The sequence below is a fragment of the Physcomitrium patens genome, chromosome 4 (genome assembly GCF_059467195.1).
Source record: "Physcomitrium patens ecotype Gransden chromosome 4, ASM5946719v1, whole genome shotgun sequence".
NCBI lineage: Eukaryota > Viridiplantae > Streptophyta > Bryopsida > Funariales > Funariaceae > Physcomitrium > Physcomitrium patens.
The window spans coordinates 11519787-11590603 of record NC_143413.1 but is presented as its reverse complement, the minus strand read 5'-3'; the positions used below and the strand labels follow the sequence as shown (position 1 = coordinate 11590603).

Here is a 70817-nt window from a genome sequence, read left to right as displayed (position 1 = left end):
ACAAAGGTAAAAAAGAATCTTTTTGTTGGATATTCAAATATGGCAAAAAGATATGAGATTTTCCTACCAAAAGAAAAAAAGGTGATTTTTAGTCAAAATATAATTTTTTTGATAATAATGATAAGTTGCTTCATAAGCCACTAACTATTTAAGAGAAGAATGAAAAAGATAGGAATCATAGAAACATGCTTGATTTTCTTGATTTGCTTGATCTTCAATATTTAAGTATATTAGAAATATACAAATATTAAGCCTTGAAATCACATATATATGATGTATTTGGTAGAAAAATAATTGATAAGAATACAAATTCCATATTAATAAAAGTAGTAAAATTCTATTAATCAAAAGTAGAGGTAATAATTCAAGTTCTACAATCAAAATATTATTATATAAGTGACATTGATCCAAAAAATATTAAAAGTGATAATAGAGTGCATTACATACCTTAAAAAAATGATTTTTTTTTTTGAAAAGATTATGATTTGCCAATTAAAACAAAGAATATTATTCATATTAATGAATTATTAAGGATATGAATATCAAAGAACCAAAATATCAATATATTCTTATTTCATTCAAAAAGAGAAGATAATAAATTAAAGATGATATAATATTGAATTACAATGGCTATTGACAAAGACAAGAAAACTAGAGTCTCTTAAAATAATACTAAAAATAAATAAAAAAATTAATAAGAGTGAAAAAGACTTTACTTTTGCCTCTATATACTACCCAACTAAAAGTTATGTAGTGATGTTCTATAGGATCTTTGACATATGTCCAACTTGGAAGACAGATGTGTAACTTATAAAATAAGTTTCATATATGTGCGCTACATGATTAGCTTATATCACAAGCTACCAATAGAAGTAACATAAGATTAATTTGTTGGCCAAGTTTTTAATCTACTAATCATCTACAAACATGTCTAAAGTCAAATCCATATCTATGAAGTATCTAAAGAGCTTTGCCATAAGATATTGTCAAATCTACTTACATTGATAGTATTCTATGCTATAATAAAAAGACCCCCTTGATATTTGATCATTATTGAAGTCTTTGTAATTTCCTTCAAATAAAATATTTAAAATATTATCAAAGGTGGTTCCTAATTCCTCTAATATTATCAAATATTGAGATATTTTTTCTAAATTTGTGATACTATATACATTATATTTCACCATGTATTTGAAAAAGAACATATTATTCTTAGGAATCTTCGTCTCTATTATAATATCTTAAAGATTTTAATAATTGCAGAGTCTTATCCAATAACTCTTTAAATCATAGTTTTTGAGTTGAATTTTTTAGTTATTGATTCTCTATCTCTATAATGCTACAAATACATAAAAATACAAACAAAAATAAAAAAATATAATTTAATCTTTTATAAATCTTTTTTCTTTAATAGTAATAATTTGCTATTTTTTATTATGGTTTTGATAGATGTTAATGAAAAATATCAACCCTCTTTCTTATATTTATAAGATTCTTGATTAGCTTCCATATATATTTACTAATATCATATCCATGCTGATGAACAAGATATTCTAACCTATTTTGGAGCTACCTTGAATTTAAGACTTTTAGAACCTCATATTCTTACTTATTGTTCACTTCTATAGCAAGAAATAGCATTTTTTGTCTTTTTGATATATCTATTATCTTATATGGTTCAAAAAGAAATATATAGAATATAAGATGGATTTTTATAGACTTTGGTAGGTACAATCAATAAGTAATTGAATTGATCTATTTATAAATAAAAAATAGTATAAATTTATAATAATTCAAATTATCTTAAAAACAAATAGTCTTGACATTATGACAAAGTAATCATACCTTATCACCAATGTAGAATTGACGTTATTCCTTGCAATAGGCTTCTTTATTGATCTTTTGTTGTCTTTGATTTTTTTTTTAATTGTGTCTTTATTGTTACATGTAGCTCTAAAAATTATTTTTCAAATCTTTTGTTGTAGGATTATCAATTTTTAATAAGTAAAAAATATCAAATTATAGATGATAATTATAATTAGCATAAAAAAATATTTATTAAATAGACAGATATATCATATTTTTATAAGCAAACTCTACAAATGGCAAAAGAATTGTCTAATCAACTTACTAATAATTGATACTATATCTCAAATTTTACACCAAAACTTAATTTATTTACTTTATTTGTCTATCAATTTGAGAATAAAAAACCAAAGATAGTTTTATGACCACTTTTAAAATCTTAAAAATAATTCTTTCAAATTTTTATTTTTATTGAGTTCTTCTATATAATATAATATTACTTGGTAATCCATGATAGTAATAAATATTTTCAAAAGAAAGCTTAGCTATTTCTTTACTTATAGTAGAAGTTTTACATGGTACAAAATGTGCCATCTTAATAAAATAATCTACTATTACAAATATAGAGTCATAAGAATGTGAAATTGAAAGATCTATAATAAAATCCAAAGAAAAAAAATTTTATAATTGTTTTGAAATAGGTTATAGTTGAAGAAGTCCATAAGATCAATGACAAGGAATTTTTGATCTTGAACAAATGTCACATGATTTTACAAAGTCTTTATTTATTTTTTATATTTGAAGCTACCAAAAATCTCTAGATATTATTTCAAAAATATTATTATATCAAAAATATCATGTTATTGGAAAGTCATGGCAAGCTTAAAGAACACATAATTGTGCATTGACTTTTAAAATAAATAAGTAATCCTTGAAATAAAGTAGATTATTCTTGAGCTCAAACTTAAAACTATTGTGAAATTTAAAAGAATTATTTTTAATACCATAAATAAGAAAATTAGATGACATACTCAATTGAATTTACTTTAAAAAAGTTAAATCAATAATTAATATTGATTTTATTGCTCAAAAATAAAAATATTTTAGCAACTAAAAGATTATTTTTGCCAATTAAAAATTATACTTCTTTCTTTTGATACAAGATAAAAATTTCTAATAAATATGTCTAATAAATTTTTTTTTTTTATTTTATTGATGAGTGATTTTAAAATCAAATCTTAATGAAGGCATTCTTCAATAAACTTGGCAATAATTCAAAACATGTATTGATATGAAATACTTGAGGTTATTTTTATTTATATATACAATAATTAAACTAAAAGTTTATTTTTAATAATGATGCTATTTTTAAAATGAATCCACAATTGCAAAAAGCTCTTTGTTGTGGATCTTATAGTTAATCTCAGTTGTTAAAAATTTTCTAAAATGGAAGCTAATAGGTAGAATTTTTCATCTCTTTTCATTTATATTAATTTTACATTCAAGGAAAAATTTGATATGTCTATTTTTATAAAAAAATGCCTTAAAAAATTTGATAAGATATAAGATTGGTGCAAAAATAAATGCTATCTTTAAAGCTTCAAATAACATTTTGGCTTCTTTATTCTACTTAAGTTTTTCTTTACAAGTCAAAAAGATAAGTGGAGTTGCAACTTTGAAAAAAAATCTTAATAAAGACATGGTAATAATTTATAAATTACAAAAATATTACATATTTTTTAATATTTTTAAAATCTTTTAATCTATGATAATTTGGACCTTCTTAGAATCCATCATAAGGCGATTATTTAAAATAATTTATATTAAGAAGTCAACTTAAGTAGTATAAAATATACACTTTTCCATCTTAACATATAATCTTAAACTTAGTTCAAAACATAGTCTTCTATTCATTTCTTTCTTTGATGCATATTAAATTATATTATATATATATATAGATATATATATATATATATATATATATATATATTTATATAGATCTTAACTTGATTGAATTGATAAAAAAGTTATAAATTTAAAAATAAAATAAAATAAAATAAAATAAATTATGGTAATCTTGTTAAGTCTTTAATAGTCTATATACATCGACATTGATCTATCTTTTTTCTTCATATATAAGATAGAAACTCTTGTTGAAGATTTTAAATAATGTATAAAGTTTTTAGCTAAGTCTTCTTAATATATTCCTTAAGGGCTACTAATTTATTTTATGATAAGATGTAAATTGGTCTAATTAGCAATTGAATTCTTTCTTGAAGATCAATTGAATAATTATACAAACAATTCTTTAAAAATATATCTTCATTCTTCTTTTTAAAAACATCTTGATAATCTTAGTATTAACTTAGAATAATCCTCATAGTCTTTCTACCATTAAAAATAGATGTGATATACATAGTAGAAGATGATTTTTTTTTTTTTTTTTTTTTTTTGCAACTTGCATGAAAGTTCTTATAACAACCAATAAAGATTTAGTTATATTGGATTTATGTATTTTTACTAGCCAAAAAAAAATTTAAGTTAAACTACAAAAGAAATCAAGGTTACAAGAAATCTAGTCTATTTGATAATTATACTTCTTTAATTATGATAATCCTTAAATAATTCAATTAGTAATAGATCTAATGACATTAAATATTACTAAGCTATTGTAATTATTAATTGCTACATCTAAAAGAACAACTTTATAGATAACATCTCCAAAAGACAACAACCATCTATTATTTTTACATGTAAAAATTTTATTTTCTTGATGTGAATCTAAGTTTTACTACTCAATGAAACTGATGCCACACAAGAAGTTTAAGAGGTAGAATAAAAGAACTTCTAATCGTATAATTTTTAAGTTGATTTAAATCTCAATGTCAATAATTCAATTAACTTTAAGTCTTTCAAGTAATGATTAGAAATATTAATGAAAAATGATTTAATGAAATTACTATGGTTTTTAAGGCTATTTGCATGATCTCTACTTAAATCTCAATTTTTTATTCAAGATCATTTATATAATCTTTAATTACTAATTTTTATGTGATTACAAAAGTATAATTAATTATAGTAAATAAATAATTAATTATTCAAAACTTGTAAATAATTATTCTTTAAATAACTGATAGTAAAAGAAATTGATCAAATTACTTCCATTAATCCATATTAAAAGTAAAAAAAATCTTAAAGCTTGAATTAAAAATAAAAGTCAAAAGTCAAAAATAAAGTTAAAATTAAAAGAAAGAAGATCAAAGGTTAAAATTTAAAAATTAAAATCTAAAAGTTGAAATATAAAAGTTACAAATTATTATAAAAATAAAAGTGAAAGTGAGACTAAAGAGAGATAAAAGCAAAGGTGCCTTGATAATGCCCAAGAATTAAGGGCACCAACCCTTTTCTATTCCAAAATTTGCCAAAAGTTGTGATTAATTCCAAATTGAATGATTTTTATTTTTCTTCAAATCTAACTTAAAGGTACTCTCTTTTTAGTAAATTTAAATTCAATCTTAAATATAAACAATGGAAAATGCTCTTTCAAAGTTGAGTGACCAGGAATGCCATGATAGGCAACTTCCCTCCACTTGAAAATTATCCAAAAATTCAATTCGTCCTCTAATTTAGTAAAATTTATGCCATTAGAATTCCAACTTAAAGATTTACTTACTCTCAATATTTCACAATAATCCAATTAGGAAACACTAAGAAATGCCTTTTCAAAAGTAAGTAATCTAAACTGCCAAGGCAGCCAACCCCTACATACTCAAAATTTCACCAAAATTTTGCCCTTACTCCAAATCAAGCGATCCTTATCTTGTTGGAAAGCTAATATCAAAAGCTGCAATCACAAAAAGATTTCATATTAAAACTCAAAAAACAAGATAACTGATTGAGGGAAATCCGAGGCTCTTGAACCCTTGGGATATTTTAGAGGCTAAGAGAGCTATCTACCACAATGACCTATGTCTTAAAATCCAATGACCATCATTCACTACTCAAGATCCATGCATACAGAATTACAAGTTCACAATGAGATTAAAAATCAAAAACAAAATTAAGATTAGAGTTTAAGGCCAAAATTTGACATGGCTTTGTCCTTCACCAAAAGAAGAGAGAAAGAGAGAGAGCTTGGGGAACCAAGCCACTCTTATACAATTGAGTAGTGGCTTTTGGGAGGGTGGCCACATCTCCATCTTTTGTTTCTAAGATCCCTAATGTAGATTTATGGCCTTTATTCATCGAAAAGTCAATTTTGTTATCAAGGCTGATGGCTCTTGTAAGTTGTCAAGAAAGTACTTTCTCGTAAATCTAACTTCACTATTGTGTTAAAACACCTTTTAAGCTAAGATCGACTACTCACATGCCTCAATCCATACTTAATTGCAATTTTTATGAAAGTTTTTACCTAAAAGGATCTTGGCAATTCTTGTAAAATTTTTCAAAATAAGAATTTCACTACTCCACTTGTATTTTAAAGAAGAGGGTACTGATCTTGTTTTCTTCACTCCATGGAGTGAATCCAATGCCACCATTGCATTAAAAAGGCTTCCATTAATTAGAAGAACCACTACGCTGCTTGAATTTGTTGAATTTGGAAGAAATTTCAAAACTATCATTGCTAAACTTTACTAGATCTTTTAGATAATTATAATTCGACCATGTTCAATTATTATAAAATAGAAAAAAAAAAAAAAAAAAAAAAAAAAAAAAACTAAATTTTGGAGCTTAATTGAGAGTTCTCACTTGACTAAAAATATTTCTTGTTTTTTGATAAAATCTTTATTTATAAAACAAATTGAGGTTTATGAATCTAATAAAATAAATTCTTTTTGATTTTTTTGTTCTAAACAAATTTTTATTGTAAAGCAAGGTGAGGGATCTAAAGAGAGAATATGACCTTTAATAAGTATTATATTAAAATCTTATCACGTGATTTTTATTATAATTGGATTTTATTTTATTTTTTAACAAATCGTCTTCTTTGGCAACCATGTTCTTTAATTTGTAATTGAATCGCTTCTTTGAACATTGTTAATCAATGTATTTAGATTCTCCATAATATAATCACAAATCTTCTTAATACTATCAAATCTTTTTTTATTCAATAAGATATTTAAAACATATTGTATCAACTTACATAGGTTTTGGCTTTAATAAATAAGCTTTTGAAAACTTAGAAGTTATTGCTACGACTAGCCTTATACATTTCAAATTAAATCTTTGATTTTGAATTCTTTCAAAGAAAGAATTTTTACACATATTGACTTAATCAATTAATTATTCTAATTAATCTACTCATGGCATTGTCAACAATAAATCTTTGATATTATCTTTTAATCTATTTCAAAATTAAATATCAAGGCCTTTTTCATTTCAATCCATATTACAAATAATGCTTTGGAATTCAATAGCATATATGGTGGTTGAACAAGATCTTTATTGTAAAGATACAAATTTAACCTTTGCTAATCCATCTTGATCACTTTCTTCAAATCTATCGATAAACACTTTTTTAAATAAATTTAAATTATAGAAGAATTATTTTTTTTTCCATCAAAGATATAAATAAAAAGAGAGCACTCATAGATAAAAGTGTACCTATAAATCCAACTTGAATAAATTCATCAAGGTATTGAGAAGGATGTAATTTTGGATTGAGCTTCACTTTTTATAAAAATCCTTAAAACTTTGATTTTTTTTCCATCAAAATTCTTTAGTATACTTATCATTATCTTTTTTATACTTATAGTAGCAAGATTTTTTAGGTTTAATTAAAACTTGATCAACTTACTTTTTTCAATTGTACAATTTTTTAGCATAGAATTTGAACTTTATTGTTGATTTCTTCCATAGACATAGGAATACTACCTCTATGATTGACGTTATAAATATGTAAAATTTCCACCCTAAGAGAATTGACACATTTGTGGAGATGTACAATAGTTACAAATTTATTCATATTTCTACCAAAAATACCATCTAAAATTTCTTTTTTTATAAATAATTCAAACAAATCCACAAATAAAATTAGATGAAGGTAATTTACAACCTCTAATATTAAATAGAAATTTCCAAAAAAATATTTTTTTTAAAAAAAAATCAAAATTAAAATGTTAATTTTAAGATAGATAGTTTGTAATTTTTAAAATACAACAAAAAAAGTAGAGTAATCTATTCAATTCTAAAACAAAACAAGAATAATAAGTTATTACTCTTATCAAAGAATTAAATACATAAATTTCAAAGAATCAAAAGATCAATACACTCTTGTGACATTTAAAAAGAGAAGATAATCACTCAAAGATGATGTAATATTGAATTATAATGGCTATTGCCAAAGACAAGAAAATTAGAGTCTCTTGAAATAAGACTAAAAATAAGAAAGGTATTGACAAGAGTAAAAAATACTTCACTCTTGCCCTCATATATACTACCTAACTAAAAGCTATGTCGCAATATTTTATAGGACCTTCAACACATTTCCAACTTATGAGACATGTATCCAACCTGTAAGATAAGTTTTATATATGTGCACTACATGGTTAACTTGTATCACAAGCTATTAATACAAGCAATATAAGGCTAACTTATTGGCTAAGTTTTTAACCTATTAATCAAGTACAAACATGTCTAAAATCAAATCCATGTCTATAAAGCTTCTAAAAAGCTTTGTCACAAGATATTAACAAATCCATCCACATTTGTCTTCTACTTAATAATTTTTAATTAAATAATTATCTATATCTATGATATAAACATGTAGAATTAAAAACTATTGAATAAACTATGAATTCATTCTTTTACAAAGAATGAAGTGATGCTTTAAAGAAAGAACTTAATTTTTTAAAAGATCATAGTACATGAAAGTTTTTTATTTTTTCATCAAATAGTAAGAAGGATGTGGATTCAAAATAGATTTCTATAAAAAAGCTTGTTAATAATGATTCTATTGAGTATTTTATAGTATGGTTGGTTGCAAAGGATTTTATTTAGATAAGAGATTTTGAGTACCTAGAGACTTTTGTACTAATTATTTGACTTGTAATAATTTTTATATTTATTAAAATTATTACTATCCTAAATTGGAATGTGTTGTAACTTGATGTTGCTTTAGTTTATTTAAATGATGAACTTAAAGAAAAAGACATTTATATAAAGATTCCAAAAAAATTAAAATTTCTACTTGAATAAAAAAAAATAAGGTGTTGCAATTGCTATAGACTTTGTATGGCTTGAAGCAATTTAGATGTAGATGGAATAAGAGTTTAGATGGATCTTTATTCAATCTTGGTTGGAAGTACTTAGAATCAAATCTTTTTTTATACACAATGTACATTAAAGAATCAATCCTTGCACCAATTATCTATGTCAATGATGTATTAATCAATGGCAAAAACTATAAGATCTTTGTAAAATTTAAGGATGATTTTTAAGAATGCTACAAGATAAAAGATCTTAGTGAATTCAATTATTTTCTTTATATTAATTTCTTTCAAGTTTAAAAAAATGATGCTATTATTTTAAGCCAAATTAAATAAATTTTTTGAAAGTTGGAGAAATTTTGAATAAAAGATGCAAAAGTAGTTGCTACATTGATGGTACAAGGTTGTCTCACTAAGTATAAAAATAACAATCCTTTGGATGCAAAAAATATAAAGCTTTATCAAGAAACTTTAGGTTTGTTATTATATCTTGTAAATGGTATAAAATACAACATTATATTTACTTATTAACACTTTATTTAATACATGGCACATCCATGTGTTTTACATTTGTAATGAATCAAGCAAATATTTTGTTACTTGCGAGGAACAAAAAATATAATATTATATTATGAAGACAAAGAAAAAAGTTTGGAGCTTATAGGCTATAATGATGTAATTAAAGCAAGTTTTATAAAAATACACCATTCAATAGATGATTATGCATTTATATCGAATGACATAATTATCACTTCGTCAAGAAAGAACTAATTATTAGTTTCTCTTCTATCAAAATATATAAATTATATAGCTTTGGCTATTGCAACAAGAGAGACTTTATAGCTTTTTAAAGTATTTAATGATTATGAAATTCCTAAGCTAAAAAAGTATCACAAATATACATATTTATTCCAATAGTTATCTATATGATTAGATAGAAGTAAATAAAAGTAGATTAATTTCATAATATCTTCTAAATAAGCTTCTTTAAAGCTTCATAGATGCAATTTTGACTTTATATGTATTTATAGTTGATTGAAAGGTTAAAAAGTTGGTCAATAAGTTAACCACATGTCACACATATTAGTAGCTTATAAAATAAGCTAACTATATGGTATATATGTAAAAAAATTTATAAGTTAAAATACATATCTTGCAAAGTTAATACATATTGAAGGTCCTATAGAATATTACCATACAATTCTTAGTTAGATAGAATATATGGAGGCAAGAAAGAAGTCTTCTTTATTCTTATCAATGCCTTTTTAGTGCTTAGTCTTGTTTCAAGACTTTCTAGCCTTCTTGTCTTTGATAATAGCTATTTTAATTTAATATATTATTATTTTTGAGTAAATTTCTAATCTATTTGATTGACATAAGAGGATATTAAAAAAAGTAATTTTCTTCAAGATTTATGTCTTTTATAGTTTGATAAGAATACTAACTTATTGTTCTTATCTTGTTTTAGAAGTAAGTAGATTATGTCATTTCTATTGTTGTATCTTGAAAGTTTCAAACTATCTATCTTTAAATAAATAATTTAATTTTTTAATATGAATTTTTTTCTTAAAAAAAGTAGATTTTTTTTATGGAAATTTTTATTTGATTTTAGAAGTTGTAGATTATTCTCTTGTAATTAATTTTTTTGATTTTTTTGAATTATTTATAGAAGAAAAGATTATGGATGCTATTCTCAATAGAAGTGAAAATAGATTTACAACTATTATAGATTTTTACAAGCTTATCAACACTCTAAGAGTAAAAATCTCACAAATTTCTAATTTGAATCATGGAGGTACTATTCCTAAGTCTATGAAAGAAATCAACAATGAAGTTCAAAGTTTGCGCTAAGAAGTTACACAATTAAAAGAGACAAGTAGATCCAGGTCACAACTAAATCTAAGAAGTCTTACTACTACTAATATAAGAAGAGCAACGATAAGTATGCTTGAGAAGTTTAATGGAATAAGATCAAAATTTTGAAGGTTTTTATAACAAGTAAAGCTCTATCTAAGGTTGCATCCTTCTCAATACCTTGATGGATGTATTCAAGTTGGATTCATTGGAACACTTCTCTCTAGAAGCATTCTTTCTTGATTTGCACCTTTGATGGAAAAGAATTCATAACTACTCTATGATTTGAATTTATTCTTAGAAGTATTTATGGCTATATTTAGAAAAAATGATTAAAAAAAAGATAACAAAGACCAAGCTTATATTTCTACAACAAGGATCTCAATGACCTATTACATATAGTACTAAATTCTAAAATCTTGTTTATAATATAGATTAGAATGACAAAGCCTTTATCAATCAATTTTGATATGTGTTGAAAGATAATGTCAAAGATTTGTTGTTGATAATACAAATAATAGATTTATTAGAGAAATTTATTACTTAAGCTATTGCATGTGACAATTGACTTTTTAAAATAAAATAAGAAAAAAGATTTAATTTTAGGATCCAAAAATTATAAAATCTTTATTTTATTTGATTCAAGAGCCTTAGCTTATTTTTTAAACAAAGACATTCTCAAAAAATAAGAGATATTACAAGTTAAAAAAACTAAATCTATACATGTAGAAATCATAGATGGTCATTTGTTATTTTCTAGAAATGTTATCTATGAGACAGTTCATTTAGATGTAGCAAATAAAAGATCATAATAGCGTAGTAATATTTAATGTGATAAGATCTCCTTTCAATTTGGTTATTTTAGGATTATCATGATTGAAAAAGTATAATCCTTATAACTTTTTTTATAATTTGATTTAAAATTTTATTAGTTAAATAAAAATGCATAAGTCTAATACATCTAAACCTTTACTAGTAGGTATAAGAGCTTTTATGCATGTAATAAAAGAAGGGTCATCTTTTGCTATATATGCTATATCCATTTTTTATGGTGAAAAGATGTGAATTAATATTCCTAGCAAATATCAAAATGTCTAAGATGTTTTTATTTTTTAAAAAAAAATGCAGATATTCTTCTAAAGCATTGATCCTATGATTGTTCAATTGATTTGCAAGAAAAAACTCAACCACTATTTGGATCAATCTACAGCTTATCACAAAATGAGTTGGCTATATTTAAGAAATACATTGACAAAAACTTAGCTAAGAACTTTATATGTCATTCAAAATCTCCAATAAGAGCTCATATCTCATTTGTGAAGAAAAAATGATGGATCTGTATGGATATGCATAGGTTATTGAAGACTTAGCAAAATCACTATCAATAATAAGTATCTCCTATCTTTGACTTTAGAACTTCTTGACCAATTCAATCAAACAAAGATCTATACAAAAATAGATCTACAACAAGTATACAACTTAGTCCACATCAAATAAAGAGATGAATGGAAGACTACTTTTCAAACTAGGTATAGACATTACAAATATAATGTTATACCTTTTGGATTCACAAACATACTAGTTACTTTTTAACATCTCATGAATGATAATTTTTATGAGTTTCTTGATGATTTTATTATTTATCATATAAACAACATTCTAATCTACTTTAAGAACATAAAAAAACATAAACTTCATGTTTGTTGTGTGTTGTAAAAACTTAAAAATACATGATTATATGCTAAGATAGAAAAGTATATATTTCACACTACTCAAGTTGACTTCTTGGGATATATCATTTCCAACAAAGGGCTTATGATGGATTGAATGAAGGTCTAGACCATCATAGATTAGAAGATTTTAAGAACAATAAAAATTATACAATGTTTTTTGAGCTTTGTCAATTACAACTAGATCTTTATCAAGAACTTTTCTTAAGTTGTAATCCTATTTATACTTTTGACTTATAAAGAAAAATTTAACTAGAATAAAAAATCCAAAGGATCTTTTGATATTTTGAAGAAGGAATTTACTACTCCACCAATCTTGTATTGCATCGACTTCTTTAAGATATTTTTTTATAGAAACAAATTCATCAAACTTTGCTTTAGGTGCAATATTATCACAAATAGGAGCAAATGAAAAATTCCATCCAATAGCTTCCTATTCTAGGAAATTTTTAGTAGCAAAGATCAACTATGAATTCCATAATAAATATTTTTTTGTAATTATAGATTCTTTTCAAGAACATTGTCAAAGTAGAGAGAATTTGCCTTAAAAAAGTACTAGGCTTCTAATTATCACTAATTGCTCAACCAAGTCAGAGGATTAAAAAAAAAAAAAAAAAAAAAAAAAAACACCAAGTTTATATATAAAATTATTCTTATATGAACAATTACATCAATATACAAGCCCTAAGTACCAAAGATCAGTCAAAATGTAATAAAAATATTCTAAAACCTTATATATCCTTAAGGTGAAATCTTTTCAAAATTCAAAAAGTCATATCTCACAATCAAACTATTCAAACGAACTAAAATTTTACATGAAGTATTGATATACTATCAACAACTATCACAAAAAATTTTAATTGTAAATTTATTACAGATCTTGAGATATCACCAAATTCCTACCAATAGCTTCAAACCCTTGCTTACATATACTTGTGTACAATTTTCTTTATATCTCATAAATTAAGTATTCAAATACCATAAAATTTTGATATATAACTTTTTAACCTAATAACATACACTTTTGAAAATTTTGAGTCAAAAATTCATCCAAAAACTTAGGATATGGCTCCAAACATTACTATCAATAAAATGACTTATTTATTGCCTTTGAATTACATATTTTGTCTTTAATGCTCTATAACTCCTTTATATAAACTCCAAATATAAAAATTCCTTTGAAAAAGATGTAAATCTTGAAATTATCCTTGCGACTACATCTTTTGATCTCCAAAAGCTATTATAGAATTCCTTGTATCTTTGAAAGAGCAACAAGATGTCTTAAAAAAATACCTTAACTTCAAACGGCTATAATTTCATCATTTTCATTCCAAATCCTTTAAAATTTGTACACAAATTGTAGCATAAACCTTAAATTTTATGATCCTTATCTTTTATTTTTAAATATTTCTTTTGAAGTCATTAAAATCCTTGAGACTTGTATAGAGCCTCTTGAGAGCCTATGGTCATGGACAACCTCCTAAGAGCCTATTGGACATGGCTTTTGACCAATATGGATGAAGATCTTCAATCTTTGTCTTCATCTATTTATACCTTATTTTCATTCTTCCAAATAAGTTTCTTAGAGGTTTGAATCTTCATCTTTAAGTTCCAATCTTCTTCTTAAATTTTATACTAAATATCTAAATCTTATATAATTCAAATATTATAATCAAAATAAATAAACCTCAAAATAAATTTTCTTCCATCAATTCTCTTTAAATTAATCTACTAACTATTCTAATACACATCAATACTTATAAATATATTATATATTTTAATTAATTTTTATATACTATAAATAATTATATTATAATAATATTTTTATTATTTAGAAGGTACTTCTAATTCAATTATCACATATATAGATCACAAGAACCTCAAGTACTTCATGTCAGCATGGATATTAAATTGTCACCAAGCTCGTTAGAGCATGTCATTATCAAGTTTTGATTTTAAAATCACATATTGTCTTAGAAAATAATAAAGCTTATAAGATGCATTCATAAGATTTTTTTATCTTATATCAAAAGAAGGATATGCAGCTTTTAATTAACAAAGAATGGACATCTTGAAGCCTAAGCAATTTTATCTTTGAGCAATAAAATCAACATTGATTATTGATTCAACTTTTGTTATGCAAATTCAATCGAGTATATATTTTAATCCTCTTGTTTATGATATCAAGAATACTTCTTTTAAGTCTTATGATACTTCTAAGTTTGAATTCAAAAACAACATATTCTATTATAAAGGTCACCTATATATTTCAGAGGGTGAAGCACAATTTAGTATTTATCAAGGTTATCATGACTTTTTAGCAGTTGTATATTTTAGATACAATAAGACTTTAGAGCTAATATCTAAAGATTTTTTATTGCTTCAATTGTGGAAGGCAATCAAAGACTTTGTACAATCATGTGATATTTGTTTAAGTTCCAAAATCCCTCATTGTCGATTTTATAGACTTTTTGACCCATTATCTATTTTGAAACAACTATGTTCTTTTGTTTCTATGGATTTTATTAAATATCTTTCAATCTTAGATTCATATGATTTTATATTTGTAATAGTAGATCGTTTTACAAAATGGCACATTTTGTACTATATACAAAATCTATCACATGTAAAGAAATAGCTAAGTTTTTTTTTGATAATACCTATCATTGTCATGAATTACTTAAGGATATTATATTGATTAAGAAGACTCAATTTATATCAAGATTTAAAAAAACCATTTTTAAGATTTTAAAGGTGAATATGAAGTTTTCTTTGGTTTTTTATCTTCAAATTCTTAAATAAATAGAACGAGTAAATGAAGTTGTTGAGTAATATTTAAAGTATACCATCAATTATTATTAAGATGATTGAGCAACTCTTTTATTATTAGCAAAGTTTGCATATAATAATTTGGTACATTTTTCTACTCAAAAGACACCTTTCTTTATCAATTATGATTATCATCTATAACTTGATATTTTTTACTTTTTAAAGGTTGATAATCTTGTGACAAGAGATTTGACAAATTATTTATTAGAGCTATATGCAACAATGAAGGCATAGTTAAAAAAAGCTACAAATGACAAAAAATCAATGTGGATGCCTATTGCAAGGAACAACTACAATTCAATTTAAGTGACAAGGTATGTTTACTTCATTATAATATGAAGATTACTTCTCCTTGTCATAAGTTGGACTATTGTAGGCTTGAATATTTTTCTATTTGTGGATAACTTAATCATGTTGCTTATCAATTACATCTATCAAAGTTTATGAAGATTTATCATATATTTCACATGTCTCATTTTGAACCATATAAAATAGTGAATATCTTGGAAAGAAGTTAAATGCTACCTCTTTCTATAGAAGTGGATAATATTTAAGAATTTGAGGTAGAAGAAGTCTTAAATTCAATGAAACGTCAAAATAAATTAGAATGCCTTGTTTATTGGTGCAGATATGATATTAGTAAATGCACATAGGAGCCAACAAAGAATTTTTTAAATGTAGCAAAGAGAGTTGAGGTTTTTCATTGGTGACATCTATCAAAACCAAAATAAAGAATAACAAGATCCATAACAGATAATGATTATTTTTTATGGAACTCATTCCTAAAAAGAATAGTAATGTCACAAACATACATATTTGTTATAATAGTTACTTGTATGATTAGGTAGAAGTAAATAAATGTAGATTTATTTTATAATATCTTCTAAATAAGCTTCTTAGAAGCTTTACAAATGCAGTTATGAATTTATACATATTTGTAGTTGATTAAAATATTAGAAATTTAATCAACAAGTTATTCATATGCCATATGTATTAGTAGCTTGTGGAAAAAATTAACCTATGTAGTATAAATATAGAAAACTTACCTTATAAGTTAAAATACATGTCTTGCCAAGTCAACATGTCTTGGAGGTCCTATAGAACATTGCCACATAGCTCCTAATTAGATAATATATATGGATGCAAGATTAAAGCCTTCTTCACTCTTGTCAATACTTTTTAAGTCTTTACTATTTTTTCAAAACTTTCTAATCTTCTTATCTTTGGCAATAGCCATTCTAGTTCAATATGATACCATCTTTGAGTAACTTTCAAATCTATTCAAGTAATTCAAGAAGGTATTGAGTTTTCTATCTTTGAGATTCATATCCTTGACAAAAAGATTTTGATTTATGAGGATAACTAGAATACTATTATTATTGCTAAGAATTCAACACACTATGATTTTATAAAGCATTGGTTTCAAAACATTATTTCATCAAGCAATGTGTGGAAAAAAGACAAATTGGATTGGTATATTGTTCTACAGAGCAAATCGCAACATATATCTTCACAAAGCCTCTTCTAAGAAATAAGTTTCAAACTTTCAATGATAGGTTAGACCTTCTTTTAGTAGAGAACTAAGTCCCACTTCAAGAGGAGAACTGTTGAATGATACCATATGATTTGTACTACAAGCTCAGATTTTTCCAGTATATAACAAGTTTCACAAAGTGCTGGCTCTCCCTTCTTCTTGCAAATCTGCAACATGAATGAATTTCCATTTCATAACAATTACAACTGCAAGTTTCTGTCCAACTAGTTTTTATTTCCACTCAACTATGGGAATAAGTGCATGATTCAAGTTCCGTTTTACAAAGAGGTGCATGATTCTATTGTTGGACCATTTCAACATATTTGTCTTGTAATGTTGCCTTGGAATGCCTAAAACATTGACTGTTCAATGTCCATTTCATGCTCGACGTGCTGCTGCAATGGATTTGGTTGCATGTCTTCCACAACACTGCAATGTTAGTCTGCTAGGTTTCATTCTCCTTGCTGGAGCAGCCTTGTCCGGAACTAGACATTTCAAACCTTGGGAGGTCATCATCCACAGTCTTCGATCTGCTCCCCTGAGCACATGGCTTGTTTCAACTTCGCCTTACATGTTTTCGAAGCTCTTGGATAGTCGAAGTTTTGGTGCACTACTCGTGCGTAATATCGTTGAGAGAGGTGATTTTTGTAGCCGTCTTGCTGTCGAGCATGGTTGAGTTCAGAACAGACGAGGTAGACGATCGGAGCCTCTGCTAGTCGAAACATGTTTCCTCGGCAGAAGTCAGATGTGCGCATTGAGTATGATGAGAAGATTCAAAGATAAATAAATAAATAAAAACAAGTGGTGGTTTAGGTACACGAAAGAAGAGGAATTGCACAATGGTGTAGCTTTGAGACGCTTCTCATGGTATTTCTAAAATGGCACGCTGGTCTGTTTTATTGTGGCAGTTCGCTTGCCGTCCACTCCAAGCATCCTGACTACTGGTGGAGCTTGATGTCGAAAAACCAAGCAACGACAATCGACCAAAAAACAATTAAAAAAAACCAGAATAGCAAAAAATATAAGACTGACATGAGCAGGCAACTCTATCCATCTCAACGTGCTCAATGAGGCTTTTTCTGAAGCCATATCCACACAAGTGACTTGAAGAATCCATTCGGCGCAGATGTTAATTCTGCTGCTGTAACTGTAGCAGACAAATTGGAGAATGGTTTACTGGCGGTATCTCATCTTCCTTCTGCACTTTGAGATCGGAGTGTGCACCTGTAAATGAATGATTGAGGAAAACGTCACCTTGTATATACGCAGCGGGAAAATTTACAATTTAAAGAGGTGACCAATTTCTAAACGTCGCAAACTCTCATTGTGAAACTCCCTAACTGTCAAATTACTCGTAGAAAATCCAAGTCTTCATGTCAATGAACACAAACTTGTTTAAGTCAAATCTTTACACACTAAATAGAACAGAAGAGGCTGATGAAGATAGACACATAGTGCTCAGGTGGAGTAGGGCATATCCTCAGTGTCCCGCTCGGGCATAATCCAATCGCCATCATCATTCTGAACTAAACCCTTGTTCGCGAGCTGCCGCCAGAAGGACGGCACAAGCTGCTGCGGCACCAAGAAATCTGAGCTCTTGTTCACAAGTGCAATATCGCGACGGTGCATTAGCTTGAAATCCTTCCCGATCCCGCGACCAGGTCCCTGATAACCCGCCAGCAAATGTAAGTACCCCTCCAGATTGTGTACGTTTGCGACGCCCGCTTTTCGCCGCAGGTATGGTGAGTGGTCGCTGTTGATCTCCAGCTCAACACCGCAGTGGGAGTATGTCCACCGCAGCTTATCGATCAGGTTTTGCACCATTCGCATCTCTTCGTTGGCGAAGAAACCAGGAACTCGAGGAACGTAATCGTGGTAATTGACGACACGCAGGGCTTTGATGCCAAGGGCCTGGACGCGGTCGACAAACGGGGAGTTGCCCACCCGAGGTCCAGCGAAGGAGAAGACGGTGATGGGTACAGTGTTCATATGCGTGGTTTGGGACGGGTCCGATGTGGGTGTAGGAGTTGTGTGTTCGTTCCATTGCGAGGGAATTTTCATATCATCCATGCTATGTCGATTGATACCTGACTCCGCGATGTCGTAAGCTGAGACGGTTGCCATGGCAGCACCTAGGCTGTGGCCTGTGATGGTGATCGACAGCGTTTCATCGTCGTACTTCTTTATCAGGCGGAGGAGCTCGGAGAGTAGCTGCTCCCGGGCGCTGCTCTTGTTGGAGCGCGTCCTGGGATTCTTAGTTGTGTAGAGACTGAGAAAACCTTTCTCTATTCGCACCCTAGGGTCGAGCCAGTTGTCGCGCTGGTCTCGGTCGTCTAAAGAGGATGGGACGAGAGTTCGTTTCAGATTTGCTGCCCATTCGAGTTTCGCACTGGTGCCACGCCACGCCACGACAATGTCACGGCGACCGAGCTGCTTGATACGCTCCTCATCGGTGCAGATGGCGACGAACCCCGCCCAGTTCGACATGCGCTCCATGGGCGCGTCAGACTCGCCGAGGAGGAGAAGGCTTGTCACATCGGTAGTGGTGTACAAGTACTTCGTGACCTCGTATCCAGAGTTAGCGAGACCTGCGTTGTTGAGAAAATCCTCCCTCTTGTAACGGCAGCTCCCTCGATATTTCGAGTACACTTCGCCATCAAACCCGTCGTAGCATGCTTGGGCGAATTCTCCGTAGCGGATAAGCTCCGCTCGCAGGTCGGAATCTATTGGGTCCAGCATACCTTTCCAGTCCGTGGCACCTTGAATGTCTCTCCATCTCTGTGCTAGAGTATTAGGTGGCACCGTGGCATCCTTCGACTCCTGCATTAGCTCATCCGCCGCCATAACCTGAGATGCCATGATAATTCCCCGCTTATCGTGGGTATGTGGAGACCTCCTGATCAGGTGCCTGTTGCATAGACTGGTACTTGATTGTAACCCCCTGTTTTGCAGCCCCCTGGGCAATAATGGTGGCAGGATTACTAGCGTTGCAGTACTGGACGCTGCCTGAATTACTCCTTTGCATCCAGTTCGCAAGTGAATACCCGCAACTTGGGACAGAGATGGCTGTGTCAAAAGAGTTGAAAACGACGACATTCTATCTCCTGCATACGCAAAGAGGACACATGATTGAACGTATTACACATCCTGATGCACTGAAACTTGGAGCAGTCACAAGCACAAAATCAAATTAATACCTCTTAAAAGACCCAAAAAACAAAGAAAAATAAAGTAGCAACAACAACCATTGTCCTTCCCTTATACACATTACGATTCTGACAACTCCTGTCACCCAACAAGTGAGTTCCAAACTAAAAAAAAAAAATTGATTGAACCAGCTACAGGGGACAGGGAATGACGTCTCACCTAAACTTGATAATCAGTTCTGTGCTACTGGTCGATTGTAATATACTCGTCCGAGAGGGAATCAAATAGATTCCAAACACCTCAAAACCTGCAACTCGAGGCAAGTTTTGGGCAAACAGAAGGCACAGTAACTTCGACTTCAGAAAAACTGCACAGCAAGTGACATCCTTGAGCCGGGATCCGAGGATGCAGTGACCGGCTCGAGCACTGTATTAATACTGCTCAAAAGAACACTGGAGGGGTAGAGCGTGCGAATATACGAACGCCGATGGGTACCCGACAGATCAATTGACTTGTGTTTCATTCCAACTCTCTCTGGCTATGAAAGAAATCTATAACTCTATTATTAGAAATGTGTGGCTCATGAAAGCAGCTTCGGTGAATGGGACCGAATACACGGAGTCAACTGCACGCAGTACCAGACTCTGGCCGTAAAGATCCTTTTCTCAAAGACTTCATCGGTGTGTTAAACGTGAAGTCAACTGTTCCCGGCAGGTCTACATGTGGCAACAGATTACAACAAAACTGAATAGGAAAAATTAGAACTCGAATATTCAATGGAAAATGGTCTTCTCCATACAGTTAGCTCGGAAATGTTACTCGGTATGGGTTTTGTCATGAAAAAATCTTGATACATTAAATTATTGTGATATAGTTCATGACGTTTGACACATGACGTCTTTCTTATGATTACACATGAAATCTTTGTATATGCTTGTGCACATGATTCATGTGAAATATGAAGAATTAAAATAATTAATAAATACAATATCATAAATTATTTTTAATATAAATATATATATATATATATATATATATATTATAAAGTTAGTTAATTATCATTATTGAAGTTCACTTACAACTCATGTATTTTACATTAAGTATCAAATAAGTTTATATGTATGTATGTATGTATGTATGGATATATGTACATATGTAACTTAAACATTTATATCTTATAAGTCACCCTAAAAGAGTTTTTTCTAATATTTTATTAACATACTGTTTATACATATAAATTATTGTATTATAGCCTAGTACCGATGCAAAATTATAACAACTATTGTGCATCTTTGCATTAAATGTGTATATTTTGAAACTAGTTGAAAAAGCCACTAAAAATATCACACAATATTAATAAAGCTATCCAATGACATTGTTAAATATTCAATTAAAACTACATGTTCATCTTTCCTATCTTCTTTGCATGAGGCATTGTAGAAATACAAACCATTTGATCATATCTTCTTGATAAATCAACTCATAACTTTATCTATTACAAATACAATAAATTGAATATGTCAACACCTAACTTCATTGTCACTTTATATTAATCAAGAACAACATTTTAAATCAAATGACAAGATGCTTACACCAAGGTGGAATAATACATGTGTACTTAGATCTACTGAGACAAATATCATGTTTTTAATTAAAAATAATAATATGTAAAAATAACAAAATAGTGGCCAAAACACTTTAAAAAATTACATAAATATACATGACTTAAACATAAAATGTTTGATACTATTATACTCATATCTAATCACCCTAAAAAGGTTGACTATTATATATTATACATAAATCATAACTATCTAATTTTTGTTATTCTCAAATGAAACACAAACAAAAACTCAAAACCTCATTTTCATACCAAACTAGAAGTTACCAAAACTATATCCCCTACATCTAGTATCCAATTGTTATAAACCTCACCTATTTTACAAAAAAAATAACACTTACACACAATTAAGATGCTGTGCAACACAAACTCCAATACTCTTGAAACAAACCTACTACCAAACTCATCGGAGCCACAGTAGAAACCCACATGTCTCATTTTAAAAATGTACATCTATTTCGGTACACAGATTCTTTTCATAGAACTTGAATTGTAGAAGCAATCCCAGAAGTATCTTAGAAGCGAGGTTAGGAGCGACGTTACCGCAGGAAGCGCAAGAACAACCGCAGACGAGCGCAAGTGGGTGAGGAAGCCATGAATATGTTAGGGATCCGTCAATGCGTGTGTACGCCCTAAAAATCGGACCTATGTGTGGAAAAGGGTCGTATTTGCGAAATGCGGATGGATTCACAGATCAGTCTTCGGGGCATGACTCACAGGATCATCACAATACCGAAAGGTGAGAAATGTGGTCCTCGGTGCCGTGGTGTGTGAGAGAATCTGGTTTCCAATCGCTTTCAAAGGAATCAACTTCACTGGTCTTTGTAGGCGTCGTGGATTTTGCTAATTTTGCAAAACCAAGATTCGGAGTTGGAATCACGGCGCACGGGGTCACGCTGTGTACAGTTTTCGGAAATAGTCAGCCCCCTTGACTGATCGCCATTAAACCCAGCTTCGGTCTCATGCCATGTTGGGTCCCGCAATTCCTTTCCCACTTCTCGTGAGTTGCCAAATCGGTTATTTTCGCTGCGAAGCTCGTGCCACGCAGTTGGGTCATCTCTAACCCTTTTCCTGACATCAGCACAGTCGTGTTGTACCTGGGTTGAGGGATTCATGTACCCGAGCCTACTTTTTTTATAATCCTGCGTCAACCTCCAGCTTCAGCCCTGTGCATCTCACTCCAGTCTTGTGTGTAGCGTCAAACACTGCATGGACGTTCTCATGTCCTTCTCGACATTTTTACTTGTCTGCTGCACTCCATTGCTTTAGTTGATTATTTGATCATTGGCTGTTTTTTGGAAAGGTAACCCAGTCAATAAAAAGAAGAAAAGTTGGTGGGTTGGAGAAAGATGTGCAGATTTGGAGTTTATTCAACGATGGTGAGGGTTTCTGATTGCCGATGGGGAATTTTCTTTTGTTCCGACAGTCATTGCTTGTGTATCTGCATGTTAATCGGAAAAGATTCTGCAGGGGTCTTATGTGGTGTGTTGAGGAGGACGACCTTCAGCTACCAATGCAGCGTCACTTCCTTGCAAGTGGGACCAGGATATGCTATATGACGACATGATAATCCAGTTAAAACGGTCAGCGAATGATGGATGAGCCATTATAATGTTTTAAACGTGAAACTATCTACCCAAAGTGCACTGCGATTTTGACGCAATATTCTACGAGCGTCAATTTGAAGTGCTATAGTTAGTTTATGGATGGCAGTTAAAAATTACGCTCGCATATAGTAGTTGTTAGAAATGCGTCTAGGTCAGTTCATTTACAAATCGGAAAGCTGTGCAATCAACTTGATCTATTGATTTACTCCAACATAAACTTCCTCATGAAGGCGGTATTTGGAATCCAAAAAGTATGCATAAAGAACACCTATCACAGGGCATCTTGATTCAGTTCGTTGCAAGTCCACTTGCGGCATGATAGCCTAGGAAACCGTTCCAGCCTTCACATGGAAATCGAAGGGTCAAAGAAGTTCTTTAGATCAGCATAGTAATAGTGAACTCGACATGTCAGAACTTTTTTATGGTACATCTTGACTACGGATGGGTCGAAGTTAGCCACTGAGCATGCTGAAGGGGAACAATTTTGTGTGTGCCATGGAGTGAAATCAGTTTTCGATCCAACGAAATTCTGATCTTTCGTTACAGAGCCTTCATCACAGATATGATGGAACAAGAATGACCATTCTATGTTAAAACACATCTTCAATAAGAATCTCAGTGACTGCATAAGTGGATCCAGTAGAATTGAGATGTCATGTTAAATGTAGAGAAAGTTGCAGAATGAATTGGAAAACCCAGCTTGGACCATCAAGCTTACACGATTTCACAAATCAAAGCGTAAGCAACAATAATATGTAATTACAAGGCTCTTTCGATGAACTCATATCACTAATTCCAACTCAGTCTTCACTATAATCTAGAAGAGTGCAAAATTGAGATGACTAACTCCTTCCATCCCTTATCAAGTGGCATTGTATTTACATGTACGGTTCAAAACTCTTAATGCACGACTCTTAGCAGAGATAAGTGCTTGTTACCTTGACCACGAGATATATAGCAGAGGTCAATCGAGAGAATGCTACATAATACTGCATCTCTGTACACCTTTCGTTCTAGAAAAACTACAACTTTCCTGCAAAAACATTCCGGAATAACCCACGGTTCATAATGCAGCTAGAGAATCATTCCAGCTGCTGTTCTCTAAGGGTTATTGACAAACACGGACTTTATCAAAGAAAAAGATAGCACAGAGCAACTACCTTGTTTAAAAGAGGGGAAACGTGCTCCTAGGTATTACTTTAGGTGAGGACCTCCCATGGACGGGGTGGCCTTGAGGTGCCCTTCAGGTCTCGAATTTTTGAATCCCTGCAAAAAAAAAACAAAAAACAAAAAACAAACAATCAAACAATCAAACAATCAAACGAAAAAAATAAAAAAATAAATAAAAATTAAAAAAAATCGTTAGCATCAGAAACTACTTGTTTATTATCCACGACGTCATGGTACATGCTTATCAAGTAACTAAAGAACGCGATGGATTTACATATTTCGAGTGCCTGCTATTTTCCACATTGTGCACAAGCATGAACTTAAGCATGAACCGAACCCTTACAACAGCCAAGAAAATCCTTCAGAAAACAAGATATCGTCATTGAGTAGAAACATTTTCACTACAGTATCAAGCAAAATGAATGAGTTTGAAGGAAATCCATCCATCCACACGATGTCATGCTATGCTCTACACTACAATCTCGGTATCACTCAAAAACCCACCTATTGATGCTTGGTTCTCGCAACTCGCAGAGGCACCACCACTGTCCTCAGGGTTTGCTGCGCCATTGGTAACATGGCTTTTTTGTGAAGAACTATCTGATACACGAGACTCTTGACGTGGAAGGTTTCCAATTCTTGCGTCTGCACTTTGAGTTGGAAGTTCCGGTAACGTCAATGGAGGAAAACACATATTCATGGGTTCACTGTTCACTTTTGAAGCCAGCTCTGTAAGCTCTGCATGTACTGTTTCCAGGCCTGGAGATGCTCCGATATGACTACCTAGTGCTTCTTTAGCCTTTTCAAGGATGGATTGCAAGTATTTGCCCTGAGCTTCAATTCTCAATTGTAGCTGCCTTTGTATCTGCGTCAGATAACAGGGGGTCCACGGTTGAGCACAGAAATCTTAAGGAGAGATATAACAGTAGTCGACAGAGAATCAATAGAAAGAAGCTGCACAGAATCGCCCCTATGGGAACCCTGACCATGAGAAAACCTCAGAATAAGTTTGTCGACTTGAACCAGGAGAACTAGAAACACTAAGAATCTACCTAAACTAATTGCATACAATGTAAAAAAACTTGAAACGTCCCTACATCAAGAGGTTAAGAAGAAAAAAACCTCAAGTTGCTCTTGCAATCGGCGCTGAACTTCCATTTGCATCCGAATGGCCTCAGATATTTGAAAGCTTCTGTAACACAGGAGGCTCCGTCAAGTCAGCATTCAGAGCATTCCCGACTTCTTTAAAACTTAACTCATAATGATAACTTTGTTGCTAAGCACATGAAGCCAGGTAAGACCACTAATGCCTTCGGATAAGACCTAACCAAAAAGAGATTCAACAATGTCTCGAGATGAACATACTCTTGATTCTGGGGTTTCGGAGTGCTTGGCCCATCGCTACAAGCGCTGATTGTAACTTGAATATCAGCAGATCCTGCTCAAAGCAACTCCCACCCATTGCTGGTATAAGAACGAGCTGGCTTTGCTCAAAACTGATAAAGCGGCTCACCTTCAACAGTTCATGTGGTCTGAAGTAAGACACTAAATACATTTGAAGAAATACAAAAAGACACTAGGAGATAAACGTCCAATATTACAATACAAATGGAGACAATACATACAGCCTTGAACCTCTGAGAACTCATGAACCCGGAGATTTTCCATACTCTATGGATTACGAGATGCGTATTAGTAATTTCGAAATCTACTAAAGACTGTTGAAACATGTAGTATATGATCACAAAGGAAAAGTAATGATAGGACAGCCTGGAACGAGACTAAAGTGGTTACCACCCTTGGCGCCTTCATGCCCACTACTGTCTCGATGGAGCTGCTTTCCAAGCCTGAACTTCTGCAAGCCAAATGCAAAACTGATGCTTGAGCTAAGCTAACATTCAATGTTCAAACGATGCCACGGATATGTTCAGACAATATATGATACGCTCATCCATGTCTACATACTTGGATATTTACAACAGGATCTGAACATCGGCGTCATAGAAGAAAGATGACCCAGGCGAGCAAAGCACAGCATGGGTACCTCTCATGAACAAAGAACAAAGGCGAAACTTTATCTTGTAAACCCTTAATTTCGTTCGTTTTCTATGTACATAAACTACTTGCTCACGTTACTGTGAAAAAATTATCAAGCATTCATTTATCAAACCAATCGCTATATGCAACACACATTTAGATATAACTCATGTCTCATCATTACAATCAAAAGGACCTTCTTTGGTATTTAAGATGTTTCTTTCTGGTTAGTTAAACAAAGGTAAGACAGTCTAATTCGTTAATAAAACAAATCGTCCTGAATATTTAAAAGGATGACTTTCACAAGTGCTTCACAAGAGTAGAAAGTGGAAAACTACATTTGATAAAGTCATGCTGTAATTGAATTTTTAAAAAAGAAATTCATTCAAAGATGTCGTGTTAGCTGATTTTCCACCCGAAATGACCTCCTTAGGTATCCACATCGTGTCTTTTGCTGAGCAGTGCAGCAATAACCTGCATATTGTCTTTGACGCCTTCATGTTATATATTACATGTCATAAACAGTTGTCCACTACTGGAGACAGCAGTTGATTCTCGATTCTTGTGTTGTAAATTTTGAAGTCTTCTGAGGAAAATTCTATGCATAAATAAGGGACAATAAAATGAATCTTGATGGAAGCGCTCCGGATGCAAAAATTCGAATTAGTGACATTCATCAGTCTCATAGTAGCCCCAATTTTGCTCTAATTCATGATATACTTCGTCTTGACATTGTCATTCTCCCAGTACGTGAGCGCAGCATGAGCTCGGGAAGCACGTATGGGGCGGACGAAAGAATGCCTCAAAACAAGACATATCAATGAGCTGAGAGAAAAATTAGGATACACATATAAAGTATATTATAACAAGTTGGTCTCACTGCACCCACTGCTTGTTGTTGGTGTAAAGATGATGAAAATTTAAGATAAAAGCCAAGTCTAAGACGAAATCATTAGAACTTTACAACGAAGAGACGGACACCTATTGCCGACACAGTGATCAGTTCTTTTCTTCTTCTTTTTTTGTTCTTTTTTTTTTTTTTTTTTGTTCTTTTTTTCTTTTTTCTTTTGGCAGAGCACACATAAAGTATGTACTTCAACACGCGATTGACGAAAAAATTGTAAGTAGATAAATATTTTTAAAAAGTAAAAAAAATAAAAAAAGAAGAAGAAGTTAACAAATCACTAAAGAACAGAGATGTCCAGAAAATGAACAATTTCACCATGGATCATTATCATTGAAACGGAAGGAGATGATAAGTTCCATACATAGAAGAAAGAAACGCGTAGGCTAAGAGTGCCGAGACAATGAAGCAGGTACAGACACCATACAAACAAAGTATGCCATATGGCAAGGAAAACCCTAACCTGGAGGTGGCTCTTCAAATGATAAAGAGTGAGACCCTTGACGGCCATCACCCGCATCACCGATTTCGGAGTAGCTTCTGCATTTCAGAAGGACCATCAATCAGCTCAAAAATCGTTCAGTCTAAACGCATTCCTCGAGGCGTCTCGAACACAGAGAACACAATCTGGAATATGTATTTTTTCCGACAGTCTCCGAGAGAAATAAGACTTCATACAGCAAGAATTCCGTGAGCGAAAAAATAAAAATAAAAATAAAAACAATAAATAAAAACGACAACAACTAAAAACCAAAAACTCTGAGAAGACACACAGATGGACAAAAACAAAAAGCGAGAGGTTAAGATATGCAAATGAGGCTACGGATGCTACTGGGGATTTACATCTCCTGTCATGAAGAACGCATCGGCACAACTCATCATTCCCAGAACTAAGAAACATCCCATCAAATTATACCAGAACACAAGCAAGATCATGTGCAATTGTACTTTTGGACATGTGAGACAGGCACGATTGGCTTACTATCGGCGCCACCCAAACGCTCGACCGCGTCGACGAAGCGCTCATGAAGCTCCGGGGTCCATCGCAAACGAGGTTTTGGGTCTGCCGAGCTAACCCCCCCATCACTAGAAAAGGTAGCACCGTATGCTGAAGGTATGTCTTGGTTGCTGGATGCCGACTGAGCACCATTTGCGGGAACTAATTCCATGTTTGTATAATTTTTCCCTTGAACCTGATACATTCTGAAGATATTTTCCTTTCCAGCTTAGGCCGCAACCCCCCTCTTGATTCCAGGTCCGCAAGCTGCTATCCTCACTCCTTGATTCGATATCGTTGTCATACAAGAGTTTGTGCCCAAATACAAACTTCTCTCTCAGTTATGTAGATATCAAAATAAGCTGGGCTATAAAACAATGCACGAGACTTCCAAGACTGACAATACTTTACACCGTTGCGTTGTGAAGAGAACTCAGCGACATAACATTTTTTTGCTAAATTCTCTCTGACTCGACTACATATACAACCAAGGATAGAAATCCACACGCGAAAGGTGCCCGCTGATGAGTCAGGAGGCAATTAAATACTACTTTCTCGCTTACGACAGTACAAGGAACCACTGTAGCCGACAATAGCAGAGACAGAAAAGAACATCAAGCTCATAACGAGGAAACGGCAACAACAATGCTACGCTCAAAATGCTGCAATGCCATTAAGAACTGCCAAGATCCAAGTTGCGAAATTACAGACACTGCCACTAGAGCCCCCAATTTCTAAATCTCAAACCCACCAAACCAGTCAACCCAAAAACTCGAACAACTCAACAACTCCGTACTGGTCGAATAACTCGATAAAAATTGTAGACAACGGCATGCAAACAAGAATTGCTGAAAGACTTCCACATAAGCGACAAATCCAGAAACCCTATAACCGAGCAAGCTACCAACTTCTTGCGCTAAAGTGTACAGAATTCCAATCAATCACAGGAGAGGAAAAAAAAAAAAACAAAAAAAAAAAAAAAAAAGGGAGAGGGAGAGAGAGCAGGGCCCAGATCGACTTGCAGTGAAAGCACGGAGCTGAGGGTGCGAATGCGGACGGAAAGCTAGAGATGGACACCCATGACGTAGTCAACCTAAGGTTCGGCAAGCGTGAAGCTTCGCAACATCGCCATAGCCCACACTTCCATCCACGATGCAAAATTCTGAAATGTGTGCTCGCGGCTTGTTCAGAGGGGAGGCCGCTTTTGTGGTGGAGAGTGGACGGAGGGACGACTGTACCTGACGACCTCGTCCCATTTCTCGTCCAACTTCGTCGACGAAACAAGCTCAGTCCGTTCATAGCAGCATAGGGTGCAACGCCGTCGACGAAAAGTGGGGTTCACATCTGCCCAGTCTTGTCTTGTAGGGCCACTCGCTGACGAGCCGTGCAGCGCAAGTTCGTCGTCGTCGAGGTCGACATGGCACTGCAGGCTTTAGGAGGCTTTAATTGATTACATACATTATGGGCAGCTAGCTTCCTGTGTTGATGATTAACGGGGAGGCTCAATGGCAACAACAACAATTAGGGTTTTTGTGGTGCTTGACCCATTCAGAGAGATCACAGGAAAGCCCAAGAAATTTTTCCGGCTCTTCTCATTTCCGAGGTGCTCCATCAGAACCCGCAAAATGTATTAAGCTCTCTTCTGTCCTCTCTCCTCTGGTCAAAGAGTTGACTGATGGAAGTTGACAACTGATCACGGTTCCAAATATGTGGAGTTATGAGCCATGTGGTGTGGTGTGATAGGTTATGACTTGCTGATATCTACCAATGTGATTACAACATGATTAAAAAATATAGTATTGCTACAGTATTGTTGAAGTCAAGTGATTCATCACAGAAACCAATCTCCCTGTAACAAGAATAATAATAATAATAATGTATGTAAAGTTCAACTAGTGAACAAGCAGTTAAATGGTGATTTGAAATTAAAAAGCTTGTGCAACATCCATTATGATGCTGAATACATGGTCTATTAATATTCTAGGTGGTAGAGTGTCCAGAATGGGTATAGTACTTCAAAAACTCTGCATCAAAAGCACTTGTGAAGTGTCATATTGACTATGTGAAAAAAGATGCATATGATCATTTTTGGTTGGAGTGTTCATTTTGAATTATGTATGTGTGCATTAATATGTATTTATAAATAGTAATTTGTATTTTCCTTTTGTATCATTACCTTATTCTATCCAATATAGCCATTGATTGTCAAAAGAATTTGGGCAGTTTACAGATTTTTTTAATATCAATGTAGAACCCCTCAATCCTTGAACTTAATCTGTAGTAACCAGCAATACAATCATATTGCTTTCTTTCTTATAAAGGGAGGTATGGTGCACAAGTGAGAGCTTTGAGAGAAAGTCTGTGATGGGTGTCTGAAAAGCACTCTTGGAGATGAGGTACTCCTTGCTGTTGATTTGCAAGATTGCACATAAAGCTTGCCACTTTGAGTTAGAACACCAATCAATGTGTTGGAAGGGATTCTATTAAACTGACTTAGATCTAGATCTACAATAGTCCCAATGTGGCTAAAAGAACTAGAAAGCAAATAGATCTAAGGCATGATGGATTTATATTAGTGCAGTCTAGATCTGGACTACACTAGTACACAAAAAACTACACAAGAGAACAAATTAGTAGCTTGGAAGTGGAACACCAATGCTAAAAAATACAAGAGGCAAGCCTCATCACACTACAAATGTCTCAAATTGGCTCATATATTGTATAAACTAGAAAAGAATTGATGCAACTTTAAAATCTACATTGGCATGAATTTCCAAACATCTTATTAAATTTGTAACAAACAACACATCATCTAGGATAGATACATTAGTAATGAATAATGTTTGTAAATTATACAATCATTAATCAAGTAAGTTTACTAAATCCCTTGTCTTACATTTATAATATTTCTTTGCATCTAATTTAAAGATGCTAATTAAATCACATTAGAAACACAAATTACTAAAGTTATAATTCAAAAATCTACAAGAAAAAAGAATAAATAATAAATATCGTACAATAATAAAGATTCATAAAAAAAGAAAAAAATACAAGATATCCAACTTATCATAAGCTTGGAAGTTAGTCAATAATAAATTTAGTAATAGTAATATAATATGGTTTAATACTAGCTTACTATTCCAACTCTAATTTCAAACTCTAAACTATCTCAAAACCAATAGAAACATGTATATCAATATATTTTTTAAAAATACATATGTACTTACATTATCCTCAACTATTATAGTGCTAATATTTAAATTATATTGAAATGCATTCTCAAAAAAGACACAATTAACATCTCAACTAGTAGCTTATATCTATAGATTCAATTTTAAAGGGTTGATAGAGACAATACTTATTATATTAGCTTGACTAAAAATTATAGCAAGATTACAAGAAAACCAAAGGTAACAACTACAATACAAAATTAAAAGAAATAAAGCATATTTAGCATGAATAAGCAATTGTTTAAGACAATCAAGGTAAAAATACCAATACTTATACCATAAATGCCTTTATGCTAAAAAAATCAATCACCAATGAAGACCATGATATTAAAATGATTGAATCTGATATATCCAAAAGACAAAGCATCAATAATTTTTTTAAAAAAAAACTAGCTTTATTAAAAAATTGTATATTCTAAACCTTATTGTACATAAAAAATTGATACACTTGAATTCCAAACTTAAGGTTTGGATATCTTGTGATGAATATAATTGCTTTAAAGTACAATTCAAGCCATAAAATCTTAATACAATCAATTGGCACAAGAAAACATAGATGTTAGTTGATAAAGCCATCAAAAGACTATTAATATGTTAGAACATGTTGTAGCAAATTTTTCTTATATGCCATAGTCAATTAGCCAAAAATTCCTTGCAATGACCTAAAGTTTATTTCTCATATGGTCTTAAAATAAAATTGCACAATCGTATAAAGCTTTTACTTAATACTTCCTTCTCAACCTCTTTTCTTCTTCTAATAAATACATCCATGTAATGCCAATATCAAGAATCAAAGCTCTAAAATATAACTTCAAATAGATTCTACCAATGAATATTGAATCTAATAACTAGAATCTATCTTATTGGATGTCTTGGATATATACATATTCAAACATTTGATTTATCTTTATTTTATTCAAAGAAATGAACTTGAAGTATCTTAATTCACTTTCTATTACACCTAACTAAGTAAATTTTTTACCAATTGCTAGTTCTTTAAGCATATTTTTAATTTATTTTTTCTTGATATATATATATATATATATATATATATATATATTTGTACTTGTGATTAATATTGAACAAACATTGAATAGTATTCACAACTTCAAAGAGAGAAGAGTGCACTTATTCTATTATTCCAAATTTAATCATACAAAATACTTGGATCCAACTTTGATACTACAACAACAATATTTTTTGAAGTAACAACCTCCAAAGTGCATTCAAAAGGATTTATCAATTATTGAACAACAAAAATAATTATCAAGTTGGATAATTAAGGATGTAAGTTGAACTTCTTGCCTTCTCTTTGGGCTTCTATATCTATGATTACTTAAGTGCTCTACTTTGAAAGGACTATTTAAATACAAGATGTTAGATTTTGCCATTCCTTGGAATACCTCATATTGTTGACACTTCTAAGACTTCCATCTTCACTTTATCTCTAATTACAACCTTGCTAATATCTTATTCAGCAATATAAGCACAACTTAGTTTTTGTTGTAATAATTGACTTGATAGAGTGGATATATGTCTTATCCATTATCATTTAAACATAGAATCATCTTTGATATATAAAAGACCAATAGAAAGGCTAAGTGTGTTTAAATTGATAATAAAAAAAATACAATATATATCACATCCACTTAAGGATACTTATTACATATCTAAAAATATCCACACTTCTAATGAATTACACCTTAGTATATATTTTAAGATTGATCTAGTCTAAAAATTGCCACTTATTTTTTTTTAAATTAAATAAAATCCTATTAATCTTATGATACATTACTTGAGACCTACTTCAACCATTGGATGTTAGATCTTTTAGAGAATTTATTCCTTTTAAGATGATTCTTTATTATCTTAATAGCATGTTCTTTGTATCAACATACTATAGTTTAATTATTATTATTTAACTTATAATTTGAACATACTTTTTATTATTAACATTAGAGTTAGTAAATTTAACAAAGATGAGATTTTTATTTTGAAGATCTTGCTAAATCATATATTTTGGATAAAAGTGATCTTAAGATCTTTTGATTTTATAGTTGGTCTATTTTAAGCTAAATTATTTAAATATATTTTGATTTATAATATCTTCTTATCTCAACGATATTCATAATTTTTATATTTCAAATTAGATTTACTTTTTTATAGTCAATCATTATATTTGTATAAGTTTAATTTTTTTTAATCTAATTCAATTTCTATAATAATAATTTAAAATTTAGAATGAAAAGAACCATTTTTTGGACTATAATAAAAACTTTAATTATTAATAATAAAAAAAAAGATATTCAACTTAGGTAACATCTCTAACTAATTCAAATATTATTTGATACAAAAACTAATTAAATATAATAATGACTTTATATTCTAAAAGTTCTATATTTCAAAAAATTCAAATCCATCAATATAAACAAAGAAATTTTAAACATGATAAGAATTAGATTTAAGCAAATAAAATTAAAATTGGATGTAATATCTCAATACATTGCATTCTTGAATAAAGCTAAAGCCTTCAAAGTATAAAATACCATGATTAAAATTCACCATAAGAAGCTAAATATTAACAAAAGTGCACTATTTATATATAAATCATTTTTTTAAACTCATTTTAGATAGAAAGAAGAAAGCAACAAAAACAACTAAAGGTTTTAATGGCATAGCCTACAATAAAATAACTCATATCAAAGATAACAAGTATTAATCTAAAAGATATTACAATTCATGATCTACTAATTGATACTATAGAGATTAGCTTTAAATGAAGACTAAATTTGGAAGCATATACATCAATAAAACCACAACACATGAAATTATCTATTTAATAATTGTGTAATTAAAGTAAAAGCAACTTACTATACTACGACAATACAAAAGATGACATACATAATAATTTCTACAACCTAGAGGTGGTGAATGCAGTAGTGCTTAAGAAGCTTTTTAATAAAAATAGTTAAACTTCTAAACTCCTATGTCAATTATATACTCCAATCATGTAGCTTCTATATACAATATGCCATAGATGCAAAATTGCTCTAAGGATTTAATTTCTTAGATATCAATAGTATTATTATTATTGTTGTAATAGAAGTAATTGAGAACAAATTATGCCAAAATAAGCAACCTACCATGATACTTGTCTAAGTCACCAAAATAATTAATAAATAAAAATAAGAGATTAAAATAGAACTCAAAAAAGATATAGCAACACTATATACAACAATAGTTTATAAAATCCAAGGTTATATTGAAGATTTAATTGAAGATCTCAAAAAAATTAGATGAAAAATTTAAAGGAATGATGTAATTTATTTCAAGTACAAGAGATATTTTCAAGTTAAAAACCCAATTAGGAATCTAATCTCTTATATTTTAAAAAAATTATATTATCCTTAACTTCAAGTAATTTCCAACTTCAAACTTGGCTTAAGATATATAAATTCTAAATATCTAGAATTACCTAATAGTCCTAGACAGTTTAGAATTCTTGTTATATATATAAAAAAAAAATTGTTGCTTATGTATTTATTCAAACTTACAAGATTATGGATTTTTCTTATTAATTAACTCTAATATCTTCTTTTGGTTATTTTGAGCAAGCTTAGATTGCATAAAATTTATATCCTTTTATGCTTGGAACAAATATATCATGGTATTATCTTTCATTGGTAAAAATAACTAAATAAAAAATAAAAATCAAATAAATTTAGATTTCTTAAATTAAACCTAGCTTAAAAGACAAAAATTATATATCAATGGCATTGGTCTTTCGGTCTTGTCCAACTTAAAAAGATACAAACTCAACTTATGGCAAAAAAAAACTCGGACCTACTTGTCTAGATAAATGTCAATTAATAAAAAAATAATAATATTTAAAGTGAATCTAAATCTTTTGGAAGATAATTCAATCAATTATTTTACTACTAATGTATTGGATCCAAAAGGTTTATATATGAAATGTTCTTTAAATGTTAAATTTTCTTTAAATATTAAATGTCATTTTAAATATTAAGTGTTCTACCATCTCAAATAAATATTTCTTTGGTATTTTAAATAAGTTAAAAAAATATTTAGTTAATTTTAAAAAACATAAGGTGATTATTTATGTAATAAAGATTGACTTTGAAAGATGAAGTTTGGATATAAAGTATCTTTGATTTAGCATTCTTAGTAAGTTATGTCTTGTAGGTGTGTCTTTAAGAAAAGATATTGTTGTTAAAATTTATTTAGAGATAATAATTCAAATAGTCATTTATTGAACAAAAATTTAAATTTTGACTTTGTAAAGATACCCATATAAAGATGGCTTTGTAATAATTCTAATCATTTTACAAGGAGAGATATTTTATTATTCTAACATAATTTGTTTTAACTAAGAATTTGTTTTTTTAAAGTGGATTAAGTACAAATGACTAGTTATGAGTTCTTATCCAAACCTAGATTTTTTTTATTTTCTAGACTTTATTTATCCATGTTTGTTCATTATTCAAACCTAATTTGTCTAAGTCTAATGTCTACTTAACTAGATTATTCAACAATATATAAAAAAATGTATTAACAAGATTATCAATGGCTTCACTCTTGCCTCTATAGATACTAGCTATCAATAGTTTGCATAAATAATTTACATAGATATATTTGACTTATTCAAAGGCCAAGAATATGATGCCAAGTTAAATTGAGTTTTTAATATTATTGTGGCTTTAAGAAAAAAGCCAAAGGACAACTTCAGATCAATACAAATATAACTAGTAGAAGAAGAAAAATATCCAATAGTAGAAACATGCTTACTTTCATTTATACAACTTATAATCAAACTAAAAGAACAATTCTTTTAGACAAGATCATACATATTAAACATAATTTCAATACCAAAACAAAAAATAGTTTTATTTAATTGCAATGACTATGATTGTGCACCCAACAATGCTTATAAATACTTATGCATGGCTTATATCTCAAAAGAGCTTCTATACCCAACAATACAAATTCTTCCTCTTCTTAGGTTTAAAAGATTCCTTGTTACTTTGATGCTACTTCTGAGATTCCTACAATAATTGCTATTTAAATCAGAAAAAACATAGGTTTTATTTCGGCAAATAGATTAGAGGTATCATAAAATGTAAAATAATGAACTTATGATTAAGTAGTTTGATTGGACATTTTGTTTGTGTGATTTAATACACAATTACATTGGACATGTTGATATGTAAATAAAAATGTAAATTTATTTATTTCGTATGTTTTAATACCAAAGTAGAAATATTTTAATCTTGCTTTATGATAATTTAATTCATAAAGTAAAAACTAGATAGTATAAGTTGCCCAATAATAAAAAACCAGACATACAATCAAACAAACAAACAAACATCAAAATAGACATCCCTATTTTAAAGTAGCAAATTTGAAACAGGACATCTTAATTGTTACCAACCTGTTCATCATATAAAAACTTCAATGTTTTCTGTACAAGTAAAAAAAACACGTCCAAATGAATTTTAAGAAAGATTCAATTACATTTATAACATCAGTTATACCAAAAAACAATTGAAGAAGATTTTTATTTTTGTTTTTAATTTGACACTGTATAGAAAAAAATGAAATGGCTAGTATAAAAAGTTGCATACTATTTTGCCTAATCCCTGAGAAACTTGTTCAAACTACTACTTTATTATAAAGTATCCTAGTCCTTAAGAATCAAAAAGCATTTAAAATTTTTTACATGCCAAAGTACCTTAATTTACATAGGACCTGGAAGCATCACTCCTGTATTAACATACTGACAGTGCGCATACAGTAATTAGGACTAGATTAATGCAATGATGGAGTGGAAGCAATAATCAAGCAAAAGACTGAAATATTCGTAGATGCTGAAATTAGAGCTGAGTGCTGGAAGTGCTCGTAATACATAGATTACATCTTTACATCTGTAAACACCACATAATGCAGATTACCTTAAAGTGCAGAGACTTTCGTCAAAATGGATTTTGTCAAAAAAGTTTTTGAGCTTGAAACAACCTGTTGGAGTACTTGTTTGTATGGCCTGACCTGAGATCCATACTTTGTTACTAAGTTCAGCAATAGATTGCTGAATTTCAAAGAGGCTGAAAACTGATTGCAGTTTAGCTCCAACAAAGAAATCAGGCCTTCTAGAGCGACTTCCTCCAGTGATACCTTCTGATTCAAGAGGGTTTGCACCACCCCTACTGTACCATCGGTCCAGACCCAATTCCGAGGACAGAAGAGCCTATTGCATAAAGAAGAAGCTGCTTCGGGAGAAAAACACTCCTTCACCACCCTATTAATGAGATCACATTTTAATGTTGAGCCAGAAACATCCGTCTCTAACAGAAGAGGAATTACAACAGCATCTATAGTCGCTCGTGGATGGGCCTTACCTGCCTGCAGCACCGCGGAACTCAGAATTCTTGAAGGAGGTTCTTCCATGTTTATTAGCTTGGGAAGGAGCACATGTGTTAAAATCTGTGTTGATTGAGCATACCCAGACTGTTCACCGAGCAGGCTTGTTACAAGCAAACTGGTTGTCTCATCGGTAACCAGCCATGGCTTGATAACTTTGAGAACACGAGACAGGTTTGGAGCTTTGGACAATATGTCAATGTCGAAAGGTAAGCCATCATGAGAAGACCTTGACTGAAGAGCTATCCCGAGACTTTTCGCCTTTTCAAATAAATCATTCCCAAGCAACTCCCTTACTGACTTCTCGTCCTCATCATTCACGGCCTCAAGGTGTTCCCCTCCAGGCATTGTTTCTTCTGGTCCTTGGCTTTCCTGAACCTGTACATGAGGTGATGTGGCTTGAGAGATGACCCTTGGCTCTGGATCGCGCTTCCGTTTGCCCAATGCGGTTTGTGAACATGTCTCAGGGCGAGCAGTTGAAATCTCTACCTCATCCATTAAAACTCTATTATTGTCAACGCTGTCGGCCACATTCTTGGCAAGTCCTTCCTGTGTCAATGGATCCTCGTCATTTCTGGGTATGACATCTTCATGTCGCAGGGTAAGCCCTGACAACAGCACCGATCGTAATTCCTTGTACTCCTCGATCCAACTAGGCAAGGACGAGTATTGTTCTAGCGCAGAATTTTGGCCAGGTGCACAGTTCTGCTCTGGATGTGCATCAAACAACGAGACGTGAGAAATACTCAGCAGCCCTCCGTGTAGAGACTCGTAATCTTCCACATATGTATTTCATTTGAAGTCAAATCAATAATACATCCAGCCGAAGTGGACCAAAATACACAAAATGGTTGACCGAACGTACGTATTTAGGAAATTTTAAGGAATTGTTTTTACAAAAATAAAATTAATTAGTGAACTTAAAATTTAAATTAAAAGAAAACATCTCATGAAGACTATCTTTACTTGAAGCGCAAAGTTCAGTGATGAACATTCAAAAACCTACAGAAATATCTCACCAATTAATTTCTTACTTACAAATGACCACAACACAAGATAATGGGTATCATACCCAAGCACAGCATCTTTTCGTCGGGTTCGCCATTTAGAACATTTAGCAAATTGGATGCCGCAAGCTTGACCCAGAAGTCAATGCCACGGGTGGCCAATAAAGTGGAGGCAAGGGCAACCAAATCCTTAGAAAGGAAATGGCGCCGCTCTGCACTCAAAAATGTGAGAATATTGGTTTGCATGGCATTGGGCAGGGTTTGTATCCACAACTCACTGCATAAAGAACAAAGGAACTAGCAATCAGAACGTCAGAATCAATCAACTCAACTGCAGACATGACTACAGTCTTTTTCACTTAGATGTGTATTGCTAATTATTACCCGTAATTTTTTTAGCATTTATCACCATCTTGACTCTCTTTCAAACGAAATCGTCATCAAAATTTACAGAATATACTGCAATAATTTTATTTCTGTTGATTCAACTGAGTATTGTTATTCATAATTGCAAAAATCCTCTAAGGAATCGCAAGAGGACCTTATGGTCGAACACATTCTTTGAAATAGATACACAAATTCGCTTGCATTCGCCATCTCTGAACCAGTGAGAAGATGATATTAGAACCAGAGCATCCAATAAACGGCCAACAAAGTAATACACGGGTCGCACTCTCATTTCGGTTCCAAATGCACAATGGGAAAAGGAAAGAAACGAACCTACTTGCAAATTGTCACTGTAGCGCCCGGGTTGTCGTGCTGTTCTTCGATCACCACAACAGGTTTTGCCAGCAGCTCCGGCACGAAGCGCGACAGGGACTGCAAGACTCCTCGCGCATTCCCCTGCGTGGAAGCCTTACCAAGTGCATCACCATAGCCCTGCGTCTCCACCCAGCGCACTGCCGTTTGCACAGCAGATGTAGAGTTCCGGAAAATATCGAGGAGAGCTCGCCAGCGTGCATCCGAAACACCTTGCCATGCCATTGTCGCACCATTCCGCTACTCCAATCTACATTTCATTCTTCCTCCACATTGCTGTCACTGCCATCCCTGTCATGCACTCTACACACCCGGCGTGTTCGCAATCCTCAAGCCACGAATCCTTGGGTGCACTAAACCCTACCACCACACACATTGTCTACACTCCAAAGTTCTAGTTGCTGGAATCCAATCACGGTTGTGACAAAATGTCGAGAGAGACACACTGGAAACAAGCATGTTCACCACAGATCGATAGCAACTCTTCTAGGGTTTAATGAACACAAAAATAAGCCAGTAAACCAGCATCAACAAGCAATAGTAAAAACGACTCAGGCTGCGTAAACCGAATTTAGCATTTCCTCCTTGCAATCAGTAATTGTAGATTGTACCGATGTCCAAAATTTTGACTTTTGCAAATTCCAACTGGTTTTTTGTAGAAATGTGACATGTAGAAAAAAATATAATATAATATTAAAATAAAGGGAATGATAAAGTGATCCAAATTTTTACTAAAGGGACTCACTCTATCTTAACTATAATTGCACCCTTGCAGCCTGCATCCATGTTCCTAACTGTTTCCCATTCCCAACCATTGTTAAGAACAGAAACAAGGGGTTGGTAATGTCAGGAATGGGGCAATAGTTGGAAACAAGGGAATGGATGGAGACAAGGATGGGGTTGAAAGGGTATAATGATAGTTTAAATATGTGGATTGATTTAGTAAAAAATTTGGTTGCTTTATCATTTTCCTAAAATAATAGTTATCATAATTTAATTCCAACTTCATTTAGTAATTTTATTTCAATTTCCAAAAACTAACAATTCACATGTCAGAAAATCACAAATGATCATTTACAAACTTAAACATGAATATATAACACCATTTCTTACAAAAATATCATATGCTGTAATATTCAATTTTACTATCAGGAACTACAACCTGCCCCATATTTGTTACATCAATACCATATACACAAATACAAACACACATATATACATACATTTGTATGTGAGTGTGTGTGGTTCACTTTATATTTAGCCACACAAGGAATCCTATGACCGAAGACGATGAAACCTATCACCGCAAAATCGGAGAACCTAAGACTCGTGATGGCAAGACCTGTGACCAACGAATTGTGGACAAACATCGTGAGATCGAACCTTGAGAAACCCTATTGCTCGATGGTTTTACTCATGAGGAGAATGGTGATGCCTTCGAGTTGCCTGCGCAATTGGTGACGAGCGCGAACGATTGTGAGCGCCAGGGAGGAATTGGCGCAGCTTTTGCAGCAGCAGCGCCATGGATGCTCTGGTGTCTACAGCGCTGCATGAAATCGCTGTTGAAGCAGCTCAAGGTATGAAAGCATCGCCCCCTCTCTCCCTTCCTCTCCCTCGTGCATTCTTTCTTGGCTGTGTTGTCTCCACTATGCAAATTCAATATGGTTCATCAGTGCAATTGGAATCCAGGAGGTATTGAATTCGGAGGAAAAATTCGCTGCAGTCCTGATTGAATTCGCTTTAAATTTTAAATGCCTTTGATGGAATTGCAATCCGATGACTTGGCGCTATATCGTGCGTATTTTTATCGAAGCGGCTGAGTTGTTTTAAAGCGCTCTGGAGCATAACACGGTCTGAGAGCACTTGTTGTTGATTTCCTGATGCTACATTTTGTTAATGTTTCCTCTCAGTTCTTGATTACGAAATTTCTAGTATCCTTAATGAGTGAATTTCAATTGGTCGCAACCCTGTTGTCTTTGTTCTCGAAGCGCGCATGTTTGGTGCTGTGTTGGTCTTATATTTTTCTGTTGTGTGCTCATTGAGGTTTGTATTGGAACGATCTTGCCAGATTTTGTGCTGGCTTTGTTTTATTTTGTGTGGAAGTGTTGAAGCTTTGCTGGGTGGTGTGGATCGGCCTATTGGCTATGTAGCTGGAGGAATTCATAGAATTGTGAGGGATTTCAATAGAGGGGAGTCTTCGTGGTCGTTTACTTAACCTTGTAAGATGAAAATACTCGTGGAGTTCGACTATCTTTGTGGCTGGGTGATCAACTTCGATATTATTAATGTGCAGCTCAACAGCTCCTACTTGCTTTTTATGTGTTGTGGTGTCTTTTTTTTGTGGTTGCGTTTCCGAATATCTGTCTAAGGGTCTTGCATTTTGAATTTAAATCTGAATTTCTATGTGGGAACACAGGATGTTCCTTGCCAAAGTTATGGACAGGATTGCAGGGAGCTGCAGCAGCCTTAGAGATAGATCTGGATGCAAGAGTCAAGCAGATGCTCTGGAAACAAGTGCTTCACGTTCCACGCATAACCTTCTTGATTCCAAACTTGCGAGAATCTCAAACCGTAGAGGCAGGTCACCCCTCTATTCAATTGGTGGAGGAAGCAGAGAAGCTCGGGGTGCATGTCGTAGCTCCCGAGGGCTTACGGGAAAGTTGCCTGGGCTTGTACGATGGTAAACTATGCGATGCAGCTATTTCAAGAGACCAGCGAGAGCTTCTTGAGCGGCTTGCAAAGGCCAGGTTCGCAGCTTCGACGTACCAGTTTTGTTCTTTTTTTTCAGTGGTTTATTGCAGCTATTTGTACCTGCTGCTCCTCATGCTGATGCTTTTGCCGATGTGCTTTAACTATTTTTCAAGGTACGTATTCGGAGGGAAGTTTCCAATCACAGGTTAAATTATGTATTATTGAGGTTAAGTTGTTTTTTGGAACAGTGTTTTGAAGGTCTTGTTGAAAGAGTCCTGTTCAGAACACTGGTCACTCCAGCTTACGAGTTAAGTATTCTTATTGATGGTGAAACTGTATTGGATTTCATAGGAGTCAAGGAGTTACACAAAGCCAGTTGGGCAAAGAGTTTAAGACAGGCGGGAACAAAATGTTTTATGTCGTGAAAAGCCTGGAGTCACGTGGGCTTGTAGTTCGGCATGCTACTATTGTGCGTACTCATCAACCATCGGTGAAAGGGTCAAATAACAAGTTTGTTCCTATTGTGGCGACCAATCTGGTCCATCTATCTCGCTATGAGAAAGATCAAAACCTTGGTTCGCATGCACGCTATGAGATCCCAAGTTCATCCAAGTCCAATCTTTCACATAATAGCGTTTCTGGGTCTGGAAATGCAGCAGCTGGAGAAGAAGACGCCAATCATGCAACTGAGGAGGTTCTTATTAATGATGATTACCCTGCAATGCAACGAATTTGTGAGAAGCTTGAATCTGCTGAAGACAAGGTATGTCTTACACAGGTGTTTTTGTTGGCTCACTTTGTGTCACTCTATTATCTGATTCACCAATGCTCAGAACCAATGGGCTTGAGTGGATGTTGAGCACCCTTTAAAACACTTTTGTCTTATGCAGTACCTCGACATGGGTCGTATCGCTGCTACTACTAATTAAGTACTTGCTCTTACCACCCTCTTCCCCCCTCGAAAAAAATATAAAAATATAAAAAATAAAAATCGGGTACTCAAACTGATGCTCTATGTTTTTCTGCGTGTGGTTTTACAAAGGTGATGGTGGTGTCGGACTTGAAGCTAGATCTGAATTATCGTTTTGCTCAAGGCCATCGGAGTTGGCGCAGAGTATGTGGTCTTCCTTTTCAAAAATGATTTGTGAACTTGGAATCTTGGCTGGAATTGGACATGGGTTTCAATATTGTTCTTGAAATCAACAATTTCATTTATAAGTTTTATTTTATTTTCTTAATCTGCCTTATCTATGTCCCTGCGCACTGGAAGAATATTTAGCACAGTGGATACTTTTGTCGTCACTTGGAGTCTGAAAGTGGATATTTTAATGTGTTACGAAAATGAAGATATGAGGCTGTTCTTTGTTGACGCAGCTGGCCAAACGACTCCAGGATGCTGGTATGGTGGAAATTTTTAATGCCCAGATTGCGGGGTCAAAAGTGAGTACTCTCCACTAGTTGTCAGTAGTCTGCATCATACTGCAAAATCGCTTAAGATTAAGTTCTTTAACGTACTCGCTTTAACCTCATGATGGCTGTGAATTAGTAGTTCTTAAGGTATTGGGAACTGGTTCAGTGCTTTTCTGTTGAAGCATTTTGCAGCGAGTTCAACAATGCCTAACCAGAAGTGAGGGGTCTTTTTAATTGCAGATTGCACCTTGTATCAGGTTGTTAAAATCTTTCAATACGAAAGCCTTCAGTGCAGGGAGCGATGACACAGAAGCTGAGACACAACTACGCGGTGTGAAACGGGGCCAAGTAACGGATCAAGTGGTTGAAAGTGTCCTTGACCGTCAGATTTATGATCTTATTGATAATTCAGGTCCTAGTGGACTGTATATGATGGATGTAAGTAATAGTTCACCAATTTTACATTTTCTTTCCCGGGTATCCTGTCTTTCGATATCCATCTGGTGTAGTCTTTTCTGTGAAAGCTAACAAGATATGTCATCGCTTTTAATCGGGTATGAGATATAGCACTGCTGTTTTCTTTTTACGCTTATATGCGCCACTCGTTATGGCTGCATTGCCATTGATTGTGGTGTACTAGACCAGAAGTGTTAAGTGATTGGAAGTAATATTGTTATAATGCAGATTTGGAAGCAATTAGGATTAAACAACAAACGCAACTACTTCCGGGTTACCAATATGCTTGCGAAGGGCTGCATTGTTTCCGAGGCAGAGCAGCACAAGAAATCAATGCTTTACCGACTTAGAACAGCACCTAATGCCTTTCAACCAGCTTCCAACCCCACACCAGCAGATCAAGAACCACACTTTATTCCTCCGCTAGGTATACCCTGTGGACGTGTCTGGTATTGTGATTTTTTTAGTTTTGTGTAAAAAGTTGTCTAAAGGTAAGGATACGCGCGGACATAGAGCCGAATCATTGCTCGTTGTTTAACCTTTATCTTTTGGGTTTTCATCTTCGCAAATTTATGATTATGTTACAGTTGTTATTATGTCTTAGTCACTTGCTATGATAATTCATATTATATCTACTAGTTCTTTTGTACAAAAGAATGCCAAGATCATAGTGGACAAAATGTGTTATCACAATGAAACTACACGAACGGTGTTACTGGTGCAAATTTGGACGCACGTTTGATTTCAGGAATATCTACTTTTTTTTTTTTTTTTTTTTTTTTTTTTCCTTTTTTTCTCTCATTTATTTATTAACTTTGGTTGATTTATTTATATGATTGTCCTACATTGCAATGTTCTTCATTCACGAAAAAGGTCCGTTGTGATCTTTGATGGTTAGAATAACACGTGTTACTGGTTGTAGCACAAATTGCTCCCCCATCTGCTGTAAAAATTCGTAGGACACGAAAACCCTCTGACAAAGAAAAAGAAAAGGAGAAGGGAAAGGAGAAGGAGAAGGAAGAGAGCCTAATAGAGGACAATACAGAGGTCCTTGCGATTACCAACATTTCGGATGGACCAGAGAAATCAAATAACTGTCGAATTTTGGATCTTTCGATTGTGAAAGTGGATGAAGACGAGCCCTTAGTTGAAACGTATGAGAACTAACTTTGTCTTATGATTTTATTGCATGTTATCAAATCAACATGTACCAGTTTAATTCGTTTCTGTAATTAACTCGTCTTGTTTGAAAGTAGGTTTCTCAGAGTGGCTCACAGTGTCTCTTAAGTGTTGGCCTTATTATTGGGGTCTGTGTTTTGCGTACACCAAAAGCCTTTTTGGATTAAACTTACAGTTATCGTGTTGATGTTACATGAAGGTTCGGGCAGATGTATCCATTCCCGCTGCAGACCACCACAGCTATACAGCGGGAATTTCGTATCATGCAAAGATTGAATGTAAACATCCTCTTATTTTCTAGTCCTAAAAGCCTTCACTTTCTGATGTATGTGATTTTCAAAATCCACGCTACTAACTCTCAAGAAAGCTTTACTTGATGCTGATGAAGAAAACATGGCCTAGTAGGTGCTGTAGGTGTGAACTTATGTGCAAGGTAAGATTGTCATTGATGTATGCTTTGCTTGGATGTGGAACAGGAAGAGAAGTTCATACCCCGGGTGGAGCTTCACAGATGGATTGAAGAATCTGAGAAGGATCGTAAAGACACTATGATGGATCGCAAGACTCTTACACGATTGCTTCAGAAGTTACAGCGAGAGGGTCGGGTTAAGTGCATTGTTTTGAGCATGCCTGGCCTTACCAATTGTGGACGGAGTCGGCAAAGTGAGGTCGTTCTTCTTCCTGAAGTGCAGGTTGGACCTGATTTGCTTGCCAAAGTACATGACCGCATTCGTCAGTTTGACATGATCAATAGGGGCTACGGGTCATCGAAAGCTAAAGCAGATGCTTCCTCAGTCCCTGTTTTGGCGAGTGTTAAGCAAATTCACAAAGGTGGAAAGAGAAAATTTCAACCCACAGCTGAAATTGAGGCTGAGAAGGCTAGGACACTGAGTGAAAATGGGTTCGTTCCTGCAAAGATGGTTCGGGTTCGGATGCTTCATACTTTCCTGTGGTCGTATGTAAATGGTATCTCAGAGTACGCTGATGACGAGCTGGTGATGAAGCCAGATGAAAGCTCTTGTCGGGTTTTTTCATTGGCGCTTGCAGTGAAGGTATTGAGCTTAGACGCTTTGTGTATGCTGTGCTTTTTACAGAAATCATAACTCAGAGTTTAGCAGCTGGAGATGTTATCCAGATAACTTATCCGATGATCTTTACTTGAAAACGTTGGTTGGGGCTTTGTGGATATTCTGCTTGCTCTTACACAAAGTGTTTTTAAGTGCAGGCAATGCCTGTGGATCTCTTTCTGCAAGTTGTCGGCTCAACTAAGTCAACAGAAGAGTTGGAGCCTTACACCAACAAGGGACTACGCTTGTGTGATCTTCCAGAATCAGAAAGTTCGTCACTGCTTGTTTCGCATGCAAATAGTCGTCTTTCTTGGCTGATTGATATACTGCGGCGATTAAAGGTACGAGGCGGTTAATCAAAACCACTTAGTACTACCTTTCTATCAAATATGTCTCATGTATAACTCCTAAGGATCTCACTCAAGTGCTGATGTGGGCCTTCAGAAAGTCAGATTCCACAATTTAATGTGGTATTTAAACAGATTTTAGGAAAATTCATTTCAGTCATATCTGTTACTGTGGTCATGTAAGGTACTGACTGTAGTATGTTTTATCCCGAAGGTTAAGAAAACTCAGCGAAATTTGATGCAGCTAAGCACCTTATAGATTTCAGTGCTGCTTGGAGCTTTGCGTCACTATTTCTCTCTTTCAGATTGCATTAGTGACCTCACCTCCACAGTATGGGAACCGTGCAGAAAGAAAACAATCGTATGATTAGAGTGCAGTAGTTTCCTATCTATTCATATCTTGTTCATATTTTATAAAACTTTGGTGCAGTTCTAGAAATAAATATGCTCCAGTACTTATTGTGGGATTTGTTTGCCACGTAGCTTATTCGGCTGGTGATGGGAACTGGTCTTCCCCTCGGATATTCCAAATCTGGCTTCAGTCGGGGTTCCACTTATTCTCTTGAAGCATCACTCATATATGCCATGGAAATACAGCCTTACATAGAAGAACCAGCGCCTCAACCTTTGTCGTCTCTTAGTTTAGATGCCTTCGACTTGACTCCAAGAGCTCGGCATGAATTTACCTTGACTTCAAGTGAAATTTTGGAGGCCTATTGGCAGACCCTAGAGTATTTCTTTTTGGGTGCGGTACCTAGAGTTGCAAGGAAAGCATTTCCAGGTGCTAGCGTTCCTGAGGTCAGTTTCCTGTGTGATGCATGGATAGCTGTGTTGTATATGTATCACCTTTGTTCGTTGTTTTCCTTCTCATGTAGTTCATACTAATTCTAGCTCTCTCGGTACGATTTAAGCAAGCACTGCTGGTAGATTCCTTCTTTGCATCACTCAAGAAAATGAAAATGTTACGTGTTTGTTTCTGATAAGTAATCTGTTGCTTTCACCATGGTTATAGTTGTTTGGTCTTCGGTCATGGACTTCGCTCCGGATAATGACTTCAGAGCAACGAAAGAGGTTAATGAAGCGAGTGGAGGAAGGGGGTGAGAACAAGAGGTTGTCTCATGCCGAGTGTTTACAGTTGGCCAGGGAATTGAACCTTTCTCCCGAACAGGTACTGTGTATGAGGGCCCTGTTGTTCGAATATTACTATTTATTTATTTCTCGCTTTGCTGCAAAGCTCATTATTATAGACGGTTGAATAGTTGACTGATGCTGATCAAATCATGTTGTTCGGTGATCATAATAATTCGAATAAGTTAAATTTAAATGTCGTAAAATTTCCCTAGTGGTCAACTGGATGTGAGGACTGATGTGGTCTGCTTGTGCTCGTTAAGTTAGTGCTATGCATAGATACGGCTGACCTGAGTCAACTACAGGTTTTGAGGGTGTCCTATGAAAAGAACCGAAGATATCGACTTCAACAGCTGGGGAGGGAGAATATGGATTCAGGTGGAAGAATTGATAACGAAGTCAGTAGTGGTCATCGAATCAAACCAAACATACATGCTGGTTCAAAAAAGAGAGCTGTTACTGATGCAGACCTTATGGAAGTTGCTCATGTGAGGGCTTACAAACGACAACGTCAATTGGAGCAAGCGTCTGCCGCTGAGGATGCTTCTGCGTCTACTGGTGGGTTGTGTCTCAAGTTATTTTCTTGGTCAAAGTTGTCACTTAGATATTGTAATCAATCCTTGACAACGACGTGACCATAAATTTGCAAGTTTTCTTTCCTGTGTTGAAATACTGCATTTTCTAATTCTACCTTTTTCATTACTCTGCAGCAATTATGATCCTAATATTTATTACTTGTGTGGGAAACTGCAATTGTTTTAGCCGTGCAAAGTATTGGCTTGGACAAATATGCCTGACGCTCATGATTGATCTCAGGTTTTGTGGATACTCTGCTTGTTTCCAACAAAGAGGGAGAGACCAATGAGCCTAATGAAGAAGAGGCCGAGGAGGATGAAGAGGAAGATAAGGGGACCGAGGAAAATCCTTTTAACTATCTTAAAACCATCTCGAAATTGAAACCTACTCGCAGTAAACGGTTTCCCTGGTCAGAAAGTTTAGACAGGTACTGTATTTTAAAGTTTCTGATTGATATGCAAGTGTTCGTTGTTCTTCTTTGAAAAAGCTTACATCTCACTTATAGATCTTTGTATAAGCCTCAACGATTTTACACTATTGAACAAATCGATCAGATCGCTGTAATTGGATAGTGATTTTTCATTTTTGTACAGTAGTGAATTTACCTTAACTAGCATCTGAGAGGCTACGGTTCCCCTTTGCTTGATTTAGAAACTATTCCTTCACCTATCTTTCTTTGTAATTGTTACAGAGTTTTGATACGTTGCTATACAAGGCAACGTGCCATACTGGGTGCACGTAACCATCGTGTGGAGTGGGCTACTATACCTTCTCTTCCTGCAAATCCTGCTGCCTGTAGGCGTCGAATGGCTCAATTGAAATCGGATCCTGCTATTCGGAAAGCTCTTATGAATCTTTGTTCTATACTGTCGGCTAGGTTCATGAGACAAGAGGATGTTATATCAAAAAGTAAAGTTAAGGAAACAAATACAGAAATAGTTGCACAGCCTAACTCTGACAAAGACACTGACGCCAATCAGCTAGAACTAGCAATTAGTAATTCTGACAAAGAGTTGCCTTGGGATTCATTTGAATATTTTTCGGTAGCCAAGGCTTTGAATGAGGTCATGCAGTTGCGCAATATTGCGAAGGCCATAAGTAGTAAGCGAAGTTCAGTGTTTCGATCAAACGTACCGAAGCACCCTGGGAATAATGTACCAACATCACTTTCCAGCTTAATCCAGGACGATATACAGTCTACACCACGGCTCGCACTTGAGACTGTGGATCCTTCTGGTGCAGATGTAAAGAAAATGGATCGAAATGGCGACTCGGCGACCAGTAAGTTTCAACCCTCGCACGTCGATTCTATCCTATAACAAGAGGACTGATACATAAGTTTTTATAAGAGGATATTTTAAATACATACACATTTGCTTCATAGAAACGGTTTTTTACATGTGATTGTTTCTAGAGGCTCTAATACAAGCCTTTCTGTAACAGCTTCCCGGGGTCGACAAAGAGCTCCCCGCGTTCGTAAACGGAAAAAATCAGAAAAACCTGCATCTCTGGGTGAGATGACATCTGAAGAAATGGTGCGGAAATCTTTGGGAATCGCAAACGCAGTTGAGCTTGTGAAAATGGTCTTGCTTAACGCAGCAAGTGCTGAAGTTCCTTCGGAGCTGGTGGATGCACTCAGACGATGTGAAGAATCACATGTCTTCGCCGCATTTAATTATCTGCGGTACCAAGAATACGTGGTGAGTTTATACTTCCAAATTGTAGGTGTGTTGATTCAGCATCCATGCGCCTGCATTTAAAGTGCTGTTGTGTTGATACGGAGAGTTTCGCACCTGATCTGTTTTAGAGTATTTTCTCATCTATCCTTTATGAAATCGTGTGGCTGGTACAGATTGTCGGAGGCAATAGTCAACCATTTATTCTCTCCCAGAAGTTCTATCACAATGCCTCTGCCTCTCGATTTCCTTCTGAGACCGGACTCGAGGCTCTTGGTGCCACACAATGGCTAACTGAACATGTTTCCGAGGTGGACGAGGATTGGGTGCCGCTTCCTACTGAGAGCTTGTGTGGGCAGTTGATTCAGCTTCTTGGAATTGTTAGTGAAGGTGAAATGAACATAGCCCCTTTTCTCCCCAAAGAAGGAGTAGGAGAAAGTGAGGACAACAAAATTATTGTGTTGGGAACGAAGCGAAAAACTGAAGGAGGCCAGGAGATTCAGTTTATGAAGCCTAAGATCCAACGGTCTGACTCATCCTCCCCTGGATTTCGTCGAGAAAGAGGGTTCCCTGGAATTCAGGTTAATTATTCCCAACCTTCTCGTATGTATTTTGTTTTATAAACAGCAAGCTTCGATTGCACATCATCTTGATAAGAGAAAACTTTACCTTACATGATGAGAAGCTCTACTTCAGCAAATTAAATTGCAGAATGTTTTGATATATATAAGGTAGGATATTCCCTTTATCTGCGTACCTTTTTTCTTGTATACTTACGGACTTGCCATGCAGGTGTGCATTCACCGAGCTAGGAAACCTGTTGGAGAGCTTGTGGATGCCGTTATCTCACAAAGCCAAGACCTTATCCATCATCATGATCAGTTCAATGATGACAGTATGTTTATCCCCGCTGATGTCCTACTAACTTTGAAAGATCTGCTCGAGTTCTTGTATTTCATTTGCTCACGAAGTTATATTTTTTGTGAAAAGGGATCTTAAGGGTGAAAATTTCCACATTTACCGAGGGTGGTGATTTACACACTTCGTGTTTTGCTTATTTTTTTTCAGTGGATTTGGACCAAGGACAGACAATGGTTTCAACGACCAAAAGTGTGCCTGAACCGACTGACGCAATGGAAGTCGATGAGCCTGTTCTCTCGGCGGATTTATGCGAATCTGCAGTCACAACGAAGGTGGATGTAGTGCCGCCCTCATCAGTAGGGGATGTCTTTAAATCCACAGAGGTAGCCGAGGTCGATGTAGCCATGCCATCAGCAGTAGATGTTCCTGCATCGACTGAAGCACAGGAGGTTACCTCAGCCGTTCCTTCAGCAGTTGTTTCTGAATCCTCGAAGACAGCTGATTGCAATGTAGTTGTGGCGGGAAGTGATACAAGTTCTAAGTTGGTGAGCTGTATACATCACTTTTGTTCCACGTCGGCGGATCCATTAGATGCGAGTAAGGGCAGAGACTCCAAGTTAACACCGGTGCTTTTGAAGGCAGCCACGCATGCAGTTGAGAAGGCAGGGACTGAAGGAATCGACGTCCAGCAGTTGACAAATCTCCTCGAACGCATGGGTAAAAGTTGCTTTCATTTGTTATTTAGTGGAACGAGAGCTGCATGTGAGGTGGGACCATTAGATGTATGTCTATAATCATCAAGCATGGAATGTTTTCAAGGTTTGTCGTATGTTTCAAGCTAAATTGACAACCATTTTGCAGATCATGAGTTGACTGAGGATATAGTGGAGACCTATGTCACTGCATTGGAGACCTTTGATGTTGTTAGAAAGGTGAGGTTTCTCGTACATCCTTTTCGAACTTATTATCTTTGGACGACTAACTCTGAAGTACTTTCTGCTTAGAGGACTCTGTGTGAAGTTGTGAAGAATGCTTTATTGCACAAGTTCTTTCTGTTCATAGTTACAGTAACTCAGCATATCATGGTGATTATTTTGTGTAAGTTGATTGTTAATGGCGGTATATGCCGTGCTACTCAACGTTCAATACTCGCCTACCGTGGCTCTCGTTTAAGGTCTATGATATAGTGTCGAGTGATTCTCAATATTCATTGACCATCATCCTCTCTTTACTTTTTGTACTTTCATAGAGGGTCACTTTCCCTGATACGCTCTTCCTGAATTAGTTGTTTAAGTTGCATTTCAATGGGTGTGAATGTGAATTCGAATGATCTCTTTGTAGAGTTAAATCGTTTTCTCACCAACTAAGTGATAGGTGTACTGCCTTTGAATGTGATTTAATGTGAGAAGATAAGCTGACGAGGAGAGATCTGTGAACAATGTTTACGCATTTTCTTGTGTTCTATCGTTCCTTAAGCATGTAAATATATCATTCTCTTTTCAAAAGCGGGCCTAAGTTGAGATATTCCTTATTATTCATCGGTGTTCTAAGTAAACTGATTTTTGTGTTCATTGACAGGTAAATGCCTATGATCATGTGCGCGTAATCGCAGCAGTGCATAGTTCTCCATTTTTCATACATGTGAAAGCAACGAAAGGAGAAAATGGTTTCGCGGATGCAGGTTAGGCTCATCTTGATTCCTTCATCGAATATGGATCTTCTTTAAATAGATGCCGAGAGAAACTTTTATGTTTTGTAACCCGTGTTGTAATTCTTGACTTTGAACTTTTTTCTTAACATGTTTAATTGCTTGTATAGGGATATTATTCGCGATTTGATATTCAGAATTTTGTCACGCTGGTTTAGTATAATGGTTTATTATAGCATTACATTAGTTTATGTTTCCGTTCGTTAAGCAAGACTTTAAGCTCGTGGTGGTTCGCAGATGCATCCTCTGGAGGAAGCGGAAAATCATGTGAAAAGATTGCACAAGGCTTTACAACAATTGCGACCTTGAATTCCATCGCTATAGGTTCTAGGAATTGGACGTCAATCCAGCCCAATCTGCCGAAAGATGATAGTAATCATCGACGGGTAATGCTTTCAGCCAGTAAAAACGAGGATATTGAGGCGATTCAAACCGTTCCCATGCTGCCGTGGCTAGCAGGAGATGGAAGCGTAAACCGCTTGCTGCTGAAGTCTCTCTTACGGAGGGTGATTGGGATTGTTATGCTAAACCCTGGAATTCTAGAGGTATGCTGATTCTATCTTTATATTTTATATTTTTGAGTAGTTTCTCGTTTATCTGACTACTGTATGGTAATTCTCGCGTTTAGACCTCCTAAGTTAACGCTTCTGGATGTTATTTTTCCCAGGAACACCTCGTGGATCAATTGCATGTTCTTAATCCACAGGTATGTTGAGCTTTCATTATAAAATTTCAAGCCAGAAACTGAGCAGAATTTTTCGGGCAGAAATACCCTAATGCTAGAACGTGTGAGGTTGGGGATGGATTTAAATGAAAAAGAATAGTGATTTATTTTTATATATAGATATTGATTCATTTTTTTTGTAGTTCTGAGGGGTGACCTTAGGAAGTTGTTTAAATCACTATTCGAGTATTCTTTAAGTAAAAGTTTGAACGAAGCATTATCTGTGACCCATATTCAAGTTCATGATGTTGTCGTGCAGACTGCCAAGGAGCTGCTTCAGATGCTGGAATATGATGGGCATGTGATCGTTAAGAAGTTATTGCGATCGCAGCCACCAACACCTCCTGGTGTTCTTGGTCATCTGATCAAGTCGAAGACGTCAGGAAGTACGAAACCCACTTATGGTTTACATTACTACGCGAACTGTACAAGTGCTACCTTGTTGTAGTAGACTCAACTATTTTGGGAAAACTCGTGCTTTCTTCTAGTCTGGTTTTCATACGACAGAAGGGTCGGTATCAGTTTTTTTCTACCTAGCTATTTCATTTAGGCGCCAAATTAGATTTACATTGAAGCGATAATGAACAATTGTACCCTGCACAAGATAACAACTGATTTGCCAACGTGGTTTAGCTTTGTAATTAAGAGCCAAAAAAGATGAACATTCGTGTTACTTGTGTAAAGTCAATATTACAACATTGTATTATCGTATAGATACTGGTATTTTTTCTCATTGTAAAGTGGGCCTTCTCACCCCCCTCTAATGTAGAGCCTTTCATTAGTGACACTTGATTGACTCCATTTTCTACTGTTAATTTTTTCTCTACACAGTTATATCCTGCGCCTTCCAAAACACGCTAAGAAATCTATAGAATGCGAGTTCATGTTGCCAAAGTTACCACACACCAAACGCATCCACGAATTTTCTAGTCATCTATTTTCTACTTGTGACACACTCTAAGCATGCCAACACATATATACTGCTTGCTGCGTAGCAATTGCTGCTCTCAGCAGTGTGGACATTCTTCATGTGATGCCACGAAGCTATCCACAATATGGGATCAACCTATTATCACAAACTCGGAAGTGGGTAAGATGGCTGCCAAAGCTTCCTTCCTTAATTGTTCGTCTTCAGCATCCTGTACGTTACATGAACGAGCTCTATTCAGAATGAGGTTTCGTCCTTTAAAAAACGTGATAAATATTCTTTTCAGTCAACATCACTTGCTGAACATCTTAATGAGCTACATTCGATCTAGATTTCATTTCTGAACAGTGCCATGCAATTTCCGACAATCTGTCCATACAAGATTATTGCACGATAACATTAGAACATTGAAGATACAAGCACAGATATGGCGCAAATCCCAATTTTGATGCTTACCTTCAGAAACAAATGAAGAGCATCATCAGCGTCGTAGGTTTGTATGATTTCTATTGCTCCTTCCTGCGGACACAAAGAGTTCAAAGCTTAGACAAACATATCTCTAAATCCAAAGAGTTGGACTATCAACAAGTTCCATCTTTTCTCATGAATCCGAGGGTGCGCCACCAGGTATTTGATTAGTATCTTTGCCCAACGTTCAATCATACAAAAAACTAAATGTGAAAAAAGTGACGTTTAAAATTACCCACTAACGTGATAAAAACCCTAAATGAAATTTAACTTCATTGAGTCGTAGAGAACTTGCCACAGCCAACTCTACGAGGAATTTGGCAGTATTCGCAGATAGTTGTAGTGCAGTCATGAAAAACTACATAATGAAAAAAACTAAAACTAATTTTTAGTCAATTCTTAGTGGTTCAGATGTACTGGTCTGCTCTGTGACAAGAGACATTTTTAGATAACAACCTTGGCTTCTTTAACAGTGTTTAAATCGAGTGTGTGAGGCTCCGTATCGATAGATGATTGGCGAAGATTTTGGGTACCATCTCCATTTTCTGCACCCAAGTCCCGATTCTGAATACCAAATATCTCTATACCTCCTGATGCTTGGCTAGTGAGTCCTGTTGTTTCATAGATACCAGAACCCAAGCCCCTCGCCAATGCCAAATAGCCGTGCTTCCTTAATTCAAAAGTCTTTGGCGTTAAAATCTGATCTTCGTTCTGAGACTCGTTCATCACCATGTGGTTGGCCTCCGCCATGCCTCCCATGGCTATCTCGTTACTGGATGTCTTTGCATGTAATTCTTTGTTTCGTTTTTCAACCTGGTGAAGTCACAAACATGCAGAGATCAAAACCTAGATCAAGCTTCCGCAGTGGTAACAGCAACACCGTTAAATTCCACTAAGCCTAACAGCAAGAGCGGCAGTAATACATAGAAATAAAACTGTATAGAATCCACCCGCCTCAATCGATGCACGCACAATCTCAAATAACATCGACACCGCTTAGGAAAGCCCTCCAAGACAGTAACTCCAACAGTTGCCAAATTTGTTCACGAAAATTCTAAAGATAAGTTCAACATGATCAGGTGATTTCACTGTAATCGTGCATGCACGAATCCTACCCACAGTGACGCCCAAACTACCAAACTAAGTCAAGCCCAGACTGAAGCGCATCAGACGCATCAACGCTAACTAACTCTTCCACGAGGCCTAAGTCCACACTGTGATGATATTCAGTAACCTGCAGTAGAAGCCAATCGACCACCACATCTCAATTTCCCAAACCAGGCACAAAGCACGTCGACATTAAAAACACACGAAGCACACAACCGGGCGGTTTGCACAACATCTCGAACGAACTTTACCCCTTTGTGGCTCCATCTCTACCTTCCTCCCCGCTTTCTCTCACTCTCACACACACACCCTGAGACTAAAATCCAACAAACCTCAAATGAACAACCACATGGTCCTCACAGGCTCACAATCACGGCACTCTCCTAGTCCACGCGCCGAAACTGTTCTAACAAAGCCCAGAGAATGAAACCAAGGCTGGAGATCTCTTTACATCAGCCCATGACATCCAGACCCATGTACTGCAACCAAATCTAACACGCTGCGGGCCCTTTTACACTGAATACACGTCAACACCAAGCTCCCCACGTCCCACTTTCACACCATCTCCATCACCGTCATCCACAGTTGCACCCACTTGCAGCAATTGCATCTAGTCAAGAGCTCCCGTACCAAAATACAAAAGGCACAAAAAAAGAACAACCCCCGCGCACGTTGTTGAAGATTGTTCAACCCTGCACACCTTGCCAGCCACCCTGTTGTTTCTGCCTGCTCCACATGACCACCCAGATTCCACTGCACTGATATGTTCCCTCAATGAAGTGAGATTGTAGTATGTTTATAAGCCCCTCTAGGCCAAGTAAGCATGGTCCTTCCCAATCTGGAATTTTCGCAACCAGTCAGGAGCTGCCATCACGTGGTGAGCTTGCCGGATGACACTTGGGCTGCTTAGTATCTCCGGCCGGCCGATAACCTTTCCGATGAGCTTAGATTCTATTGCCCGTGCCCCAGGAATTGAGTCACGATATTCCACTGTGGCACCTGGTATTTCGTCATTTCAGGTCACAAACAAGGTTTTATGGTGTGTTCTAATTGAGAATTTTTCCATGGATTACTCGTAAGTAGCAATGAGCATAAGAACCGAGGTTGTTTCTATTCATTCCGTTTTGGAAAAGTGCCTTCTCTGACGTGCTTTGTACAGTGAGGTTTCCACCCGCACAAGCAGATTGAAGCATTCCACACATTTGTAGGCCCTTAGATGCTAGAATCTTGTGGAATAAGAGACGGGACATAACATGAGGTTAGATTGTAGCTGGTTCAATCTTCATTTTCCTATACTGTGTGATGATCATCATTCGGAAACTTCATGTCTGGTGCTTGAGGAATTACGGCACGGTCTATACTTCAGAAATGGCTGTTTAAATCTTTTGGCTTGCAGACTAATATTGGGCTTAAAATAGAGGTCTTTGTCAGGGTGCAATTGGTATGGGCTATGACGAGAAGCAACAACGAAATTTTCTTTCTAATGAGGAACCTCGTAGTCGGCAAAAGCTCTACACCTTGCCAGTGGTTTCATTAATATCAGACATATAGTCTCTCGGTTTCGTAATACATGCATCTGCTTAGATATCGCATTAACAAGCAGATCTTATTACCTCGATGCCTCTCAAAGTAGACTCAGATGGATATCACAACCGAAAACTTGTTCGCCACCTATATACCCCATGCATGTCCATACAACCTTTTAAGCTGAACCACTACTGTACATGTTACAGTCCACAAGAGGGTTGCAGATAGCAAAATTCCAAAATCACACTCACTAACCTAGGATGTTTGACTTTCACCAATATTTACCAACGTGGGTGCCCGATATTGTACGCCCAGCTGTACCCACTGCTAATCCTAGGTGTTTACAAACATCATTGCACTTGTGAGTGTCAAAGAACAGCTTGAAGCCTTCCGGGCCCAAGTTAGTACGTGTGAAACGCATCACATCTGTGCAATGGATGGCAGGATCGCAGAGACGAAACACACTTTCCCCATGCTCATTTTTCTGCCGAATACCTTGTAAGTCGTTCACCATCAGCAAACCTCTAGATCGCTCGTGTGTCCAATGTGTGAAAGCCTGTAGAACAGCGGCATAGTCCAATGTATTCACGTAGCCACCGTTATTGGAATATCGAATCCAAGTACCTTCCAGAACCTCCTCCATGTTATAGAACTTCCGAGTTGGGCCAGAACCAACTTCCAGAGTGGTAACTTGCGTAAACTCTACCTTCTTTACATTCTTGAAGTTTGATGTCCTGCTCATAACATCCACAAATTTCAGTCATTCTCACGTCTCTTCGCCATAGTCAGTCAAGACAAGATACTGTCGTCTAGAATCATGCAACAGCTAATATCTTCTAGCTTGAGTTTACGATATAGATACCAAGTAAAACTCGCCAATTACAACGCTCGTAGAGCAAGGCACGGTGTTCATAAGTCCAAGCATCAAAATTGAAAAGACGGACACAACAAAATGGAAACACGAAACAGTGCATTTTAAAAAGCATCCATTCCACAACTTGAAAAAGTTATTCTTTACCTGTTGTTGAATTCCTCGGCCATTTGTGCGGCCACGGACTGCACCTCCATTTGTGCTAAATATCGGTCTCTTTTGTGCACTTCCCGAACGTCTTTGTTCAAAGCAGTCTTGAACCTCTTGACAACCATAAACCTATGAAAAATACTATTATCGTCAAAAAGGGTACAGAAAAAGGCTTTCACCATAACAACTTGAAAATGCATAAAATTTTGGCGGTTGATTGCAAGCACGTCATTTGAGCAGAATTTGCCATACAGAATTGATAAAAATCAATTTTCCACTCACCGAGGAGCTTCACTTGGATGCGTCACCTTAGCGTAGTATGGCCATCTCACTGCTCCCTCTGAGCTAAATGGGTGCTTCGCAATCTGAACTTGAACGTGATCTACATGTTCCTCATCAATTGCCATTTTCCGGTTGATCTTGCTTAGCAGGTCATCAAGCGCTCGGTACCACCTGCATTTGCACATGAACAATCAAGACCAACGTTTATTTCCCCTAAGGACGTTCAATTTAGGTTTTTACTGCATTTGCACATGACCATAAGTAGCATAATCATTGCACATTTAATTATCCCACCATCAATCTTAAACCGTCGCGGCTCCCGTCCGTTCCAACTAACAAGCCAAATGTTAATCATAATTTATAATTCAAAATCATGAAAGACTGTAAAGAAATAAGAAAAAAATCGGGACTTACTTATGTCTGTAGTGAGTACCAGTCAACAATGGAACGTCGGACCATGAGGGTATAGCCGTCACAACAACTTCGTTCACATATTTCATATCTGCAGGGTTTGCAACAGGGTGCCCAACAACGCTCAGTGTTTTCTGGATGGTGCCTCGACACAATGTTACCACTTTCTCCGGAATTTTGCTGATGTTGGCAAACTGCTCCTCCGTTATTGTCAATAAGCCTCCGGCACCTTTTTTGAACTCCTGTAACATTTTTCTCGTGCTTGTATTCAAGTGGCAAAAGTAATAAGTTGAAATATTTTTGTCATGTAGAAGTCGCAGCTGAGCTTCGATTGAACGGCCGTATTTGTCTCCCGCTGGATAAAAGTCACCCACTCCATCATGGAATTGGACACCATGGCAGGGTGCATCAGCAATATGAATTACAATCCTATTTACAGAATTCCAACTTAAGCCCGCTACACGAGCGATACCGGTGAAGACATCTTCTGCATCATCTCCTCCGCCAGAAGCACGAACCTTCGACAAAGCTCTCACAAAAGCACTATCAGATCCAGTGAAGCTGCTCGTGAAGTCACAAGCCTCGTCATCATCCTTAACAGTGTCTTCATAATCCCTGTAAGGTGCAAAAGCTACACGCAGTTTGCACTCTGGATATTGTGCCTTAATCCCAGCAGCCATATTCGCCACAGTGTCTTTGATCAAATTGATGCACATCTACAAAACCAATATAAAACAGTTATTTTTAGGTGATGGATAACCAAGACCTCACGAGCTTACAGAACGAATGTAATCTGTGTCTGCCTTCCCAATGACACTGCATTCTTCCAAAAAGATTTATAAGTTCCAATAACACATTATTGTGAAAGTAAACATTAGACTAGATTTCAATGTGGCACGTAAAAGTCTTTCCTCATCCAAATCATATGAGAATGTCTTCTTTTTCTGCTAAATCCTAGCAGTACAATGATCTATATGAAACTAAAAATTCATTTCACTTCAAATGATCACAAAACAATCAACCTCTCTAAACTTCAAATGGCAAAGCGAACAATGATCGTGACGAAGCAAGAACAAATCTTCCTCTCAGATCCATTATTTTTGTTGAAAACAAAGAATATTTTCAGAAAGTGTTGAGGAAGATGAAACTATTCAAGCATTACAAAAAAAATTACTTGCACGATGTAGATTATGGGGTCCTTCCGTACTCCTGTTTGTTGTATAGGTCTTTAAACAAAAACATGCGAAAGCGATAAAACGAAACACCATACCTGCATGCTGCCAGTAGCATCTACCAAAAATGCAAGATCCAATTCTTGGCTTGTAAGGATCATCTTCTTAATTTCGTCTGCACGGGCTTTAGAAGCGATAGCATGATTCTGCTCCAAATAAGCTAAACGTCTCTGCTGGGTCGCAGATGCATCGACTTTAACTGCCATAAGCTTAGCATTCTCCCGCTTAACCTGTTCAAGCTCATCCATAACTTGACGAGTCCGATCAGACATGCCAGCTGGAACCGCTACTTTGCTGGCTTTTAACAACTCATTCTCTTTCTTAATCTTCTCGAGCTCGTCTAAAACCTGCATAGTCCGGCCAGACATAGCGGGATCGGATGGAGGTGTCGGTGCCGCTGGAGCTGTTCTGGTCTTTACTTCAATAAGTGCAGGGTCATTTCTAATTTGCGCAATAGTGCGTGAAGACATGACCGGTATAGGCGAAACCTCAGTCGACTTTGCAACTACAGTTGATTTTGCTTTGTCAGCTGCAGAGCTTTCGACTAAGTCAACTTTGAAGGAAAAACTTCCCTGCGCCTCTAAATTCGGCTTTTCCTCCTCAACGTTCTTGTCCTCATCCAACTTCCTCTCATCGAATGCCATTTTACCTTCGATCTCACCACCTGTCTTGGTAGCTGGAGCCGACTTGGTGGCCACATTACTTGCCATCAAATTCTCATTTTCTTTCTTTAACGCATTCATCTCCTCAAGTGCCTGTACGGTTCGAGGAGAGACGCGAGAGCCTTGATCTGCAACACCCTGAACAGTTCGAGAAGGAACAGCTGGTGGTAGTGGCGCTGAGGTTTTACTAGCTGCGAGCTTCTCATTCTCTTTCTTGAGTGCGTTCAATTCCTCCAGCGCTTGCACAGTCCGGGGAGATACCCGAGAATTTCGATCTCCAACATCTTGGATGACTCGAGATGGTGGAGGTGGTCCAGCCACTTTACTAGCAATGAGCTTCTCGTTTTCCTTCTTTAGGTTATTCAGCTCTTCCAGAGCCTGGACGGTTCGTGGTGACACGCGCGACTGCTGGTCTTCATGAGCTTGAACAGTTCGAGGTGTCTGCTGCAAACTCTGGGGAGCCAATTTACTGGACTTGAGCTTATCATTTTCTTGCTTCAATGCATTCAGTTCTTCCATAGCCTGCATTGTTCGAGGAGACATGCCAGCAGGAGGTACATTTGGAGCAGTCCTAGAAACATTCCATGCTGTGGTTCGTGTGTCCGAGGCATCGGCATTAGGAGATGACACCACAGGATACCCAGCGATGCTTGGATAGCCTGCGCTCCGAGGGTTTTCAGGCTCAGCTTGGATACTCTGATTCAGCTTCTGGTATGTGCGGGAAGACATGGGCGGAGCAGACGGTATTGGTCGGTCCGCTAATAATCTCTCATTCTCCAGTCTCAGCTGCTCAAGCTGCTCCCGAGCTTGCAAAGTTCGGGGTGACTCATCTATTGTGGGAGCTATATGAGTCTTTGTTTTAGTCGCTCTTAGACGCTCGTTTTCTCGCTTCAGTTGTTCCAACTGCGCATTGGCTTCGATTTCTCGAGTCGATAATTTACGACTACTTGTAGAAGCGCCTTCGTGAGATCCCTCAACTATAGTATCCATGTTCATGATCGTTGGTGATCTCAAAGCTTCTCAACAATATGATCGCAATTACCTCAAATCCTGCTTTTCGATTACACCAGATAAAACTCTATTACAAAGCATGCGAGTGCAAAGATAGTTTTAGGATCCCTTACTGTTAAGAAAGAATACCGGCTAAGTATGACCAGTTGTTGGTGTACCAAAAACTGGCAAATAATACTACGTTCTACTACATAGCTATATCTTAAAGACCAATTCGAGAGCTAACAAAAACCCCTAATCCAAACTACTTAGAAGTTACCCAAGTCTGTTGATTCTTAGTCATTAAAACCTACCTTTTCTAGAAAATAGAATAAGAAAATTTGAAAAACGACAATTATAAATCGAAAATCATCAAGGTTAACACAACAATTTCATGACATCAGAAGTTATTGCAAGGTTTAGACTGTTGCAATAGAATCACTTAAGCAGCTTACAGGTCCCAAAAATGAAACAGTTTTCAATCCATAAACACTGCTTTCTAAAAAGCTAAACTTCACAATCATGCGGGAGGTAGAGATTTCTGAACTGTGGAGTCGTATTCAGTAAAAACTAATTGTCTCAATTCTCACCTCGAAATGATGCACGAATCACCAAGCCTACTCGTTTGCAGTCTCAGCAACAACAGATATCATCGCCTGTAACCATGAAAGCTCCAAAGTTTATCTCCCATAACAAACATGAAAATATTGAAGACAAGATGAATGTTTTAAGGGCAAGATCAACAACACCGAGCGGCTCGTCAGTCGGCCTTTCTAAAACCTAAGCAGGAGCAATAGAAACACACAAACATCACAGTTTCACGTACAAGTCTCAAATTCACTCGCATCTATATCTATAAAGTCTTCTTGGAAGCACCAAAAACTGTTAGCTCATACTTCGCTATCAATACACTTGGACTCTGCAAAAACAAGAAAGCGCACACTCACGTGCCTCAAAGTAATACCAAGAGCACTAATCCAGCAGGAATCACGACTTGCACACCTCTCCCGAACTCACACCCAGATTATCTAGTGACTTGAGAATCACTTCACGACCTTACCACCGATGCGTCCAAATATTCCAAGCATCGGAAAATCTTTTAAAAATGCCACTAACGATCCTCCACACAGGCGTCTACAGCCTCCTACTCCAGAAAATCACACCCAAGAAACCAGAACCAAAACAGCTTAGGGACATGCATTCTGAGACATGCATTTTGAAAGAGAAGTTAAGGTGCACATACATGTCCGCTATCGACGCATACAGATCGTTCATCGCAATTTGCATCAATCCGAGTCTAATAGTGCGAAAAGATGCGGCGGTATTCCAACCGGCAAAATTAAAGATACTTACGAAGCTGTTTCGAGAGATATTCGCAAAAAATATCAATCCAGCTTGAGACGACTGCAGAAGGGCTTACTTGTATGAAGCTCGAATTGCTCGCAGTGCCAGACGGCGTGATCGCCGCAAATTGCACAAAATGATTGCCTTAGGGAATAATTTTCCAACGAAATAGGTGACGGGGAGAGTGGTGATGGCGCGTGGACGCAGAGCATGCCAGGTAGCACAAGAAAGGTTCGTAGAAGCAGGAGACTTCATGGACACAGACCTCATGACCGACATGGAGCGGTGAGTAGTTCGCCTTCCTTCTTCGAAATTCATTTTGGTGGCAATTTTAGCGAATACCGTATGAAACACCGTCCTCTCTAAAATCCTGTCAACGCAGTGAGTCACCGACCTATCTGCTCATCTGCTATCTGCTCATCTACATATCTTTCGCAGCATGCCTGGAGCCCACGCGCCATCATCACATTCAAAAGGATCTCATCTCATCTTGACTTGTTTTTACAGTAAATTGACGGCAGCCGAGCACGAAAATCTCTAGAAAACAAAAGCACATCTTCGTGGTAGAAGCAAAATTTGTCTTCGTAATCCAAATTTATCTCACTTTACAACGAGACTTTGCTTATGAATTCTCCGTAAATGTAAAAGATTGTAGTCTTTCTCGTGGGAACAAACAAGAACAATTGCTCAAACAAATCCTCTCTGCGATGGATTGATCTCTTTCTTGTTCTTTAGTCATTTCAGGAACATGCGACCATGCTAGTTTACTAACTAAATGTTATTTGGCGCTGGGCATAATTACTTTCCTACAACCACCTTGCTCATAAACCCTCCAACCAGCTGCTACATCCCGTTTGATTTGGAAAGTCAGACGAATCTTAGGGGTGACTGTGATCTCTGTTGCGTTCTCTGCTGCATTTACAACAGTTATTTTTGAAAGTGATACAACATGGTTTTCTTGAGAAATTTCATACTACCGCGGCTTCCTTGATTGTTAAGGACAGAGAATCCCTCATCCCCTGCGACAAAAGGCTATACCACCGTCCCATGACGAGGACGTATCCCTGATGACATTTTCTGTTTCGTGCTCAGTGTTTGTAACTTGAGTGACGTAATGCATTGTCGGTTCACAACGCTTGCTGAGTAGCATTAACGATGAAGGTTTTTATGATGGAATATTTAGATTCCAGGGCAAGCTGGAGTATTTCACATCTGATATCCGTCAATCGGCGTTACCAAGACAGTAGTAGTCCTAAGTGTGGACGAGGTCGCAAGTAAGAATGAGCTCGACCTTGGTTTTTGGTAACGATGACAATGCAATCGAAGTCTCTTATGCTGTTAAATGTGTCCGCACGGGTAAGAATTGGCTACCAGCGGCAAATTAATAACATGTGCAACTTGTTAAATGATGATGAGTTCCAGAAACAAGCAATGTTCCTCGTCCAGTCGAGGCGCATGAGACTGCGGGTCCAATCTAGTGCAATAAATGCTCGTGTTAGCAATAACCTAATCCTAAATGTAAAAACAGGGTTGATGAAGATGAATTTCTTCGAAGACCTCTTCATTTCAGTGCATACCCTAATCACGCAAATGCGGAGCTTTTGAATCCAACTCCTACTAAAGCATCCCAAATCCATGGCAGACCGATCATATTACACGGAAGGGCCTCCACCCCGTTCAGCATACAGCAAGGCTTGGTATGCTTGCGACGTCTGCAGTTGGTTCATGAGAAGAAAATGTACAGAAAATGTCTGCTGAAAATTCTGCAGAACAACAGACAACAACGTTGGTACAGTACAATGTCATTGCATTAAAAGACTTCTGCAGAATCGATGGGAAGAGACATGAGTACGTAAGTTCCTGCTCAAATCCACCACGTCGCAGTTGTCAACGAAAAAAACTATGTCCACAATACCAAGGGTAATAGATATCCTGATTCCGAAGCCCTAATGCCAGTTGCAAGGATGGGCAGCGGAGTACGTGCTTCACACGAGCTAACTGTAGTTATATCAACGCCAACACCAGCACGACCCCAAGAAACTAATTGACACAGAGACATGCGTCCATATCACTGAGCAACTTCCAAGCAACTTGGATTCCCATTCGAAACTGTAGCCATATCTTGCACATCGAGGTCACATGATATTTAACGATAACGTCCACCAACTTGAAATCATGCCAAATGCAAACTTGCCATGACGTAGTCTCAACTCTTCGTCCAAGCTGCGGAGGTCACAGCACCATCCAGAACTATCGTGCACCGAATCAAATCACCCCATTTACACGACGTTGTCTGGAGAGATCAGATTCAGTGCTAGAATTCGTCCCCAGAATTGTATTTCTGACCTCGTCGCCATCTGCGGTTTGCATAAAGCTATAATTACGAGGTTTGTATGTATTCTGGTAAACATATCTATATTAATTTTTATTGACTAATGCCCCATTTATTAATCTAATGTACTATATCGAGAGGTTAAAACATTACAAAATAGTGGAGTCAAATTGGTTTCTTTTAAGGTAGCCAACTCATTCTTGACCCCATTTCCTATTTATAGGGTGGTGTATTTTTGATCAACTTGACATGATAGTATTGATTAGTTTTGACACCTTATGGTTTCACATTACTTAATTCACATTTTGCATCAATTCCATGACACCATTACAAGGTTTGTATGTATTCCGGTAAACATATCTATATTAATTTTTATTGATTAACGCCCCATTTATTAATCTAATGTACTAATACCTACAAGAGGTTAAAACATTACAAAATAGTGGAGTCAAATTGGTTTTTTTTAAGGTAGCCAACTCATTCTTGACCCCATTTCCCATTTATAGGGTGGTATATTTTTAATCAACTTGACATGATAATATTGATTAGTTTTGACACCTTATGGTTTCACATTACTTAATTCACATTTTGCATCAATTCCATGATGCCATGGGATAAGAAATTAAGAATTTTATACCAATTCAAAAAAATTGCTAGGAAATCAAGCATTTTTTATTTTATAATTAACCATTGGTTGGAATTAGGTTGGCTTATATGTTGGATTTAGACCAAAGAGAATCTTTAGTTTAAATATTAATATAAATTCCGTTTTTAGACAAAATTGAGTAAAAATACCTAGAATCTTATTGATTTTTATTTTCCTGTGTGGAAATGTTTTTTATTTTTTCATATACTTATGGAAAATATGCTAAAATGCTTAAGTTGTTGAAAATAGATCAACTATTTGTCACGGATATGTATAGGTACATTAATAAATACCTATATGATTAGATAGAAGTAGGTAAAAGTAGATAAAAGTAAGTTAATTTCATAAGACCTTCTAAAGAAGCTTTCTAGAAGCTTTATAGATGCTGCTTTGACTTCACATGTATTTGTAGTTGATTGGTAGGTTAAAAACTTAATCAACAAATTAACCACATGTTGGTAGCTTATGGAACAAGCTAATTATGTGGTGCACATATAAAAAATTTACCTTGCAAGTTAAGATATGTGTCTTGTAAAGTCAACATGTTTTGGAGGTGCTACAGGACATCGCCACGTAGCTCCTAGTTAAGAGTATATATGGAGGCAAGAGTGAAGCCTTCTTCACTTTTATCAATGCCTTTCTAGTCCTGAGTCTTGTTTCAAGACTTTCTAGTCTTCTTATTTTTGGCAATAGCCATTCTAGTTCAATATTATATCATCTTTGAATGACTTTCTAGTTCTTTTCAATGACACAAGAATGTATTGAGGATTTTCTTTCTTCGAGATTCATGTCCTTGACACTTTCTTAGACATCACTATGGCTGATTCAAGGCAGGTTTTGGAGATCAGTAGGAGTCTCTCAACGTTTGGTGTTTCTATGTATACATTGATTATACAATATAATAAAACATCATGAGGCTATGATATTTCTCTCTTTCCTTATAATTGATTGAAACATATTAATTTTATCTTGAATGAACATGGTATTCGCCATTATGTTTTTGGCCTTGATACCCATTGATTGAGTCATTTGTTTATTTTTGTTTTTCAATCAAGTAACAAATTGATGTTACTTTGATTAGGAAACTTGATCTAGAAACATTTAAGGTAGAAGTATTATTCTTCTTATAAGGATATGTTATGACATACATATTTAAAAAATAATAAAAGATTGATTTTGAACAGATATGAGTTGTAAGCAATAAGTCATAGATAATTTTGTGTGCTTCAATTTATGTGCGCAAGTATCCATCTTCTCTTATAGAGTTGAGTTCTTTTGTATTCCTGAATTGATTGTATATCAATAACTTGTAGTTACAATATGATGTTTTTGAGCAGTACCTTTACATTGTGCAATTTAAATGTCAGAATTTCATCACAATTTGTTTCTAGAATTATTTTAAACAGTAAAATTTTCAAATCAAAAACCAGATTTCACATATTTTTGTGTATAAATGTACAGCTTACACAAATGGAAGTTCATATTTTAAGAAAACTTACACAAAATAGAATCAAGATTATAGATTTACATGGCCTTAAGAATACATATGATTCACTTCTACCTCAAAAAAAGTTATCACATTAACTAATTTTTTGCATATTTTCTGGAACAACAGCACATGTTCAACTAAGTAAATACAAATAAATAAATAAATAAATAACTTGTCATCCCTTAATTCTTGTAATGAAAAAGGTTGACATTTTTCCCATGGATAGATCAGGCTCACACCCACCTTGCCACAGAGCCTCTGCCAAATGTCGCTCACAATTATCACAAAGGCAGTTGCAAGGCTTTTCATACATGCCCACAAACTCATAAAGATATTATTATATGTTTTTTGTGGATGGGATGGTTGGTCATCAGTCATTGGCTGCAGAGCATGCCTTCTATTTGTTGCTTGGTCTTGGAGTTGAAGCCAAGTGAACCAACTGGGTTTTGTACACCAGGGGGAGAGAACCTACCCTCAACTTCCTGTATCAGCTCTACCCCTCCTTTTGCCCATGTTGAGGGTCACCATTGGTTCTGAAAGGAATCTCCTTTCTGCTTGTGAAGGCTTCCTTTGAGTGCTCCCTCTCTCTCACTGGGTCTTACCACCATGAGGTACATAAGAGCTATCCTTGCAAACTGTCTTGAAAGGTACTTGGTTTTGGAAGGATATTATGCTTCTTTGGTGTGTACCAATTCAGAGGGAGCCTGCAGCATGCTGATGGGTTCTAAATTTAATGTGAAGGCACAGATTCCTCTGTGTTCTGAAACTCTACCTATTTTGAATCCTTCAAAGGTTTAAGCAGCTTTACCTCACTTTTTTTGTTTTGGTTCCAAGGTGCTGGGTCCAGCTGAATTCTATCCCAAAAGATGACAATTGGGTTTGTTTATCATTGTTGATGTTCATCCAGTAAAAAATAAAAAGAACACACTCACAGTAGATAAGCTTTCCCTGAAGAGATGCAAAACATGATCATAGCTGCACAGACAACTGCATCTTTGTTCTATGAGATCTGCTTTGAAGTGATTGAAATATGTGCAAAACGTATAAAGATGTTGTTACAAATATCATGGTGTATATTCTGCTACTCAAGACTGTGAAATTTTATGATTAAATGTATCGTGATTGGGAAGAAAGTGAGTTTCAAAGTTGGTGATGTACATGATGCTTTTTATAAATTTTTTATGTAATATAAATAATGAAAAAAAAAAAAAACATAATAACATAAAATGCCATCTATGCATAAGTAAGGCACTAATAGTTCTCATGGTCATTAGTGGTGTATAAAACTAATGAGATTTTAAGCTTGTGATATAGCATCTTACATACTGCCATCTATGTGATACAAAATTGGAGCAAGATACTGACCTCCAATTGAGCTTATTATAAATGATTTTTTGATAATTAATACATGAACCTATAATTATTTTTGGTTAATATGAGAGTTGTAGGAAATTCAAAAGGAAGCAGTAATGATTTACAGCAACATAAAAATTGAAAAAAATAAGTTGCAAGTATAAACCCATAAGTTTAAAATTTAAGATTTCTTCATATAAAATTTGAACAAATATAAAAAATTATATATATATATATATATATTGAATGTTGAACTTATAATTTTTAAATGAAATTTTCTCTAAAAATCGATTTGTGGGCTACACAGTAGGCCAATGAGTCAAAAGACAAAGAAATCAACATTGAATGAGAAATTGACATGTCCTCTCACATGACAACAATAATCGCACAATATATTTCATTGATTTTTTAGGGAGTGTTCTTGAGATGGCTCTTAAAAATATATTTATGGAACAAGATTTATTTTTACTAATACCCGCTGTTAAAATTTTTACCATGTTGTCCTTTAACTCGTCCTTCTATTTAGGAAAAGAAGGCAAAAAAGAAGAAAAAACTTTCATTTTGCAGAGAATACTTTGGAATGTTCTCATAAACTGTTAGAGAGCCCCAGGTCGGCCTTGAAACCACCTAAAACACTGTCAACCCAACCTCTCTAATGGCCACGAATTCTAGTTTGGATCTACTGGACTGCATAATTCATCCGTATGATGAATAGATGAGCCCAGTCTTCGTTCGAATGGCCATCCAAAACTGGAACATATGGTGGAGCTTCGTCCGTGGTGTTACTGGAGGAAGACCCGAACCAGCAGGCACCACACCAAGACCGGTCGGAAGACCCCTTTCAAGGGGGGGGGGCGGGTCTTGGAGAGTGGGAGTGTCAGCAGGGAGGGACCTGGGGGCGAGTCTTGGCCAGAGTTGCATTGCCTTACATCATCCTCACGCCATAGCCAAGATTGCTTCAGTCTTCTCGATTCGGATTATTCCTCTCCACGTCCCATGCTCATTTTCACCTCGGATTGCGCATCTTACGTCGGCGCGGTTTAGGAGTTACTCTTGTCTGGAATCGGATTTTCGCTTATACTTCACCTCATTTGATGCAATGCTGAGAAAGCTATCTTGTTAGCTCGGACTCTGAGATCGGAATTGAAGTTCCAGTAGTGTATCTGAGATCTTTTGTAGAGGTAGCTGATAGCTTGGATCGTGTTGAAGTGCTATGCAGGCCTGGATTTGTAACAAAAGAGGGCAAAGGATGGTTTTCTCGAGTTCGGAATCACCCTGTTAAATGATCATGTAAAGTCGTTCTTAGGGTTGGCTTGAGGATCCGACT

The 70817-nt window shown here is 35.4% G+C and overlaps 6 protein-coding genes and 1 long non-coding RNA gene across 26 annotated transcripts; 1 reads left to right on the top strand and 6 right to left on the bottom strand.

The window, feature by feature from the left end:
- Positions 1-18199: 18199 nt before the first annotated feature.
- On the bottom strand, positions 18200-20504 carry LOC112280994 (phospholipase A1-Igamma1, chloroplastic). Its single transcript, XM_024517024.3, has 2 exons — positions 20328-20504; positions 18200-20065 (listed from the first exon to the last, which is right to left on the bottom strand). Exon 2 carries the CDS (start codon positions 20055-20057, stop codon positions 18420-18422), a length of 1638 nt encoding a protein of 545 aa, XP_024372792.1. The 5' UTR covers positions 20058-20065; positions 20328-20504; the 3' UTR covers positions 18200-18419.
- A 3467-nt stretch (positions 20505-23971) lies between these two features.
- LOC112281447 (protein PHR1-LIKE 3) lies at positions 23972-29611 on the bottom strand. 3 transcript variants are annotated; one of them, XR_002969601.3, is made up of 8 exons: positions 28430-29611; positions 27911-27987; positions 26301-26361; positions 25872-25944; positions 25629-25698; positions 25011-25371; positions 24497-24602; positions 23972-24369 (listed from the first exon to the last, which is right to left on the bottom strand). XR_002969601.3 is itself a non-coding variant. In XM_024517971.3 (7 exons), the coding sequence occupies exons 1-7, from the start codon at positions 28647-28649 to the stop codon at positions 24580-24582; spliced, it is 885 nt and encodes a 294-aa protein (XP_024373739.1). In that variant the 5' UTR covers positions 28650-29410; the 3' UTR covers positions 24335-24579. The 3 variants fall into 3 exon arrangements, 1 of the variants encoding a protein (XP_024373739.1); XR_002969602.3 differs by having other exon boundaries at positions 26304-26361; positions 28430-29415; XM_024517971.3 differs by having other exon boundaries at positions 24335-24602; positions 28430-29410.
- Positions 29612-37541: 7930 nt separating this feature from the next.
- On the bottom strand, positions 37542-40405 carry LOC112280890 (uncharacterized). Of its 8 annotated transcripts, XM_090249762.1 has the most exons (5): positions 39837-40287; positions 39658-39715; positions 39182-39393; positions 38088-38819; positions 37542-37987 (listed from the first exon to the last, which is right to left on the bottom strand). In XM_090249762.1, the coding sequence occupies exons 2-5, from the start codon at positions 39711-39713 to the stop codon at positions 37980-37982; spliced, it is 1008 nt and encodes a 335-aa protein (XP_090105888.1). In that variant the 5' UTR covers positions 39714-39715; positions 39837-40287; the 3' UTR covers positions 37542-37979. The 8 variants fall into 8 exon arrangements, with proteins under 8 accessions (XP_090105888.1, XP_024372575.1, XP_024372573.1 ...); XM_024516807.3 differs by lacking the exon at positions 39658-39715 and having other exon boundaries at positions 39841-40405; XM_024516805.3 differs by having other exon boundaries at positions 37542-38819; positions 39841-40331.
- An 833-nt stretch (positions 40406-41238) lies between these two features.
- LOC112281384 (uncharacterized) lies at positions 41239-54411 on the top strand. Of its 4 annotated transcripts, none has more exons than XM_024517829.3 (25): positions 41239-41452; positions 42292-42622; positions 42918-43329; positions 43609-43680; positions 43941-44006; positions 44217-44414; positions 44661-44859; positions 45355-45586; positions 45811-45889; positions 46088-46663; positions 46837-47019; positions 47509-47823; positions 48038-48193; positions 48459-48711; positions 48970-49156; positions 49421-50010; positions 50173-50429; positions 50582-50986; positions 51198-51300; positions 51474-51983; positions 52128-52198; positions 52845-52947; positions 53212-53519; positions 53642-53680; positions 53958-54411. In XM_024517829.3, exons 1-25 carry the CDS (start codon positions 41398-41400, stop codon positions 54144-54146), a joined length of 5889 nt encoding a protein of 1962 aa, XP_024373597.1. In that variant the 5' UTR covers positions 41239-41397; the 3' UTR covers positions 54147-54411. The 4 variants fall into 4 exon arrangements, with proteins under 4 accessions (XP_024373597.1, XP_090105881.1, XP_024373596.1 ...); XM_090249755.1 differs by having other exon boundaries at positions 41240-41452; positions 43223-43329; XM_024517828.3 differs by having other exon boundaries at positions 41240-41452; positions 42292-42739.
- Positions 54340-56961, bottom strand: LOC112281387 (uncharacterized). The gene is made up of 4 exons (XM_073533609.2): positions 56763-56961; positions 55551-55907; positions 55083-55145; positions 54340-54837 (listed from the first exon to the last, which is right to left on the bottom strand). Exons 1-4 carry the CDS (start codon positions 56778-56780, stop codon positions 54760-54762), a joined length of 516 nt encoding a protein of 171 aa, XP_073389710.1. The 5' UTR covers positions 56781-56961; the 3' UTR covers positions 54340-54759.
- A 712-nt stretch (positions 56962-57673) lies between these two features.
- Positions 57674-63998, bottom strand: LOC112281385 (uncharacterized). Of its 8 annotated transcripts, none has more exons than XM_090249757.1 (8): positions 63747-63972; positions 63387-63470; positions 62917-62982; positions 60713-62386; positions 59446-60158; positions 59032-59202; positions 58747-58878; positions 57674-58462 (listed from the first exon to the last, which is right to left on the bottom strand). In XM_090249757.1, the coding sequence occupies exons 4-8, from the start codon at positions 62330-62332 to the stop codon at positions 58000-58002; spliced, it is 3099 nt and encodes a 1032-aa protein (XP_090105883.1). In that variant the 5' UTR covers positions 62333-62386; positions 62917-62982; positions 63387-63470; positions 63747-63972; the 3' UTR covers positions 57674-57999. The 8 variants fall into 8 exon arrangements, with proteins under 8 accessions (XP_090105883.1, XP_090105884.1, XP_024373600.1 ...); XM_090249758.1 differs by having other exon boundaries at positions 63382-63470; positions 63747-63865; XM_024517832.3 differs by lacking the exon at positions 63387-63470 and having other exon boundaries at positions 63747-63998.
- Positions 63999-65181: 1183 nt separating this feature from the next.
- Positions 65182-65848, bottom strand: LOC149989398 (uncharacterized). Its single transcript, XR_016502620.1, has 2 exons — positions 65586-65848; positions 65182-65433 (listed from the first exon to the last, which is right to left on the bottom strand). It is a non-coding gene; the product is annotated as an uncharacterized LOC149989398 (long non-coding RNA).
- Positions 65849-70817: the final 4969 nt, after the last annotated feature.

Coding starts and splice junctions, on each gene's coding strand:
- LOC112280994 (XM_024517024.3), bottom strand. CDS start 20,057: ATGTCGTCGTTTTCAACTCTTTTGACACAGCCATCTCTGTCCCAAGTT.
- LOC112281387 (XM_073533609.2), bottom strand. Junction 55,146..55,550: donor ACACTGTTAAAGAAGCCAAG/GTTGTTATCTAA, acceptor TTGTGTCCGCAG/GAAGGAGCAATAGAAATCAT. Junction 54,838..55,082: donor CTCTTCATTTGTTTCTGAAG/GTAAGCATCAAA, acceptor TGTAACGTACAG/GATGCTGAAGACGAACAATT.
- LOC112281447 (XM_024517971.3), bottom strand. CDS start 28,649: ATGTATCAGGTTCAAGGGAAAAATTATACAAACATGGAATTAGTTCCC. Junction 27,988..28,429: donor GCGTTTGGGTGGCGCCGATA/GTAAGCCAATCG, acceptor TCTGAAATGCAG/AAGCTACTCCGAAATCGGTG. Junction 25,372..25,628: donor GATTGCAAGAGCAACTTGAG/GTTTTTTTCTTC, acceptor TATCTGACGCAG/ATACAAAGGCAGCTACAATT.
- LOC112281384 (XM_024517828.3), top strand. CDS start 41,398: ATGGATGCTCTGGTGTCTACAGCGCTGCATGAAATCGCTGTTGAAGCA. Junction 50,430..50,581: donor TGCGGTACCAAGAATACGTG/GTGAGTTTATAC, acceptor TGGCTGGTACAG/ATTGTCGGAGGCAATAGTCA. Junction 51,984..52,127: donor AAATCTCCTCGAACGCATGG/GTAAAAGTTGCT, acceptor ACCATTTTGCAG/ATCATGAGTTGACTGAGGAT.
- LOC112281385 (XM_024517832.3), bottom strand. CDS start 62,332: ATGAACATGGATACTATAGTTGAGGGATCTCACGAAGGCGCTTCTACA. Junction 59,203..59,445: donor GGTACTCACTACAGACATAA/GTAAGTCCCGAT, acceptor GTGCAAATGCAG/GTGGTACCGAGCGCTTGATG. Junction 58,879..59,031: donor CATCCAAGTGAAGCTCCTCG/GTGAGTGGAAAA, acceptor TATTTTTCATAG/GTTTATGGTTGTCAAGAGGT.
- LOC112280890 (XM_024516803.3), bottom strand. CDS start 40,100: ATGGCATGGCAAGGTGTTTCGGATGCACGCTGGCGAGCTCTCCTCGAT. Junction 39,394..39,840: donor GCTACAGTGACAATTTGCAA/GTAGGTTCGTTT, acceptor TTCTTTATGCAG/TGAGTTGTGGATACAAACCC. Junction 38,820..39,181: donor CGAAAAGATGCTGTGCTTGG/GTATGATACCCA, acceptor ATGCACATCCAG/AGCAGAACTGTGCACCTGGC.